We start from the raw sequence: 65,554 nt of genomic DNA, 5'->3' as shown, positions 1-65,554 counted from the left end.
ACCGATGAGGAAAATCCGACATTGACAATCCCTACAAATAAAATCTAAATTTCTGTAAAACCGATCAACATGCTGACAGCAAATTATTCCGATTGAACAAGTGTTCGGCACTGCAGCTTGACGTCATCACAACGTCTGTCAATATAATTTTAAAGCGGCAATGTGGGGACACCTAAGGTTAAGTGTTTAAACACTTAACCTGACATTGCCGCTTTAAATTTGTATTGACAGACGTTGTGATGACGTCACACTTGTCCAATCGGAATAACTTGCTGTCAGCATGATAAGTCTGGTTATTTTCCAATCGGATTCAGATTTTTTTTTGCAGGGCTTGTTGATGTCGGATTAGTGGTGGTGGGGGGGGGGGGACCTAGACTTTTTTCTAGTGGTGGTGAGGGGGAGGGGGAGGGGGGGGGGGTGTTAGCATAGCCCCATCCTTCCTCCGTTCTGATTGGTGGGCCCGTCCCTTCTTCACTTAGATTGGAACTCTCAACTGAGAAACAGACAGAGGATAATATGTTTAAACCACAATTAGAGTGGCCGGGCAGGATCATGCAGACATGTGTAGTACACTGTTATTGCCCCAGATCCACCACTGTCTCTTCCTCCTACAAAACATTACCGGAATAAGCCCCTTGCTCACCCTGGCTATTAGTCAAACCCTTACCAAGTCTCTAATTATCTCTCACTTTGACTGCTGTGACGTCCCGGCAGTCCCCTCACCCATCTATCCCTGCACCCATCCATCCTAAATGTCACAACAAGACTGATCTTCCTCTCCTGCGTCTCCACACATCCTCCAGACAATGCTGCATTCACCGGCTACTTATATCCTCCAATATAAATTATTTACCCTCACCTATAAAATGGATTCACGTAGAAGACTGTACTAGGGAATGGAAAATATAAAAGAGACATCTATCATTAATTGGAGAACTCTTATTTTGTTCAAGTGATACTTATAAAGGTTACTTAATACAATAATTCATTCTTTACAAGCCCTCTGCTGTTTGGACAGAGAGGGAGCAGCATCGAGCAGCTATGACACCGCAGAGATAAGTGACTGCTGTGTTATTGGGACAGACTGCAGCATTCCACGTGGTCTTATCATCCCACATACTGACTGCTGAGCTCAGAGCTCAGTGTCATCAATCTCCAGAATCACAGAGCTGGCTGTGTATCTGCACAGAACAAAGTAAAGGTATTTAACGGTGACATATCTCTTCCACACTTCATAAGTCAGACACCGGCTTTCTCTGATTGCATTATAACGTTATTGGTCTAATCAGACATCATGATAATGGATGGGTCACCTCTCACTGCTAATCTTGTCTGGGGAAATTGCTGAAACAAGCGAAGAAGCTGGAAGATACGAGTCAATGAAAGAACGATCTCTTCTACCTGCACTTGTATATTTTACATTTGTGGAGTTAGGTCATGTTATATGGCAGGTTCTGTAATTTAATATATATTTTTTGTCACTTTAAACTCACTGCATTTGCAGCAAAACAAATATATTTTATCACGTATATTTGTCAATTTCAATTTACATAATTAATGTGCCATCATACTAATTAGAAAGATCGCACTGAAATGAAATTGTCATTAGAATTCTCAGTGTGCTAGGCCAAGATGTAGCCAATCAGAGCATTAGAATGTTCACAGAGCTAGACAACCTGTAGCCAATCAGAGCATTAGAATGTTGACAGAGCTAGACAACCTGTAGTCAATCAGAGCATTAGAATGTTGACAGAGCTAGACAACCTGTAGCCAATCAGAGCATTAGAATGTCCACAGAGCTAGAAAGCCTGTAGCCAATCAGAGCATTAGAATGTTCACAGAGCTAGACAACCTGTAGCCAATCAGAGCATTAGAATGTTCACAGAGCTAGACAACCTGTAGCAAATCAGAGCATTAGAATGTTCAGAGATCTAGACAACCTGTAGCCAATCAGAGCATTAGAATGTTCACAGAGCTGGACAACCTGTAGCCAATTAGAGCATTAGAATGTTGACAGAGCTAGACAACCTGTAGCCAATCAGAGCATTAGAATGTCCACAGAGCTAGAAAGCCTGTAGCCAATCAGAGCATTAGAATGTTCACAGATCTAGACAACCTGTAGTCAATCAGAGCATTAGGATGTTCACAGATCTAGACAACCTGTAGCCAATCAGAGCATTAGAATGTTCACAGAGCTAGACAACCTGTAGCCAATTAGAGCATTAGAATGTTCACAGAGCTAGACAACCTGTAGCCAATCAGAGCATTAGAATGTTCACAGAGCTAGACAACCTGTAGTCAATCAAAGCATTAGAATGTTGACAGAGCTAGACAACCTGTAGCCAATCAGAGCATTAGAATGTCCACAGAGCTAGAAAGCCTGTAGCCAATCAGAGCATTTTCCTGCATACTGTACAGGCACAAACTCTACATGAGCCTTATTGCATCTAAATAATGTTTAAAATTAGTGTCACCCCCAGTGTTGCATTTTTCCAGTTCCAATTAAAAGCTAATTTCAAAATTAATACAAAATAATGAGGAACACGGAGACGATTACTTAGCTAAGGTCAATCAAACACTGATTGAAGTAATTAGGGCTAAAATAAATACTTTTACATTAAAATGAATTCAAACTCTTCTGTAGGTGTCATACATAGCTTTTAATTATTTTAATGCTTGTGTCAAGCAGAAGCTCTGTGTATTATTTATTGCAGATGATTATTAATATTCAAAAGAGAATGTTATAATCATATTCAGTGCACAGGACATGATGGCATTATAGTACTCCGAGGACGGCGGAAGCAGTGTTTGACGCTCTTCAGTATTCTGGACCAGACGCAGAGTGTCTCTGAGGTCTATTTTAAAATGTTAACAACTATGTGTTCTCTTTTTCTGTTATTAATAATTAAAATAAAAAATACATGCAAAGTGTTGTATTGTGTTTGTAACTGAAAAAAGAAAAATGCGTGTTGAAATGAATGCACATTAATACTCTGTTTGGGCTTTCAGTTCTGGGGGTTTCATTGCGCCGTGACGTGAACTAAAATGTCACATTTTTCACACACATACACACACACACATACACACACACACACATACACACACACACACACACACACACACACACACACACACACACGCACGCACACACGTATTTTGTGTGTACCTGTCAGCCAAAGAGGCAATTTACCAATTAATATACTATATTGTCACCGGGCTGGTTAAGGGCAACGGAAGCGATTAGAATAGGTTCCAAGATGTTAAAGACACCAATTAGCACTTTTCTGCACCATGGCTTTAAATAATATATTTTAATATGTTTTTCTTCATAAACATTCTTCAGATGAAGCTTTATAGATCTTACAGCCATGTAGTCTAAAGGGTAAATTTCTTAAGCTGCAAGTCTGAAAAAGTGGAGATGTTGCCTATAGCAACCAATCAGATCCTAGCTGTCATTTTGTAGACTGTACTAAATAAATGACAACTATAATCTGATAGGTTGCTATAGGCAACATCTGCACTTTTTCAGATCTGCAACTAAATTTGCCCCTAAGGATCCTTTACACTTGTATGACCCATAATACATTTTACATAGAAGGTGGAGGCTGCATGTTCTTTTTGCCTCAAGCCACCCTGATGTTATTGTCACCCTCTTCCCTCCCCTGTATAGGCATAGATGATTGTAGTGCATTACAAATGAAAGACGATGGTCAACATTTGAACAGTCTGTTTTAAGAATTTGTTTAAATATGACATAAGACCAGTAGATGACGCTGTGTACTTGAAAACAATTCTTAATGCACATTCTCCACACACAGAATATAAAACATTCTGATCGATTGATTTATTTCTGGGTAAAAGGAAAGGAAGAGAATATGTATCATTTACTTACAAAACGGTTGTCTTACTAATAATAGCAAATGAACATATTATACGTTATTTCAAATAATAGAATAACGAATTACTGAATTAAGGATGAACTCAATGTTTTGCTGCTCGACATTTAAGATGTCCAAAGTGGGACACTTAGGGGGGTATTCAATTGTCAGCGTTAACGCTAACAATTGAATACCCCCCTTAGAGGAGTTGCCCACTTTTTGCATATTACCCCCCCATATTAAAAAAAAGCAAAATACGCCATGTAAATGGACTTACGTTCTTTAATAAATCAGGCGTTGTATGAGTAGCATAATGTCACTCATCCAACATTTTTAATGCTCATCACAGCTTCCCCACATGGAGCACTGGCTGCTGACATCATCATCATCGTCATCATCTATTTATATAGCGCCACTAATTCCACAGCGCTGTACAGAGAACTCACATCAGTCCCTGCCACATTGGAGCTTACAGTCTAAATTCCCTAATATACACACACACACACACACACACACACACACACACACACACACACACACACACACACACAGACTGGGGTCAATTTGTTAGCAGCCAATTAACCCACCAGTATGTTTTTGGAGTGTGCGAGGAAACCAGAGGAAACCCACACAAACACAGGGAGAACATACAAACTCCACACAGATAAGACCATGGTCGGGAACCAAACTCATGACCCTAGTGCTGTGAGGCAGAAGTGCTAACCACTGAGCCAGCATGCTGACATGAAGCAGCCAGCCTCCTTCATATCACAAGGGGAGGGCGGTCATGGGTTATGGGACCCCACCAAGCAGGGCCATCCTTTCCATTGGGCACGATGGGCAGCTGCCCGGGGGCCCCACGGGCAAGGGGGCCCCATAGGCACGGCTCTTAATGAGAATAAATAATCCTGCAAAAGAAAAAAACCTGCAAAATAAATCTACAAGGGTCACTGAGCAAGTACATCTATCTATCTCTATCTATCTATATATCCATATCTGTATCTGTATCTGTATTCTGTATACATCTATATATCTATATCTAGGGGCCCCGGTGCACTGCTTTGCCCGGGGGCCCATAATGTTGTTAAGATGGCCCTGCCACCAAGGATTACATGGTGGGATCCAATATAAAGCAATCCACTGATGAGATCTAATAAGAGTGAAACAGGTGTCTGCACATTGGATATATGATTCTATATATCCGGTTATTTATATTATTTAACCAGCAGTTCTAGATTGACAGATATCACATAACCATGTCTCTCACCCAAGTTGCTTAAGACAAATACAGTTACATATAAAAGTTATGGGGGGGATTAAATTCCCCAAATTGGAAAATCCCTTTAATTGAAAATGTTATTCAGGGAACATGGGAATACCTTCCATATTATATAGTATAAAACAGACTAAGAAATATAGAATATGATATATGATTTATTGTCATAATCAGCTGGTGTTAAGCTCACTGTCAGTAAAATATAATAGTATAATGTTACATGCCGCACTCATCCATTATGTGACCACTGTCCAGGACTCATCCTGTTACCAATGTGCAGCTTGTGAATGATCTGCCTCACTGACCAGCGTCTGACCTGTGGGGTCTCCAGCAGGATCAGGAGACCCCAGTACAAGGCTGAGGGTGACCCTCCCTCTAGTGTCCGGCACTGAGCTATGAATGGCACCACAGCCGGACAGACACACAATCAGATTACCCCATACTGGCTCTGATTTATTAACATGGAACTTCATGTTCTGAGAGATATTAACTTAAGGCACAACTTTTTTATTTTGTTTTTAAATATCATTTTTAGTCGGCTTATTATAAATCCTGCCTGAGTTGAGCTGGGATTTCCTGTACAAAGTATTCACTGATAAAACTATATTACCCAGAATGCTGCATTCCATCAACAGGTGATGGAGTCGGGACTGTCAATCATGATGCCTCAAAGAGAAGATTCGGCCTGACAACATTGATCTATCTTTGGCGAACAGAGGGAAATAGAATTAAAAAGGCCAAGGAGAATAATTTAATAACAACAAATCGCAGATTTTATTTCACAATTATAAAAATGCATACATTATACACAATGCATGCATATATATATATATATATATATATATATATATATATATATATATGTGTGTGTGTGTGTGATATATATATATATGTGTGTGTGTGTGTGTGTATAAATATATATATATATATATATATATATATATATATATATATGTGTGTATATATATATATATATATATATATATATATATATATATATATATATATATAATCTGTAAAAAAGAGAGTATTGTATTAGTGATCTATCTCATGTAAAATATAATCTATATTTGGAGAGTAGTGATGCTGTTTGTGTCACATGACTATAAAAGTGTCCAGTGATACAATGTATAAAGAATAGAGAACACTTTATTTAGACAAGTAACAATATTAGGAGTTCCGCACCCTTCCCCTACAGCATGGTTCTGCATTATTATTACTAAACGTAAACCAGTATGGCCGAGGTATTTACTCTTTCTAGGCTCATGATACCAGGACTAGAGCTATAGAAAGACCTTAGACTCGTGATATATGTATGTATCACCCTTGTTTTCTCTCAGTCTCCGTCGGAAGAAGCTATTCCAGCCGCCTGTCCCTCACACTCTCCTATCACAGTCTTACAATCCAGGATATCCACTACCACTTCCTCATTGTTACATTACATTTCTCCTCTTCTCTTATCACCCCAACACTTTCCTGTTTTCTTGTCCATCTAACCCTTTCCAGGACTCTGCAAGACGGTGAGACTGGAGGTTCCGAACAGGCCCCAGATAGCCCCATAGACTCAGAGTCTCTGGGCAGACAGGTTGGGGGCAGGCTGGTGTCGCCTTGTCGGAAAGGAGGACAAACATGGAGAACAAGGACGGACATCAAAACAATGACATGAAATCCTAAACTATTTATGTAGGATAGATGTCAACTTTTATCTTCTTCCTCTTCGGAGGAGCCACTGTCCACACATCGGGGTCACAGGTCACAGGCTGCGACGTGGAGTTTTGAGTAGATTAATTATTTTCATTAAAGGGGTTACGTGGCCTGGTGATCGTGTAACCCTAATGTAACAGAGAGTAGTATACAGCGGCCAAGGGTATCACAGGGCGTTTATAACGTGCGATATCAGGGCTGCTAGGGGGTCTTTAAAAGGAACCCCAAAAAGAGTTATATTTTCTAGATGAAAATGTATTATTAAACAACATGGTGCAAAAAATTATTTTATAAGAATATCAGGAACCCTTGGGAGGCTTATTAACAGTATTTCTAGAAAGTATAGAAAGTGTTGTTAGATATACAGTGTGTAAAGTACAGGACAGCTGGTAGGACAGAAATCTCACCATAAATCCGTGTGTTTTTAAATCTGCTGTAGTTTAACATGGGATCAGTTTAGACACAGCTACTAAAATGTTGTAAATATTGGTCAACTTCAACTGTCCCTAATGTTCCGGTACAGTCCCTGGGAATGTCCCTATATTACAGAATTAAGCATTTGCACAGTACAACTCCTCTTTTTTATATTAAATTCATTATTTATCCATTTTCTTCACAAGGCTTTACAAGTTAATACTCACTGCAGGGGAGTATTTAGGGGCCTTGTTTTGAAGCCATGCAGAAAGGGCTTAGTAAATTTTAAGTTAATTAATTAGCTATCTACAAAATTTCTCATAGATATCATAGATATCTCCTGCATCAGGCTAAGTTTCGCATTAAACCTCAGTCCCCATAATTTTCAATGGGGACTGCGGTCCGGGACAATTTAACCAGCTCCAAAAAGCCTAACTTTCAGAGCTTGACCCCGTTGCCTAATACCATCTGAAGATGACGTTAGCCATTCTACCCTATGGGGTGAGCATTGAGGTCGAGAGATCTTCAGATCTTCCTCCGAAGCCTTCCTCCTTTCCCCTCCGGTAAATATTACAATATGTCTTTGTGCATGCGCGACACAGACGCTGAAACAGAATGTGATTTGTCAGGACCGCCTCCTATCGGACGCGCTGTCTCGTGACGATTTTTTAATAAATGAGGCTGTCTTGTTTTTGGCTGGTTTAATAAATTAAATCTTAGCAAGGAGCTAAGAATTTTGTTTGTGCTTTTTTTTAAGTATTACTTTCTTTTCCAAATTATATTTTTGGAATAATCTGCACCCCTGTCCCCCGACTGTTGGAAAGTTTACCACCGGGCATCAGCTATTATGTGTGACAGATACAGACAATAGCCAGGGAGACCCCAAAACCAAATTGTTATTTTGAAAAATGGGGACGTTTCCATGCACCAAAATTTTCAGGGTAAAATCATTAAATCCTGGGACTGTTGCTGGAAACTATGTATATATGAAAGACTGCGCATTGCTGAGCTGAATGATATACATTAAATATATGTAGGTGTATTTATCAATATGCGGCGATAAATAGACCCCCTCCCCCGGAGATTTAAAATGCTCACTCTTACTCCGCTGCTGCTGTTTGTCATATTATGGGGATGGGAGCTTCTCTAGCCGCAGGCACAGAGTGTCTGACAGCTTGGCAGTCTTGCTGTGCAGTAAAGTTACAGTAGGGATTGGTGCCGGGCCAGTGATGTCACAGTAACTCTGCAGCCCCAGCTTTACACCTGTCTCAGATCCTATCAGGACGCTGTCCTAAAGATGTGGTGGGAGCTTCAGCCGTCTGTTATGAAAAGGGAACTTAATACTTTACCTTCTAACACTGCTGTAATGGAATGTTGAGGTAACACTGAACAATGTATTGTAGCTTCATACAATACATTGTTCAGTGTTACCTCAACATTCCATTAGAACTTTTACATTTTCTGCAAGCATCAGAATTCTCTTGGGACCGCCACCGGGTGGCAGCACACACCACACAAAACAGACTGGCTTGTTCAATAGGACTTAGCTGAAAGGGGTGGTTTTTATATCCACACTTGCTCAGATGGGTACTATGATTATGGAATAGCATTTCAATAGGCCCCACGCCTCAAGTATATTAAAATCAACTGTACATGAGAGCAGTTTAACAGGGTGTCTGAAACGCCAGTCCACCCCCCTGACGAGGGCCCGGCTACGGCAAGCTGGGGCTCCTCTGATTAACTATATTTGTTTTTTAGGCTTCTCTATAAGTGACTTTAAAGGTGACACTACTTTACAAGAACTTTGGTTAAAGATTCACAAGGTAAATGAAAATTTAAAGTGTTCTATCACACTGATAGCAATAACCACTTTAATATATAACATGATTAAATAAAATAAATATATATAAAATAAACACACCTTTAAAAAATTAATTGTAACATTTTCCATATTTTTTTTGTGTGTGCAGTAACTCTGTCTATTCATTATAATAATATAATAGTGACGAGTCATTTTCAGAGACTGAGAAGTGATCAGGGCCGGACTGGCCATCTGGCACTTCTGGCAAATGCCAGAAGGGCCGATGGGCAGATGGGCCGGTCCGGTCCCTGGCAGTCGGTGCACGGTGTACTGACAGCGTACACCGTGCACTCACACAGCGTGCATTGACAGCCTGGTGGCTGGCTCCTCCCCAGCCACCAGATCACATGGGCAGCGCTGCGCGCTGCACTGTCGAGTCGGCCGGGTCTGAGGAACGTGGAACAGAAGAAGAAAGAAGACAGAAACAGGAGGAGAAAAGAAGATGAAAAGGTAAGTACAGTAAAACGGGGGGGGGGGGGGGGGAGATAGCGGGTGACGGATGCCACACAGAAAACAGGAAAAGGGGGGAGAGAATGGCACACAGAAAGCAGGAAAAGAGGGAAGAGAATGGCACACAAAGCAGGAAAAGAGGGAAGAGAATGGCAGACAGAAGCAGGAAAAGGGGGAAGATAATGGCACACAGAAAGCAGAAAAAGGGGGAAGAGAATGGCACACAGAAAACAGGAAAAGGGGGGAGAGAATGGCACACAGAAAGCAGGAAAAGGGGGAAGAGAATGGCACACAGAAAGCAGGAAAAGGGGGAAGAGAATGGCACACAGAAAGCAGGAAAAGGGGGAAGAGAATGGCACAGAAAGCAGGAAAAGAGGGAAGAGAATGGCACACAGAAAGCAGGAAAAGGGGGAAGATAATGGCACAGAAAGCAGGAAAAGAGGGAAGAGAATGGCACACAGAAAGCAGGAAAAGAGGGAAGAGAATGGCACACAGAAAGCAGGAAAAGAGGGAAGAGAATGGCACACAGAAAGCAGGAAAGGGGGGAAGAGAATGGCACACAGAAAGCATGAAAAGGGGGAAGAGAATGGCACACAGAAAGCTGGAAAAGGGGGAAGGGAATGGCACACAGAAAGCAGGGGGGGGGGGGGGGGGAGAAAAGTGAGGATGCCACACGGGGGAGGGGGGGGGGGGGCTGTATATTCCTACTGGATATTTATATAACCTCACATTTTATGCAAATGTAATTTAGTGTTGTTAATATGTTTACTTTGTGGCATAATATGATTTGGGGCACTACTGTATGGCATAATATGATTTGGGGGCACTATTGAGGTATAATATTAACCGGGGGCAGTATTGTGGTATAAAATAATTTGGGGGCACTATTGTACGAACTGGGGCACTATTGTGGCATAATATCATTTGGGGGCTATTAATTAAAAGTGGGGCCGTTTGGGGAAAAAATAACGTCTATTTATTTATTAAATGTGAATAGGAATTATTTAATGGCATTGATGGTTGGGGGAAATAGGTATATTTCTTAAACGTAAATGCGATTTAATTTATTGCTGGGGTTGTTTGGAGGGAGGTATATAGGTTTATTTATTAAACGTGAATACTACAATTTTAATGCTGAGGCTGGAGGGAGGCCTAATTATAAAACATGGGTTGCATTGATTAAACACCAGGGCTGGTTGGAGGTTTCTAAATTACATGTACCCATTTTTTTTTTCCAAATAGGGCCTCCAGCATTCGAGGATCCAGACAAGCAGCAACTAAAGACACCAGCAGCCACAGGTGGTGTAAGTGACAAGAACACAGGTGGGGAAGTCCCGAATTTTGATGACTGTCTCGTTTAGTGAGATTTGATCAGACTACAAGGACAGTTGGGAGGTAAGTCCCACTTCACACTGTACTGCTGCTTGTGAAGGCAAAGCTGCGGGCACCTAACAGTATTGCACACAGTATTGCCTGTGTAATTGTCTAACATTGTGTCTAATATGATAACCATGTTACATAATAGGGGCCCCCTGTCTTAAATAACCTGTGCCCCCCGAGCGTTAATCCAGCTCTGGTTAGCAGGAGGAATCTGATAGTTGCTCCCAGTCCCTGGACAGGACACAGCCTGCAGAGCAAGCCGAGGAGCTCTAGGTCTCACAAGATTTGGTAATCTCGTGAGACTAAGAGGTTCCCTGTTCACTCTACAGGAAGTTCCCACCCTGATGGATGTCAGCAGCATAGATAAGTACAGTGGGCTGGGGGTGTCATAATGTGTCTGGGGGGATGGCGTGATGTGGCTGGGAGGGCATGATAAATGTAATGTTTTATTATAATGTATGTATCAATGCCCCATGTTGGCCACGCCCTTTTTGGCGCCGCCGCTGCGCGACGGCTCACGATTTTTTTCCTTCTGGACCTGAGGTGGGCCTGTGTACTTTAAATGCCAGGGCTGATTTTTAGTCCCAGTCCAGCCCTGGAAGTGATGGATATATTTCACTGGTTTAGGAAATGTGCTGTCATAATAAATCTAAGCTAGGAATAATTGAACATTTCTTGTGTATTAACTTTAATATCTTGGCATGGGTGGTAATCATATTTCCTATTTAAATAATACCGACACAAAAAAATGCTGACACTAAAATGCCAACATTTAAAATACTGACAAGTAGGTAATACCCAACGTTGTAAACAGTGACAGGCAATAAATACAGACAGCCTAAATACCTACATGTAAAAAATCCCGACACATATAGAATACCGACAGTGTGATTGCCCACCGTGAAACTGCCGACAACCACACTAAAGACATTAAGACGGCAATGCGAGCTATACCACAAGTGCAAAGAGTTCGGTCCACTTATTTATTCCATATTTGAATAAAATTAACTGCTCTTGCAATTGTGATAAATGTATTATTTTTCATTTTATAATATCATTAGCTGAAGTACCCTTTGTTGCCCGGATTTAAATCTTCAAGTTATTAAGTTATCGATGAGTTGGATGTAACTGTCAACATTTTAAAAATATGGGCAAGATGATTCCCAGGAGGTCTGGAGTGCAGGTGAGTGTGTGGGGACGGGGCTCGAAGAATTGCTTCATTAGCCCCGCCCCCAAAACCAACCGTTTAGTTTACGCAGCCGGATCAGGGAGAATTGCCTCCTTTCCCAGGAGTCCGGGATGACTCCCAGAAATTCGGGAATCTCCCAGACATTCTAGAAGAGTAGGCAACTATGAATGTAATGTTTTATTATAATGTATGTATTATATACTGCATGATGTATGTTATGTACTTTGTTAACTTGTTGCTCATAATTCAGTATTTCATGTACCTATACATTTTCCTAACAAGTAGGTGAGAGCAAATCCTTTTTAATACATAATATTTCACCTTTAAAGAGGCGCAGCCACATCCCATGTTTACCACGCCCCCAGCACTGTGGCCACGCCTCCTTCGGCTGCACATATCCCTTTCCCTGCTCATCTATGGAGGGCGAGAGGGGCAAAGAACTAACTGTACAGTACCCCCAAATTCCTCTTGGCGGCCCTGCATACATCTGCCTGGCGGCAGAGAGGCAGCCAGAGGATCCTGTGCGTCCACTCCGATTATGTTTTAAACACAGCTTTTGCCTGTTTCTCAGCCGTCTGGTCCAATTGCGTACCTCCCAATATGCAAGCCCCAGTCGCAGGGGGCGTGGCCACACCACGACTGGGACCCACAAATCAGAGTGAAGAAGGGGTGGGGTCATGCTAAATCGCTATCCACTAAAAAAAAGTCTAGGTCCGCCAATGCTGTAAACAGCACTTTCTGCACCATAAGGGAGGTGGTGCCACGTTGCAAGGGGGGCCAATTTGTTTGTGGGGTTCCCTGTTGTGTGGGGGTCCTTATTGTGTGGTGGTCCTTGTTGTGTGGTGGTCTCTGTTGTGTGGGGTTCCCTGTTGTGTGGGGGTCTTTGTTGTGTGGTGGTCTCTGTTGTGTGGTGGTCTCTGTTGTGTGGGGTTCCCTGTTGTATGGGGGTCTTTGTTGTGTGGTGGTCTCTGTTGTGTGGTGGTCTCTGTTGTGTCGGGTTCCCGGTTGTGTGGGGGTCATTGTTGTGTGGTGGTCTCTGTTGTGTGGTGGTCTTTGTTGTGTGGGGTTCCCTGTTGTACCGTGGTCTTTGTTGTGTGGTGGTCTCTGTTATGTGGGGTTCCCGGTTGTGTGGGGGTCCTTGTTGTGTGGTGGTCTCTGTTGTGTGGGGTTCCCGGTTGTGTGGGGGTCCTTGCTGTGTGGTGGTCTCTGTTGTGTGGTGGTCTCTGTTGTGTGGGGTTCCCGGTTGTGTGGGGGTCCTTGTTGTGTGGTGGTCTCTGTTGTGTGGTGGTCTCTGTTGTGTGGGGTTCCCGGTTGTGTGGGGGTCTCTGTAGTGTGGTGGTCCCTGCTCTGGTTGACCTGTCTGTACTCTGTCTGAAATAAGTTACACCACCCTGCCAAAGTCTCCTTATATCCCTGTAGCACAGGAAGTGGTGAAATCTGCATAACACTTATTCATGTACCCCCTCACCACCAGGTTAAATAATTTACTTCAATTTGTCACAAGGACGAGAGGATTATATCACAGATTTGTTCTCTCTTGAATCAAAAATCCTGGCAGAGACCTTTACAGTCCTGTATTACTGGTGCTTTACTGAGACGGGCACCTCAACACTTTCTAATCTCTTCCAGGAAACAACTGTTTAAATAAATTCATCTTTGCTATTTCACTTAGCGTAAAAAACTGCCCTTTATGTGTCCTGAAGTCTTCCCAGAGTACTTCCTGTGATTTAGGGATCTATTTAGTAAAGTGTGATCAGCCATTAAAACCATTCTAGACAACTCTCCTGGAATGTCCGGGAGACCCTTAAATTCCGGGAGCCAAGCAAGCAAGTCTCCCGCATCCATCGGGAGTCAAAATTATGCGATTTGCGGTAAATCCCGCCATTTTGGCCCCGCCCTCTGCGTCAAAATGACAGGGCAAGGCTAAAATGTTGCGATTTTCCCCACCCCACCCCTTTCTGCCCTCCTACCACACACATTCTCTGGGATCTCCCAAATGCCAGCAACAGAAAGTTGTTAAGTATGATGAAAACAGAGAAAACAGCAGTTTTCATTGCAAAATGGACATCGCACAATTTATGATGGGTTTATGGCAGGACAAATCAAAGATTTCTCCTGTCATAACTCTCTTAATGCAGTTCTCATAGGTTAATATGGGGACTGCGAAGTTCTGCAATGCAAAAGCTCTGCTTCGTGTTACCTGTCATTTTCTTTGGGATCTAGCTGAAGCCTCTCCGGCTTCGCTGGATCCCTCACCGGTGGATGCACATCCTCCTTCCTCCATTCTCTGCCGGTAAATAATAAAAGGAGTTTGTGCTGGAGGGAGGATTTGCTGGGGCTCCCAGAGTAGCCGTTGCATGGTGAATTACAGCGATGCTTCTTTATGCATTACTGCGATTTGCAGCGATTCATAGTGATTTCCACCGCAATAGACCCCTAAATGGGATATGACAGGAGAAATCTATGATTTCTCCTTGATTGATCCCTTTTTAAAAAATGCGGTTCATAAATATTTTCCAGTTTTTCTTTGTGTTTATCACTGTGGTCGGACAATGGCGCCTGCAAGTGACTGAGAAGGAAATCTGCCATTTAATCTATACCAACCACTTCATTGAGTAACATCCACGTGCAATCATCATCATCCTAAAATAGTATGTTTTTGGAGTGAGGAAGGAAACCGAAGCACCCGGAGGAAACTCACACAAACACGGGGAGAACATACAAACTCCAATGCTGTGAGGAAGAGGTGCTAACCACTAAACCACCGTGCTGCAATGCTAGTTTCAGTTCCTTTCATTTAGACTCGAGAACATCATATGCCCATATGCCCATCATTTTACATCATAAGCAAGAAGATTACATTAACAATCAGTCAGAATGGTTCTGCAAACTCATTGTATTAAAGGTCAAACTGCTAGAAGTAAAACTTTATATGTAATATGAACATTGATACATTAGCTGTAACACTGAAGCATAGGCAGTTACTGTGGGTGTAATAAGTCTCAGGACCATAAGGATATTTAAGATAAGGGCTTCACCACATTGTAATCCTTTTCCCTATGTATGTCACAGATACTACCAGTAAACATGCAAAATAAACACTGCAAGTAACATTCTGGGGCCAATAATTCACTGTGAGGTAGATGGCACAATTACATAATATGACAAACATATTGGGCCTGATTAATTAAGACACGCAAAACAAACGTATTGTTTAAAAACACACAAAACTCGGGTATACGTCCGTCGGTATTCAACAAGGAGTGGGTGTAAAGATACGTCTGTTTATCAATAAAGGTCTAGTTCAACTCTGCTCTAACAGACAATACACTGCAGGATATGTCCAATACATAAAACTATTCAATTCATGTCACCAAGATGATTTGGATGTTGTTGCGTACTCTGGCGCATAGTTTCCTTCTGGGCACGCGCAGAGCGATTTTACGCAAAATACGTCAATGTATCGGCATTCACATGTCTTCATCATCAGGACCATTGTCTGCGAGGTTTTGTGCTATTTCACAGTCAAATTTCACCCAGATTTTCCTGTTGTTGGCAAGTGCGTAACGTGCAAACAATTAAATCTACTGGATGAAAATCTGCTTGGTTTTCATTGGATTGAGGTCATCATCCAATCAAAATGCAGATCTTGTTTTAGTTCCAAATTGGGAACAGATCTGATAATTTTGCAAAATAAAATGTTGCCACGTGAATGGACAGCCTTAGACTTGGAAACGTGAAATTTGCATAAACACTTGACGTTTCTCTAATCGCCATTTTGCCAATGGAGAGATTGGCATTTTTAGGGTTTTTTTGTCATTGCTTCTTTAAAGGGACCTATGACAAACAGGGCTGACATTTGTGGAGTGCAAAAGGGGTAATTATCTAGTAACCAGTCCACTTGTAGGGCCAGGACAAACCATGACGGCCCTCGCACCCCACTTGGAATCCCCCATCCCAGTTGCTTGTTACCATTACGTTACTCATTCAGCATTTTAGGTACCCCCATCCTCTAGTTCACCCAATGGTGTCGCTGATCCTGTGTGGGAACTACACACTTGTGATTTTTTTTAATTCTCATTAAGTCTCTGTTGCCAATATCCTTTCTATTGTCCACGGCTTGGGCTATTTTTCTGGTGCCCAGTGCCATCTTAACAGCATTATAGGCCCCGGGCAGAGCAGAGCACCGGGGCCCCTACCTACACAACCACTCACAGGAATAAAAATGTCAATTTTCAATAAAATGAAGCTTACATTTATTGGCACCTCCAACAAAATCAGTGTTTAAAGATTAATCCACACACACAAACGTTTGGACAATATAACATGAGCCTTTAAGTTTAAAAAGAAGAAATTCAGTATAAAAATGGTTCTCTGTTGGTAAATGATACAGACAAGGACGGCACAGTATGAAATTACTATGAATAGATAACAGCTGATACTGAGGTGATTAGTCCACCTAAATGGTTCTGAATAAATCTACCGAAATAATATACTGAAAAGTTGGCAGCCTATGGGGCCCCTATGCTGGTGGGGCCCCTGGGCAACTGCCCAGCATGTCCATGCTCTAAGATGGCCAATATTTTTGCTATGAACACCAGTAGTCAGCAGAGAAGTGGGGGAATAACATGTCTGTAGAGACTGTGCAGTGTATAATGGACATCACACAGGGGTTGGGCAATGGACATCAGAGGGGAGCTGTGTATTGTACATTACATATAAAACAAGTGGGTTGTGTATTGCATACATTATATCACAGGAAGATTGCACAAATAATGAGAATCAGAGAGTGATGCTCACTCTGTAATAATGGATATCTAAGGGCAATCGTGTACTGTGTAATATTGGATATCTAAGGACATTGCTGTCACTCTGTTTTCAATATGCAGGTGGCACAGAGGTTAGCATTGCTGACTCACAGCTTTGCGTTCTTGGGTTTTGATTCCGACCAGGGTCCTGTGTGGAGGTTATTCGTTCTTCCAAGGTGCTCTGGTTTCCTTCCACACTCCAAAAACATACATGTAGCTCATTTGGCTTCTGACAAAATTAACCATAGTGTGTGTCTGCATGATAGTGTGTGTCACCATAGTTACCTACTCTCCCGGAATTTCCGGGAGACTACCAAATTTGTGGAAGTCCTCCCGGGAGATCAGGACAAGCTTCCGATTCCCGGGCCGCTTCAATAGTTAAGTGACAGGGGGCGGGGCTTTGTGACTGGTGGTAGTCTTTAAAACAATGCTCTGAACAATGACAACACACCCCCTCAACATGAGGACCCCGAAGCTGTCATCACCAGCAGACTCTTCATACCGACTGCTTGCAAAATAGGCTCAAAACAATTCAGATCCATAAAGATCCCAGGCGGCTGCAATGACGTCACTTTGAAGGGCGACACAATTATTTATGCTGCTAAGGTGTTAATTTAAGGAGGTGCCGGCTGTACGATGTGCATTACAAAACCTTGTACATTGTACAGCCGGTGCCTCTTTATATCACCTTTGCGCGTCATTGTGGTCCCAACCTCTTCTGAAATAGCCCAGAAAATGTGATGGCAGCATAGGGGGTGGGGCCAAATGGTGCGATTCGCTGAGCCCCATCCCCATACGCCCACCTCTCCCCTGGATCTCCGGGAGCAGTATAATAAAGACTGTAAGCTCCAACGGGGCTAGGACTCATGTGAATGATTACATATCTTTTGTAAAGCTCTTTGTAATATGTCGGCGCTATATGAAAAACTATTCATAAAAACATTAAAAATATCTGCAGTTACGTGGGGAAGGAAAGACCATATTTTGTCTTAATCTTGAAAACAAAATTTCATTTTTTCAGGATTGATTCCAGCATTTACTAAGAAGACAAACTGACAGCCACTGTGCACAGAAAGGGCACGTTAGGAAAACACGGGAATGTCTGTCTGTCCATAACTAAACCTTAATATTAGGGACCTTTTATAGAGTTCTTGTTCTGGGCTCACTGTTAGGAACCCCTCCAGCCGGCACAACACAACCCGGAATCTACTCTGCCAATCAGGTGTTCACTGGAGCCCCTGATGGTGGGGACAGACTGGGCTGCAGACTGACAGAGGGTCGTGAAGTGTGTACCGGCTGGGGAGAACCCAGGCAAGCGGAGTGGAATCCAAGCAGAGGTCAGGGGCCGGCAGCAGACAACAGTACCAGTATACAAGCTGAGGTCAAAGGGTCACGAGATTCACAAGCAAGGTCCAAATCCAAGCCAAGGGTCATACACGGGTAAACAACAGCAGGTCCAATAGACAGGAACAGGCAGAGAGCAGGTACAGCAGACTGGATACAGAGACTATAACCGGCAATGAGGCAGCAGACCTCATTGCCTTAAATACAAATACAGACCAATCAGGAGTAGGATACACTGCTGCAGACTAATTGCCCATACAGAGCAGGGCCAATCAGGGCTTGTCCCTGAAATACACAGATGCAGGCTAATGCCTGTAAATCAGACCTCAGATTAATCAGCCCACATCCTGCCTGTCATGCGCATGCGCCCGCCTACCGCCGGGACGCAGCGCTATAGTAGAGGCGTTCGGCCGTTGCCATGGTGACGACTGGGCAGGAATAGGAAATGACGTCCCGGTCGTCAAGGTGACGGCCGGGACGCCAGGGGGAGCCAGAAGCGAGCCGCGGCTCGTGACACTCACTAGATGTGTCAGTCATTAAACAAATACACTCCTTGTTTCACCCACACTTCCAGCTCCCCAAAGCTGCAATAGCGGATTAAGTGTTTCAACACTTAACCTGAGGGGTCCCGCCATTGCCGCTTTAAATGAAGATTTATTCAGGTGGCGATGACGTCAAAGTCTTGGGCCGGACATCTGTGTAGTCGGAATAACTTGCGGGGAGCATGCTGCTGCGATCGGAGATGTAGAGAGTCGCTTTGGAGGTAAGTCTGGTTATATTCAAATCGGTTTTTTACACATTCGGATTTTCCTTGAAGGTGTCATCGGTGTCGGAATGGTGGTAATCGTGAAAACGATTACCACCAAGGTAATGGGCAGTAAGGGTTTGCCTAGGGTGTCTTGATGGATGCAGACAGATACGGCTGATGCAAGTCCTGGGCTTCTCTAAAATATGTATTTCTTTAGCCGTAACATTTGCCCCAGCTATAGGACAGGTGTAAGTGCCAACTGATAGTGATGACTAACACGGCATCGCCTTTGTTAAACTACATGTATAGGTGTCACTAAATAGCAAAGAACATTGTATGTACCAAACGCATTAACATCATCCTGATTTATGTATTTAATGTAAAAAAAATGTTTTTTTAACATTTTTATCAATGATTACATTATTAAGAGTTGGTAATTTATTTTCTAAAAATTTTTTTGCATACATTCTGATGGGACTTTATATTGTGTGTATCCTGCACTATGGTGCGTCTGTCAGCATGCGGTAAGTAACATTTAGCCAGAGAATTCTTACACCCAGATAAATCCGATTGGATTTGAATATGGTCGTAACTACGCTCAGATTACGTGCTACATTTTTAAACGCAGGTTGCATCCGAAGCTGAATCAGGCCCATAATTTGCAAACATTGTTATTGAGTTTCTACTGCCTTACATATATATTGCCAGCTTCTCTTCAGCGCCAAGGGTTAAACATTTTACAGAGAACGGCACAGTAAAATCTATAACAGAAGTCCTCAGTTGCTTTCCAAATTCTGTTTTAGAATACGGAATAGAAAAGGATGTGGGAACTATAATGACCATCCTGCTAGATGCACCTTATTCATATTGGTTGCAAGAAAATAATATGCGTAGCAAGAACACACTTCTGGTGAAACAACTGTTATGTAGGTCTAGTCGCTATCCAATGACGATTGTCCACTTCAAATAGTGTGGTTCCAAATTACAATGCGATTTAATAGCAAAAAGCAGCAGAGTAACAATTCAATAAAACAGGTACAGCCGTTAAATACGCAGGCGCCCTGGATCCAGCATACAGTCATTCAGTCCTGAAGTCTGTGGTAAAAGAGACTGTTGGCCCCAGAACTCCTGCTTATATACAGTTAGTGATACATTGAAAACAATACAGATGATTTGGTATGTTTCCATAGGTTCAGACTTCAGGACAGTCCAGTGAAATGCAGGTCATTGGCCAGTTCAAACGATGCCCTCCAAGGGTGGGGGTCAGCTCTCCAACAGATGCATAATAATCTTCCCGCCGAAAGCTGGTTCAAACTGGTCTATTTACATTACACACACAATATCATTCTGATCATTTATTCCCTATAATCCATATCTTGCATGCGCAAGGAGTGATCTCTTAGGCGATTGAACCGGACGTCTGTGGATAAATAAGGGATTAGAATGATACTAGACATGATATGTTTCCTGTATCCTGAACCTTTGATCTCACTAAAGTGTATATAACATTATAATATTTAACTCTAAACTCTGCTACATTCCATTATAAATAACTATGTGTAGGAGCTAATTTTAATATGAACTAATTACAAGTGTATGTGTTCATGTAAATGTGTGTTTAAGTGTTCGCACGTGTTGTGGTTAATTACGCTCCTCAACGCCGTAGCGTGCTATTCGCATAATTCCAGACAAAGACAATCAGATTGATAGATATTAATTTGAAATGACCATATCCAATTATTTGACTTCGACACAACAACACGCAAACAACTTCTTGCTCTTTTACTTTGCTTTAATGTCAGGATATTGAAGTACTTGACAACATAAAGATTCCTACTTCCTTGTGACCTTAACACTAAATAACAGGTGTCAGCTCTCTAGGCACCGGCCGACTTATTCAGCATCAGTCATACTGAACAATTAAAAAGAGGTAGATCTTTATACTTAACACGCCTCCCACAGCTCCAGCTTGATGGGGTGTGGGATACTCCCACCTTCCCTTTAAAAGAAGTTCTCATCAGCTGCTCTGCTTGATTGCTCTCACTGCAGACACACTCAGTCAGCTGCTGTATCTGTAGGAAAAGACACTTTCAAAGCATGAAAGTTAAATCAGACTTCATACTATTAGTTTGTCACACATATGCCCTTCACCTGTTTATCTTTAAGCTAGGTGCACCGCTGCACAAATGTGTAACTCTATTTGCAGCCTTTCTCTGCAGATTGCCAGCTAAACACCTATTTCCTCTTTTAGAAGCCTGCGGCAAACACCTCCCTTTGTCATATATGCAAATCCTTGTATTCTGAACTCAGAGAAGCCGTGGATTATATATATGAACAATGTCCGTTGTTTCCCTTCCTGTGTAACAGATCTCCTTTCAGATGGCCGCACAGGGAGATATTAGATTTTTATAAGACTTTATTCTTGTATTAATACAAGCACAGAGCAGACTTTCAGATACCAATTATTATGAAATACGACTTACTGTACACAATTGCAAAGCAGTAAAATACATTACATGCATGTCGGATGCTGCAATAAATTTTAGGAGCCAGAAAGGGATTAATGGAAGCCACTGGAGAACTTTATCCCTGCAGCTCTATAAACCTGGATAGTTTGTAAGGAAAGACTGATAAGAGAATGTGGGTCCTTAAAGGGCCACTAAACCAGAAATACTATTTTACTTATACAGCTATTATTAACATTGACCAATATACACGTGAAACGTTTAAGGATCTTATCAGGTAGGGACTAAACTAGACATTTCTGGGACCCATAGAAAGTTTTGTTAAGGCCCCTGGTTCATATTATCCAATAGGCACAGTGGTCTAGTGGTTAGCACTTCTGCCTCACAGCACTGGGGTCATGAGTTTGATTCCCGACCATGGCCTTATCTGTGTGGAGTTTGTATGTTCTCCCTGTGTTTGCGTGGGTTTCCTCTGTGTGCTCTGGTTTCCTCCCACAATCCAAAAACATACTAGTAGGTTAATTGGCTGCTATCAAAAACTGACCCTAGTGTCTCTATCTCTGTCTGTGTGTCTATAGTAGGGAATTTAGACTGTAAGCTCCAATGGGGCAGGGACTGATGTGAATGAGTTCTCTGTACAGCGTTACAGAATTAGTGGTGCTATATAAATTGATGATGCTAATGATAGGCTCACTAGGATACAATTGTGGCAGGGAGAGGTATAAATTTAAATTAATTTTAAAATACAAGGGAATAGCTGATCTCCAAAGTAAAAAGAAACCATGAAAGAAAAATGTAGCAAGGTTTTAAACTTGACGTATCTCCATGGTAGAGGCTGAAGACAGCGAGTCATCCTTGGGTGGGTGCTTGAGAATAAGCGAGTAGGAGGAATAAGGATGGCGACAGGAGTCAGTGTAACAGCCCCTCCCCCTTCATGTCTTCACCCTCAGTAGCGCTCGTTCATGTCTCTGCGCTGCTATACAGTGCTGATTTTAATGAAAATTAAATGAGTGAAGAAAGACATATCAAAATAAGCAGGAGTCTGTTTCTAGCTACCGCATATTAGCCTGTCATGGCCGGTAAGGGCGCTACGAACGTATAAGCGTAGGGCGGCCTGAACCCTTAAACATGTATCGTTCAATGGTGAAAAACTCACATATTCATATGGGGCTTTAACAGGGAAGGTCAGTCCCCATAACATGTGGTTCTCATAAGCAGCTGCACCCCATGGATCAATGCCAGTTGAACCCTTGTTATCAGGGCTGAAGATGTCTTAGCAAAAGTTTTGATTTCAGGGAAAGACATTTTCCTGCACACAGCTGACTTCCTGTTAATAATCCCAATGTAAGGGGTCACCCAGATTGACCCTGCAGCCAGCTTCTCTTTTGTAGAAAATGGGTGTGATAGGATGGACTGCCTATGCCACCCTGCTTGTTGTTGCTGGGAACCAGCTGGGCTTACTTTGTTAACGTTCCCTTTCTTTATCCCAAATGAGCCTGTGGAGATGCCCCCGGTGCCCGAGAAGCGGGCGAAGATGCCCGCGATCGCCGTGTCCCTGGAGGGACAGAAGATGTCCTCAGCTCCTGTGCCCAGCAAGAGGGTGAAGAAGGAAGAAAGAAGTGACTTACCTGTCCAGCGCTCCAGCGGCCGTAAGTATGTCTTCTTTCCTGCAGGTCCCGTCCGCGGAGGAAGGATGAGCCAATCAGGGCTCATCTTTCCCCGCTGGCCAATCAGCGGCCGGATGCGCGAGCCAATCACGGCTCGCGCCCGGCCATTTAAAAGATTGGCGCCGATGCGAGCCAATCAGCGCTCGCGCTGGCTGATGACGTCACGCCGGCGACTATATAAGTCGCCGGGTGGCGCCATTTTGGCAGAAGTCCGTCGGCGGAGTAGAGGGAGGACATCTCTTCAAGACGTCCAGCAACAGGATCAGCGGCAGCAGCGGCAGGGGGCCCTTGTGAGGGCTGTGAGCTACCCTGCCGCCCGAAGACTACAATCAAGCCGCCGGAGCAGTGATCGCCGGCTGGGAGCCCTTGTAAGGGCTGAGAGCGCCCCCGCCTCAGAAGCAGCAGCAGACCCAGCGCCGAAGAGGAGAAGAGGCGCCACTGGCTGGAGGGTCTGGAAGACCCGGAAAAGAAGACAGAAGACGGCGTGGCAAGTTGAGTTTCCTGCGCAGAGCAGGTAAGTACACTCAACGTTAAATTCGGGCACTAGGCCCGTGGACACGGTCGGGCACAAGGCCCGTGGGGACAGTAAATTAGGGGCGCAAGGTCCAGGGACCTGGGCACTAGGCCCCTATGAGTTAGTGGGCCAGTAGGCCTCAATATTGCTGATAAAGGGGACAAGCCCCTGTTAGTAGGTAGTGAGGGGAGGCTCAGAGCCCCCGGGTGCAAGGGCACAAGGCCCTTAGGTAGTCAGTGGCCTAGAGGCCATAGGAAGGCCACAGGGCCTGTGTAGGGGCTGGTAGCCCGTAGGCTATAAAAGGCACAAGGCCCTCAGCTAGTTAGGGAGGCCACAGGCCTCAGTAGGCAGGGGCTGGAGCCCTAGGTAGCAGGGCAAAAGGCCCTAGTTAGTGGGCTCGGAGCCTTGAGTTAGAGAGGGGGCTGAGGCCCATAGTCAGAGCACAAGGCTCTGTAGGCCGCTGTGCACAAGGCACATGGTGTGAAGGGCAGATGGCCCTGGTGGTGATGAGGTAGAGGCGTGAGAGCCTCGTGAGAGTAGGCGCGGTCCTGTGTGAGGTGAGCACACGAAGTTAAGAGGTACAGTAGAGCGGAGGCTCCTGTGGGTGCTGTAGCAACCGGCTGGTTGGCTAGCAGCGGTGTGCTCTGGTGAGTAGCGTGCAAAGTACTGTATACTGCATTTATTCTGTCTGGGCGGTGAGTATTGTTTGTATTACGGTATTTTGGGGTGTGCTACATAATTGTGTCCAGGGGCAAGACGTCAGGCCCCCATTAAAGGTAGGCTCTTGTTCCTGTGTTTTCCTGTGCTAACCCGTGCTGTGGGGACAAGTGTAGTTACCAGCGTACACATAGTCAGGGGAGAACACACGTAGTTTTCCCATCCCTTAGGTCCCTGGGGTCGCACTGGTTTCCAGAGGGGGTGACTGAGTCAGTCAGTGGCAGTGCAGCACAGCTCAATGCAGTTCCAGGGGGCGTCCCGTGGTTCAGGTTGAGAGTCCTAGTCCTCAGTTCCGTGCAGGTTCCCTGGCGGTTCCGGAGTGGGATACGTGTTCGATACCTTGGTGCAGGCAGTCGGGCGCTTCAGTTCGATCGGCTGTTCCGGGCGGCAGTCTGTACGCAGGTTAGTGCGCTGTTCCAGTGAGCCTCAGTCGGGCCTCGTGCAGCCGGTCCTTAGGATCCGTGGCTGACCCCAAGGCAGCTTCTTGGTACGACCTGGGTGAGGGGGTTAGAAACCGCCCTCTGGTATAGTCCGTGAACACCGGCTGGTGTTCCCCGTAGTGAGCAGTTCCGTTAGTGCACCACACCTAGGTAGTCATAGTTGCTTGACTTCGTTGCGTTGCCGACCATTAGAGTGTTGTTAGGGTCGGGTCGCTGTTGTAGTCAGTTTAGCGTTTGTGGGTGCACACCTTTAGTCTCATCGTTAGCGCAGAGGGAGGCTGTGTGTTCTTGTCATCTGCAGGTGTCGGGGAGGTGCAGGAGAGCAGGATCGGAAGTGGGAGTGTCCCGGTGAGTATCACGCTCGATTCCCCTTTCGGTTCGGCCCTCACCGGCAGGTGTGCGAGGTACTTGAGGTGGGACTAGTCCTGGTCTCAAGTGCCAGAGCAAGAGCAAAGTGAGGAGGCGGCAAGTGAGCTTGGACTGACCGTGTCCTCGTTCTTTGCCGTATTCTCGGACAGCCCTTACCTGGTAGGCACGGCCGTAATCTCTGTCTCTTTCTTAGAGGGACGTGGTTGGAGGTGACAGGGGTTGCGGCTGCGGATCTGCTGGGATCGGATCACAGCTGGGATATCGGAGGCAGACTGGAGGTGACCATCGTTTACAAGGTAAGTTCTTTAGGGTTGCGTCTGTCCTGTTTCCCCGCAGGGGCGCTACAAGCCCTCTAACCACAGTAGGAGGGGCTTACAATACTGCCACCACTGGATTCCTTCACGGCATCCAGAACCGCGTGCCATCTGGGTAACTGTCCTTTCTGGTGCACCTGGGCTGGTACCTCTGACCTCTTCCTATAGATCAGGGATGCTGTGGATGGATCCCCCCTGGCCTATCACACTGGCCAGAGCTGCTGGGTAACGGGCAGAGCGGTGGTACCGGAAAACTGGGTCCAAACCTCAGTACAGCTGGGAACGGATTAGAGTTTTGTCTAATCCATACTTACCAACTTTACAATGTTGGTATCCGGGAGCCTGCGAGGGAGGTGGGCGTCGGGGGGGCAAAATGCATCATTTGACAGCGGGGGCGGGGCCAAATGCCGCAATGCGTTTGTGACCTAATTCTGCCCACTTCACTAGGAAGTCCGGGATTTTGCCACACTCGCCCGGGAGTCCGGGAGACTCTCTCAAAATGCGGGAGTCTCCCGGACATTCCGGGAGAGTTGACAAGTATGGTCTAATCTGTAGGTCACAGGAAATTTCAGCATGGAAGAAGTTGTCAAGCAGGTCTTTGAAGCAAGTGATGGTTATTTGCTCAAGTGCCCTGAAGGACAGTTCACACTGGTTGAAGGTACCAGTGATCAAGAGGTCAGAAGAAACAGAATGATACATTGCAGTGCAAACCAGTGCTGTTTTATGCAGTTTTGGACACAGCCTCACAGAAGTCTGAGTTAACATAATAAATAATACTGCCCGCCCTACTGTAAATTATATGGATATTAGAAGTCATTGAGGTGTTCTGTGCTTTCATGCAGGCTACATAAATCTATGGTGACTTCTAATACCTGCAATATCATAATACACACATTTTCCTAATGAACACTGATAACATCAGAACTCCTTTACTATAAGCGATGACATTGAAACTATTTATTCTGATATTGTATTAATTTTAGGAGTTTATATATACATTAACAGCGCTTGTGTATTATTTTATATTAATTTATATTCGCAACAATGGCAATTGTGTCTTATGCAGAGGAGCCACCTACCTGGTGTGGCCATACCCCCTTCGTCAACTATGAAAGGGACCCCACCAAGTTGCTGTACCAGGGCCCGGAATACTTCTGGGTACGTCACATCTATAAATCTTGACTCTGATGCGCTAATACACTCCCAAACTCAATGGGGGAACGTACCCATTATATGAGCGGCTCATATGAGTCCAGATTTGCAAGACTGATCTGATAAAGTTATTAAATTCTGCTTTCCAATAATACTTCCCACAAATTTCCTTTGTTTATGCAGGTATTCACATAAAGAAAAGTAAATATCTATTAAAGAGGTAAGCATATGTGAGATATCACTTTAAAATGATCTGTGTGTGCATTGCCACAGACTATTTCACTGCCTGGGGGAACTGAAAGTGTTTGTTCCTTGTTCCCCGTCCACAGTCACATGACAAGTGTCAGCTGACAGGCCGTTTGCGCAATCATTCCAAATAGAAACTGTGCTATAGGTTTTCAGTGACAATTAATCACTTCCTTCTAAGGCTCAAAGAGCAACCTCAGACTTGTTCTGCTAAGTGCAATTAGTAACTAAATAAGCTGATTCTATATAACTACAAGCACAATACAAATCTTTAAATTGTCCTTTTTTTTTCAGACCTCCCACAATGCACATTTATTTATAACTCTGTCATACACTACATGGCCAAAAGTATGTGGACACTGGAATATCACATCCGTATGTGCTTGATGAATATCCCATTCTAGAGCCATGAGCATTAGTATGTAGTTGTAAGCACCCTTTTCTCCTATAGCAGCCTCTACTCTTCTGGGCTCTTCAGGACTTTCCACTAGACTTTGGAACATGGCTTCAGTCACAAGAATTTTAGGGGCCTATTTATCAAGCCCTAAACCATGCGGAAACGGCTTTCTACGCACGGTTTAGGCATTAATGTGTAAGTTTGCTATTTAAGACAATCCTAACGCAGGAGATATATCAGATATTTTCTGCATTAGCCAAATTACTGCATAATTCCGCAGTCCCCATAATACTCTATAGAAACTGCAGTGTGGCCAAATGTATGACGCTCCATCTCCTCTGAAGATGGCGTTAACCATTCCATCCCACGCATTGCAGCAGAGGGATCTTCGGATCCTTCTCTGCAGCCTATCTGCTCTCCCCTGTGTTAATTTGCATAAACGACATACCCTAAAGAAGTAATTGCAGGGACAGCCTCCTATCGGATACTAAATTGCCACATTAATTGATCTGTCATCGCTTGGTTTGACCTGGACTGCCTAATTAGTAGAGGTGATTGTAACTGCCAAGGTTTAACGTTGATGATGACAATGGTTTGATTATCGTTCTGACCGGTGAGCTCCATTTTCTGCAAATTCATTCTCAAAATATTCTATTCCTGTTTTGAACAGGAACTTTGTTAAATTTGCTGACTATTTTCTTATACAATATTCAATATTCAAAAAAACAACAGTTTTAGACTACAGTTTAATTTATCGAATATTCTACGAACGACCTTCCTGAGCTTTGTAGATGATTTGATGATTCCCAAGCCCGGCAAAACATTGTTATTTAATTGCTTCTAACTACAAGTATTTATTTCCCTTAGTCTCTCCGTCCTATTGTCTCATCGTATAATTAGTCTCTCAGAGGTTTGGTAGCAGTGAGTGGCCCAAGCCTTTGGATCTCTATAAGCAAAAAATCAAACCGACTAGGGAAGTTGTAGGGATGGAATGTCTGTGGATACAACAGACTGTCCATGGACAGTCACCTGCCCGTAAGACCCCTTACACCCAATCACACACATCAGCCAGACACTCCTCCAAGTAAGAACATTCTACTGAAGATCAGACAATACTTGCACCTCCTCTCCTTCACCACAGCACTGACTCTACGCTGTCCCTACCACGTTCAGTCTTGCAGCAGCAGTTTCCTCCCTCTGACCCTGTGGAGATAGATAACATTGGTCAGAATATGGGAGGCTAGCAGAAACTTTTACTCCAGCTCATTTAATCTCTCCACGACACATTCTCCTGCCATAACCCTCTTTGCACAGGAGAACTGACAGCAGTCCACCTTCAGTTCTCCCCTCTTTTACCCCATGCATGAAAAAAGCAAAACACTTCCCTCCCCAAAGTCACTGTCACCATCCTGATCCTGATATTTCAGCATTATTCACAAACCTCTAACGTCTACCCTCAGCTCCATAATAGACTGCGAGTGTCTCTTTCAGTGGATGACCTAAGGGTCTATATAACTAGGGTCCAGTGTTGGACTGAGGCGTAAAGGGCTCACCCGGGAAATTCAATGATAGGGGCCCATGAAATAGTTTGTCACAAAGCCGGAAGGGGTGTGGCCAGCCACCAGAGGAGTGGAAGGAAAGTAAAATAACTTACCCCAGTCACCTTACCTGACTGTTTCATTTCTTCTTCTGCAACAGTGTCAGAAAGCAAGAATCATCACTCAGGTGACTGGAGCAAAGCATGGGACACATGGCTAGTTGGAGGTAGGGCAGGGGCAATCGCAAAATTTCTACCGGGGGTTTCCATGCCAAGCTACCAGAGCCAACATGACCTAACATCACTGGCTATCATTTTAGCCAGTTCAAGGCTGCTTTCCAACCCCTTTCCATCCACTTCAAATACCCTGGGAATGCTGCATGCACTACTGCTAGGTGCACGCAGGTCACCTATCAGCAGCAGAGTAGTGTGAAGCAGGATATACCTCCAAACTGTCCTTGCGGTGGGGGCAAAGTCCTTACTGACAAAAACAATCATCCAAAATCATGACTGCCCCATCAGAATCAGGACAGTTTGCAAACTGTCCTGCTCTCAACTACCTGTTCTTGCAGCTTTCACTTCCTGCTGCTGGGGACTTAATCTCAGTTGCTGCTTGTCTGGATCCTGGAATGTTGGGGCCATGTTTGGAAAAAGGGATAGGTACATGAAATATGGAAAGCCAAGCAATGAGTGAGCACTCTAGGCCTCCCTCCCCCAAACCAACCCCAACGTTAAATGAAAAGCAGCCAAGTTTAATAAGTAGGCCTCAGCCCCAACATTACATTAATAGCATTCACGTTTAATAAATTTACCTATTTCCCCCCAACCTGCCCCCCCCCCTAAAGCAGCCCTGAATTTAAATAATTTAGTACATATTTAATAAATAGCCCTCTTTTTCTTAAAATCAGGCCAACATTTAACATTCAATTATTAGCCACCAAACTACCCCAGCATTAAATAGTCCCCTCTCCACAAATTAAATTAATAGGTACTACCATTACCCCCCTATTAAATTAACTAGCTCCCACCAATAAATGAATATCACATACTGTCTAAGGACTGGTCCTCACACTACATTAATAGGCAAAGCACCCCCTGCCATATTACATAAGGATCCCTCCCACCACACTTACCTTCTTCACTACCCACCCCCAAGTTGGCTCTCTCAACCTATACACAGTCTGGGCACAAATACAATGAATCTACTGAGATTTATACCAAGGATTCAGAACAAGGCAAATGATACTGAGCACTCCATACGTACAGCACATACACATAACAACTACATCTAATACATTGAAGAAGAGATAATGGTACCGAGCTTGGCTGATATTAAAACATATGAATATACCCCAGGGTCACAATCTTTCAGGGAGATTTTTTTTTCATAACAATAGTCTTTGTGAAAGGTTTTTTGTAAAAAGGGTATAGAAAGCAAAAAAAAGGGGGGAGGGACACGAAACCCCAAAGGGGTGTGGGGGGGGAGGGTACAGAATTTTCAGTGAGATTTACAAAAATTAGACTGTTGCATTTATTTACTATGTCAGTGTCTCAACAACTACAGAGTGAATGACTAAAAGTGGAACCCTGAAATGTGCTTTGATTTGCACTATTGTAAGCACAAAATTAGCTATTTTACAATGTTATGAATTAAAAACAACACTAATATTATATACAGTATATATAACACTTTTAGACATGCACTAATTCACATGTGTCTATCCTAATGCAAACATCGTACAGAAGTAGTGTCCTTGATAATAGATACACAATTGATGGCGCACCGCAGAATGTAGGCGCTGCCAACTGCTATCCCAAAATATTTGGGATGACAGCTTTTTTGGGGGCAGCTAAAATATTATTTTTTTCTGCTTCATATAGGTAACATATTGAAAGAGAGTTAATGCAGTTCCGTAAATCAGCTGTAATCTCTAACCTGCTGCTATTGAACTATAACTTTGAACAGTACTTTGCCCACAGACCCCATCAGCGCAGCTTCTGATTGGCTGTACGCAGCATTTATCATTCATTTGTGTCAGTTTCATTCATCAGTATTAGTAGAACACAATAGTATATTTTGCACTACAAAACAAACCTAGTATTTCCCATCTAGTAAAGCTCACACGTGAGGGCGCCCACCTGTCTCACTGCCCCTATACTGCCAACAGTGACCATACTTGCCAACTCTCCCAGAATGTCTGGGAGACTTCCGGATGGGCAGAATTAGATCCAAAATGTGCATTTGGCCCCGCCCCCACTGTAAGATGATGTTGTTGCGTTATTACGTCATGGGGGTGGGACCAAAATGTAGTGATTTGCATAGTCCCGCCCCCAAAACGTCCACCTTCCCAGGCAGCTCCCTTCTATGACAGTGACTTGCAATTCAAGCTCAGTGACAGCCCCCCTCCTTCCCAGTCCTCACTACACTGCCGGCCCCCCTTCCCCCCCAGGACTCTCTAATCACTGAGTCAGTTTACTTACCTGTCAGCTCCTTCTCTTCTCTCGTCCCCTGCTCCTGTCAGCTGACACTCATGTGACCTACTGACTCACACTGCCGCGCCCTCGCGGTTATTTTTCGGTGTGCAGGGAGCAGTGCATACCCTCCTAGGGTAGATGAGGGACTCCCAGGCAGTGGGGCCCACTGGGGATATCCCCGTACCCCTGTGGGCCAATCTGACGCTGCTAGGGTCTGTGTATGGTATTACTCATTGTTTGTGGATCTACATCATTTTGGTTAGTATTTATGTTATATTATTTATAGGTGCTTTTGGCATGTAACAGAACAATAGGTAGCCTTAGTGGCTTATTTATTAAGATGATGCTTTGTGCACAGTTCTGCTGTATCCCATATCAACCAATCAGGTGTCCCCACCTGGAAATATTAAGTGTTGCCACATCAGAAAAAAAATATTATTGCCCCACTGGTTATGAGATAGTAAGCCACTATAATATAATAAAATAAAAATAAATTCCACTTACATATAATTATTAATGAAATTTGGCCCACTAATTTATTCATAAAATAATTTGGCCCCAGTAAAATAATTTAATATAATTTTTGCCCCTCTAAACAACAAATCATGATTACCCTCATAATTAAAACTTGTATTGTGCCTCCTGTTTAGAATGGGCAGATAGCTCTAACCGCATGCTTTTTTTTCTGTCGAATCTGGGGCGAGTTTGTCTAAGGTTCTGGTGGGATAGGTGTTTTAAAATCGCCACATGCCGCCGAATTTTTTGAATGTCAAAATCTCAGGTTTATACATATGGCGACTTTACGCATAAAATTACCGGTGATCTTGGTGATCTGAAATCACTGAAAAAAAACGCTGCTTGATACATTTACCCCCAGCTGTCCATCACGAAGAATAAGTGTGTATACTTACCCAACGCGGTATCGTAGAGATAGCGCAGAGAATCTGTAGACATGTGGCTTGATGGTCGCATTACCCTATTTGTACATAACATAATAATGTAATGAGGTTTCATCAGAGCCGGATGTAGACCACATGGGGCCCTAGGCAAGATACTGGTTTGGGGCCCCCTCCCTGAAAAAATCCATAGCACTATAGTTTTTTAGCATAACATGTACCCCTATTCAGGGGCTGGCTGGAAGACTTTAGCCCGGGGGTGCAAGCATATAGCACTGGCCCATAAGTAGCGGCCCATTTTTAAAGGTTGGTCTCACCACTAGCCCTGGGAGGGCCCTCTGGGAACCACTGGGCCCTAGGCAATTGTCTAGGTTGACTAATGGTAAATCCAGCCCTGGGTTTCATATACACAAAAGAGAAAAATGTCTTAACAGTTGGAAACATAGAAATTGACAGCAGATTAGAACCACTGGGCCCATCTAATTTGGCCATTTTTTAACCTATGGTAACCACAAACCCTATGTGATACTTTATTCTTTGTAAGGATATCCTTATGTCTATCCCAAGCATGTTTATATTGCTCTACTGTATTATCCTCTACCACCTCTGATTGGAGGCTATTCCACATATCCACTACCCTTTCTGTCAAGTATTTTTTCCTCACATTTCCTCTGAACCTACTTCCCCCAGTGTCAGTACATGTCCTCGTGTTCTAATACTTCTCTTCCCCCCAGTGTCAGTACATGTTCTCATGTTCTAATACTTCTCTTCCCCCCAGTGTCAGTACATGTCCTCGTGTTCTAATACTTCTCTTCCCCCCAGTGTCAGTACATGTCCTCATGTTCTAATACTTCTCTTCCCCCCAGTGTCAGTACATGTCCTCGTGTTCTAATACTTCTCTTCCCCCCAGTGTCAGTACATGTCCTTGTGTTCTAATACTTCTCTTCCCCCCAGTGTCAGTACATGTCCTCATGTTCTAATACTTCTCTTCCCCCCAGTGTCAGTACATGTCCTTGTGCTCTAATACTTCTCTTCCCCCCAGTGTCAGTACATGTCCTCGTGTTCTAATACTTCTCTTCCCCTCAGTGTCAGTACATGTCCTCGTGTTCTAATACTTCTCTTCCCCCCAGTGTCAGTACATGTCCTTGTGTTCTAATACTTCTCTTCCCCCCAGTGTCAGTGCAGGTTCTCTAGTTCTAATGCTTCTCTTCCCCTCAGTGTCAGTACATGTCCTCGTGTTCTAATACTTCTCTTCCCCTCAGTGTCAGTACATGTCCTCGTGTTCTAATACTTCTCTTCCCCCCAGTGTCAGTACATGTCCTTGTGTTCTAATACTTCTCTTCCCCTCAGTGTCAGTACATGTCCTCGTGTTCTAATACTTCTCTTCCCCCCAGTGTCAGTACATGTCCTCGTGTTCTAATACTTCTCTTCCCCCCAGTGTCAGTACATGTCCTCGTGTTTTAATACTTTTCTTCCCCTCAGTGTCAGTACATGTCCTTGTGTTCTAATACTTCTCTTCCCCTCAGTGTCAGTACATGTCCTCGTGTTCTAGTACTTCTCTTCCCCCCAGTGTCAGTGCATGTCCTCGTGTTCTAATACTTCTCTTCCCCCCAGTGTCAGTACATGTCCTCGTGTTCTAATACTTCTCTTCCCCTCAGTGTCAGTACATGTCCTCGTGTTCTAATACTTCTCTTCCCCCCCAGTGTCAGTGCATGTCCTCGTGTTCTAATACTTCTCTTCCCCCCAGTGTCAGTACATGTCCTTGTGTTCTAATACTTCTCTTTCCTCCAGTGTCAGTGCATGTCCTCGTGTTCTAATACTTCTCTTCCCCTCAGTGTCAGTACATGTCCTCGTGTTCTAATACTTCTCTTCCCCCCAGTGTCAGTACATGTCCTCGTGTTCTAATACTTCTCTTTCTTTGTAGAATGTTACCCTCCTGTACCTTGTTATAACCCTTGATATATTTAAAAGTTTCTATCATGTCCCCCCTTTCCCTTCTCTGCTCCAAACTATACATATTAAGATCTTTTAGTCTTTCCGGGTAAGTTTTGTGCTGTAGGCCATGCACCATTTTAGTTGCCCTTCTTTATACAGTCTCTAATGTATTTATATCCTTCTGGAGATATGGCCTCCACTGAACACAGTATTCTAGATGAGGCCGTACCAATGACCTATACAGTGGTATTATTACTTCTTTCTTTCTGCTACTAATAAATGAGAATATTAAATGCCATATAAAATGCAATTAAATGCAAATAGAAACTAAATTAAATACAAACATTTGTTGGTTTCCGATTTAAAAAAGAACTGTGAATCTTTCCGGCCACTGTCTAAATATAAATATCATTAAGTAAAGTGAATAGACAGCCTCAACTTTATAGAATATAGCTGCCACACTAATGAATTAATCAGCTTTAGGGGTCAACACGCAATTAGCCAATCCCAAGTGTGTCTGCAGGAGATACAACTAATGACTTTTTCCTGTGTCTGCATCCAGTTATACTCCAGTCATAATTACGTGAACACGTCCTTACTGTACTTGGACCACTGCAATGTATTTTCTTTAAATATTTGAATACATGGTAATATAAGAAGTGTACATATAGACTGTAATTAGATGAACAGCCCAGAAGCTTCGTTAGGAAATATTTTCAACTAGCTGAGGGGGCGGTGAGATGAGTCGAGTACAATTAAGCTATTCCTCATTGCATAAGGTATTGGTAGGGAAGGATTATAGAGCAGATAACTTTTCAAGGGAAATAGAGGACAACTCTAGAGATATGGTCAATAAAACAGACAAAAAAGGAATAAAGGAAGCATTACAACAAGCTGTAATAAAAATCTTCAGGGTATGTATGTAAGTGCTCATAGCTTACTGTAGGACATAATATTACATAACTATTGGCAATGATCTAGATATTGTGGCTATAACAGAGTTATAGTTTAATGAAAATCACGACTGAAGCATATACAGTATTTATGAAGGATAGAGTAGACAGATGAGGTGATGGGTTGGCTTTTTACATACAAAACAACATCAACATTACTTTACTAGATGGCACTGGAGATAAAACTTACCTATAAGTTTTATATACTAACACTTTTTGCATTGCTTTTCATGCTGGGGTTATCTACAGACCTGCAGGACAGGCAGAGGATTGAGTTCTAAAAGTGGACATCACTAAAATGGTAATTCTAATCTGTCCGATGTGCAGTGCCGTAACTAGACATTTTAGTGCCCTGGGCGAGACAAGGCACCGGCGCCCCCCATCTAAGTGGGAGTGGCATTTTACAAGTGGGTGTGGCCAACCTAATGTGGGGGTGTGGCTAGCACCTTACTGAAATAACTCTGTTACACATATTTGCAAATGCATGAGATATATATATATATATATATATATATATATATATATATATATATATATATATATAGACCAATGGGACACCCCAGTCCCCATTGAGTATTATGGGGACTGCTGGATTGTGCGATAATTTGCTTAATGAGGAAGATATCCGATATCTCCTGTTAGACTTTTGTTAAATGGTCACATTACTTAAAAATGTCTAAGCCATTCAGAAAAATCCATTTCGCATAGTTTAGGGCTCTGTGATTGTACAATTCATTATCCTTTATTGGATATTAATTACATATTACTTCAAATGTTTGGTTAAATTCAACTTACATAATGTACAATTCTGTCCAGAAAAAAACCATACATAAAACACAATTGTATACATTTATAAATCTCTGTAATATTATGCACCACATGTAATGAAAGTTATTTCTTATCAGTGTTCAGCACTGAGGCAAACATGTGAAATGGTTAAAAGATGATAACCAGTTAAAATTCACAAAGCTTCTATTTATAAACAATGTCCTGAATGAACATTCCTCCTAATGTTTGTAAATCCTGAATATTGGCATAGGTGTCCAGGAATAGTGGAAACGTTCACTTACAGTTAGTGGCAGTATATCCCTTTCCGTGTCCGGTTTCTATCTGCAGAGCTTGTTACCTCTCCTATATAAATTGGAGGGTGATTAACTCCTGGATCTGGCGTGACTGCAGCATTCCATCCAGCTTCTGAAAGGGACTAATACACACGGACGTCATGAGAGAGAGAGATTAACTTTCCGCAGTGGAACGCATGTGCGTTCCACCGACAGGAAGTTCGGCATTTGGAACGCAAAGCGTTCCAAATGCCGAACTTCCTGTCGGTGGAACGCACATGCGTTCCACTGCGGAAAGTTAATCTCTCTCTCTCTCTCATGATGTCCGTGTGTGGACGGTAAAAAGGCAGAAGATAGGGCTAGGTAGCGGGCGGCTGCTGCGCCCACTTGGGCTTGCGCCCGGGGCGACGGCACCGTCCGCACCACCCTAGTTACGGCTCTGCCGATGTGGACTGGGTCTGTGGCAGATACAAGCCGAAGTACGGACATTGTGGCATGTATGTTATAGGGGGCTGGGGAAAAGTGACAACATTACCTGTAAATCCCTTCCCGGCAACCCGGGTACTTACCCGATTCTGAGGGATGACTATGGGAACACCGTACACTCCTCACAAAGAACCCCATGATCTAACGTCGGTATATGGACTCCTCTGCACCCTGTTCTAGGGAAGAAACCAGATTACTGATGGGTAGGGTATGGATACCATATAAGAAGAGGGGGTGTCCGAGTCGACAGCAGCGAGTAGACACACTTTACTCTACCTTGATGGTCAACACCTCATTTTTCATTTTGTTGTGGGCCTTGGCCGTAGGACTAGAGCTATTTGGGGCGGGAAAGAATCACGCACATATTCTCTACTCATCATTGTACGGGGGAGATCCCCACCATGAGCGGGGCACAACCGAAAAATGGTACTTACCTCTCGATGGTTGTCTGCAACCCTCCAGACCGGTGCCTAGGAAACAGGGGAGACAAAATGCAGCTCACCCACATAGCTATCTACCATCCAAGATGTTCCTCCCACTAGACCAACAACAAGAAGCGCCCTGATCCTAACAACAAACTATGTGATCAGACCGTATAACACTACTCGCACTAGGTGTAGTGCACTACTCTAGCTCAGAAACCCCACAGACACCAATGCCAAGGATGCAGACAGGGAATATGGATACCAATAGTCTACCTTTAATGGGGGTCTGACTTCTGGATCCTGGAAAGAAATTACAGAAGGAAAATACACGCAGTACGGTACAAAGCAATAGCTTATGTTGACCACCAGATAAATGACCACTCACTAACCACCCAGTGGAACAGATCGTGTGCGGTCTCACTGTAGGAATTCCCACCGACGGTTGTCTGCCTAATGCCCCTTCACAATTACAGGTCTAGCAACGGAATCAATTAGCTGTGCCACAGGCCTAGAGCCTGACCTATATTTGCCTCCACAGGCCTAGAACCTGACCTATATTGGCCTCCACAGGCCTAGAGCCTGACCTATATTTGCCTCCATAGGCCTAGAGCCTGAGCTATAATTGCCTATACAGGCTTAGAGCCTGATTAAGATTGCACCCACAAAATGATAGTACTATTAAATCTTAACTGCTCAGGAATTTCTGCCTGCTAATGCTGAACGGTTCTAGTGCCCAAAATATGCCACGGGCCTTATGCCCGACTCGCCTAACCAGAGTTATACTTACCTGCTCCGCGCAGGAAACCAACATTTCTTCCGGGGTCTCATCCAGACCGTGCGCTACGTGATAAGCCCTGATTAGCTCGTCACGGCGCCAAAAGTTTAAATGGCTGGCGCTGAACCCTGATCGGCTCACCATTCCAGCCACTGATTGGCCGGCAGTGCAGGGATCTGTGAAGAAAAAAGAGAAGTACAAACCATTGCTGAATCCCGTGAACTGTGAATTTTCTTTACTACTTTTCTTATTTTCTTCGCCCTCTTCAAAGGCTCAGGGAGACACCTTCTTACATGTGGATGGCAGTTAGAGATGGCTGCACATTGGAACGCTCGGTGCCCTACCTCCTTGGGACATTACAAGGTGGTGCAGAGGAGTCATCACACCGTGAACAGGGATCTTTCAAATATCTTCTGGAAGACTATCTCAGTCTATGCTGGATCCAGAGAGTTCAACTGTCATTCCTGTTGCCATCTGTGGTTCCTCTTTTGGTGCTCTCTGTGGCCTTCTGGTTGATAGCATCTGTCACCACAACTCCTGAGAACATGATGAACAAATGTCGGATGCCAATTAAAAATATCAGGCTCAAAGCAGATAACCACGAGAGTGCCCATACATCACAAATCAGAAAGTCTTAATGATGAAGGACAGTTGGGGTTGCCAGCAGCGGACTGTCTATTATGGCCACCAATACAGCATAAATTTGTAGAACTAGTGGAAGAGGTCTTCACCTATTGCAGCCGTCTCTCACGTAGAGACTGGTTATGCTCACAGGTACTCAGATGTCCCCAGGTCTTACACTCAGTGTAGTACAAATTTATGGTCACACAGCAGCACTCAGGAGAGGGAGGTAATACACGGAGTAGGGTCAGGCCAGAGGTCTGCTGACTGGAACAGAGATGATAATGTCTGACTGGCCTAACAGAGCACAGGTGAAGTCAGGTACAAGCAAGGTCAGGGCCACAGGCAATGATGCAAGTCTGGTAACAGGCAAAAGGTCTGAGCAACTAGTGATGGTTCAGAGTCCAGGTAACAGGCAGAAGGTCTGGGCAACTAGCGATGGTTCAGAGTCCAGGTACAGGCAGAAGGTCAGGGCAACTAGCGATGGTTCAGAGTCCAGGTACAGGCAGAAGGTCAGGGCAACTAGCGATCATTTTGAGTCCAGGTACAGGCAGAAGGTCAGGGCAACTAGCGATGGTTCAGAGTCCAGGTACAGGCAGAAGGTCAGGGCGACTAGCGATGGTTCAGAGTCCAGGTAACAGGCAGAAGGTCTGGGCAACTAGCGATGGTTCAGAGTCCAGGTACAGACAGAAGTTCTGGGCAACTAGCGATGGTTCAGAGTCCAGGTAACAGGCAGAAGGTCTGGGCAACTAGCGATGGTTCAGAGTCCAGGTAATAGGCAGAGGGTCATACACAGAAAGCAATCCAAAGGTATTCACCAACACACCACAGGAGCATGTAAGCAAACTGGGTATCAAAACGCTATAACCGGAAGTGAGGCTCAGTCCTCACTGCCTTAAATAGTACTGAGAGCCAATCAGGGCAAAACCCTGAAACTATACCCAGGACCTGCCTAATTAATTAAATAGTAATTAATTAGCCCGCAGGCTGTTTCGTTTACTTTGTGTGCATGTCCGACTCTGAGTGTTGCCGGGACGCGGCGCTGAATTAGAAAACTTCCCGACCGTATTCATGGCAATGGTCAGGACGAGGGGAACAGGAAATGACGTCTTGGCTGTTGCCATAGCTGCTGGGACACTGGAGGAGAAAGCGAGCCGCAGATTGCAGCTGTCCTTTTATTTCTTCAATGACTAGTTCATCTTTCATGTCTCCTCCTTCCACGGTCTCTCCTTATTCCATCCTCCCCACACTACCGGTAGCTGCACAGAAATGCCGGGCACTAATGGTGGCTTTAATATTTTTTTTAATTATGTCATTTTTATTGAATTTTAAGCAAACAATAAATATAGAAAACTTGACGAACATACAATGCATGGTAAAATCTTAAATCGTAAACATGAAATATTACAATAAGGGAGCAGGTTTACCCTAAGTCTAATATAGTATAAAGAAGAAGAAAAAATGGAATGGGAGAGTGACTGGAATCAGAATCATCAGTATGAAATCTATTACGTGAAGAATAACAATGAGACCATATGTTATGGTATTTATGTAATATTTTTCTCCTGGTATACATGAATCATGAACAATATATTGTGTCATCCACCAATAACTTCCATTTATGAAATGTAGGACTTTCTGCTGCAAGCCAGGTACGGGCTTTAATATCTTTTGCGAGAGTAATTAAAATGAAAATATATTCATAGAAAGATTTAATCAGAATATTTTTGAGAGAGGAACCAAAGACATATTATAGGATTCAATGAGTGATATCATTCACAGTATTACTAATACAGGTCCATACAACAGTCTAGAAGGTATATACAATCCCATAACAGGTGCCAAAATTTACAGCCTGTGGAACCACAGAAATCTGCCTGGTACTAATTTTGACTAAGGAAACTGGTGAATAATAGAATCTATGAAATATGTATATATGAATTTGTTGGAAATTAATACATGATGTCACATCTTTAATACTTTTAAGGATATGGGGCCTGATTCATTAAGGATCTTAACTTAAGAAAGTTCTTATTTCAGTCTCCTGGACAAAACCATGTTACAATGCAAGGGATGCAAATTAGTATTCTGTTTTGCACATAAGTTAAATAATGTCTGTTTTTTCATGTAGCACACAAATACTTGATAGCTTATTTGTACAGTGAAATTTAAAGTTGATATGTGTGTTCTACATGAATAAACAGGCCCATAGTTCCATTCCTGATGAGATAATGGACTTAAGTAATTTCCCATTTAGACTTAAGGGATCTGAGTCATTAAAGAGAGCAAAGCAAAATAAAAGTAAGTAAGTTTGATCCTGGCCAAACCATGTTACAATGCAAGGGGTGCACACTAGTTTATTATTTTGCACATAAGTTAAATACTGACTGTTTTTTCATGTATCACACAAACACTTCATAGCTTTATTTTTACACTGAAATTTAAATATAATCTAGGACATGTCCTACCCCAGCTATAAATCTACCTCCACATTTTACATTTACCTCCCCCTCCAATGCAACATGGTTTTGCCCAGGTGCAAAGTTACTCCTTTTTTTTTTTCCTTAATGACTCAGGCACGAGTTATATTAGACTATCAGGTGCAAAACTGAAATTGAGTACTGAGGATACTGTAGAGATAATTTGACTCATTCCCATAGACATTAATAATTTCTTAATAGGGGGATTACATATTATTGGGAGAACTGCCAAATTGAGAAGATATAGCATGTCTAACCGTAACTAATGACAAAATGTAGTGTGAGGAAGGTTAACACACACTGTCCCCACCACCAGCTACAATTGTTATTCCGCTACCTTATGTATCAATTCCCCCCACACCTCTTAGTTGTAAACTCACTTGGACAGAACCATTTTTACCTTTTGTTTTCGTGTCATTGTTTGTTATTTGTTCCTTGACCCCCCTCAATGTACAACGCTGTATAATATCTTGGCACTTTACCAATTAAGGATAATAATAATAATAAAGTTAATTATCAACTTGTTACTCACAAGCTCTGGCAGAGTTGAACTTGAGTTCCATTAATCCTCAACCGTCATGGTTCAGTGTAAAGACAGATGACCCATATCCCGATGATACAGCGGTTATCTAGTGAGGAGTGTTGTTCTTGTTGTAGCACTGGGTAGAACGATTGTGTGGATGTTTGTGGAGTTATTCTGCAATCGGATGTCTAGTTTCCATCAAATTTGGAGATGACATTGTAGGTGTCTCTGGTCCAGGTCAGCCCACTGTACTGATATTTCTTTATTTTGTAGGTTTATATAGGATTGGCAGTCCTTTATCACAGCAACTCACCTGCCATTGAACAAATCTTATCACCACTAAGACTACTTTTGTTATTCTCCTTTACAAAACGAAAACAAATAAAGGGCCGTATAGTGATAAATGCAAATAAATGTCAGACTTGTAGTATATCAATGTACGTACCTGCAATGGGTTAATCTTTCTGGCTTCAAGTGAGTTACCCAATAGATTTGAAGGGGAGTGGAGAAGCCTTTATAATAAGGCAGGAACAGGAAATTACTCTCTTTGCCTCAAGAAAATGTATCAATCCCGACCCTTTAGTCTATGTATGTTCTGCAGTGTCGTTAACTCTCCTCCCCCCCCCTCATTTAGACGTGACACAGTCGTCGGGAAAGCAATGCAGTCAGCGGTTAATACATGGCGCCTCAGTTTGTCTGGCCGCAGGATTCTTTCCCTTTCGATATATATGTCTCTGTTGGGGGTCATTTGTGCGAATACCCTGGGTGTCGTTTTTTGCCAACGTGCCCGTTGAGGACAGAAGGGGCGTAGTTTCACTTACGCCGTAATGTACCGCCTGAGATTCAGGGCTAGTTGGCCATCCCTTTATGGATTGGGTATTAGCTGAACTTGCATCTGCTTTCCTTGCTACCATCATTTATAATAAATCTGTGTCCTCAACGAGCCAAAATTTAAACATGCGTCCATGTATTTGTTTCAGGTAATAGATAAGGTGTAAGTTACGACGTAGAGAGGGTATGTGCAGAGGGAGATTACCAGTCATTTAGCGTTTAAAGTCAGGAGTAAGTTTAGAGTAGTGTTTTGTTTTGGTTGGTTTTCAGAGCTAGGCACGAGGCTTTCCCACTGATAGGAGGGTTTGTTTAGGTAAGTGTTTAATCAGAGTTTGTTCATTTGCTGTGAGCTGACTGCTCTGAATACCACACTAGCATTGAGATCATTTATCATTCATCACGGTGACTGTACCCCTCTGCTGTTCAGTTGAGCAGTTGGAGAAACAACGGGTCACGGGTCAGACCTAATCACCAGACAATCCTGTATCGAAACAGAAAAATGTTTTATTCTAATGATTTTGTTTTACTTAAGCACTGTGTAGGCAAGTTGTACCTTTACTTCTGGCTGTAGAACTAGTTGCACTCAAATGACTGTATTAGCTCTGGGTCCCTGAGTTCCACTATTTCATACATACAAACACTTACTTGGTTATAAGCATTATTATAAAAAAAAAAACACAACTTGCCCAAGCTGTAGAAATGAGCACACATTCTCATGCACACATACAGTGCGAAACGCGTGCTGTGCATACACATCCAGACAATTCTTTACATTACCAGTTTAAATATTGAAATGACAATTATACGCCATACTTGCCAACACTCCTGAAATTTCTGGTAGACTCCTGGAATAGTGGGTAATCTCCCAGGGTCTTGAGAGGGTCTGGCAATCTCTCCGCTGCCAGGCCATTGAGAGAAGAGGTTGGAGGAATGCAGAATGATGACATGATTTGCAACATCGCGCTCTGCCTACTGCAGCATTATGATGCCGGTTGTGTTGTTGCACTCCACCCACTGCGATGTTGTGACGTGATTTGCATCATCGTGCTAGGATAGGCTGGGGGATGGTTTCATGCAACTCATGTCATTAAGTCCCGCAGCACACTGCTATAACCAGCAAACGAGCTGCTATTTCTATTTGTACATAAAAATGCAGAAATCTCAGTTGCACACATTTGCAAATTTATGGTAAGCCACCCGCCTCGTCAAGGCGCTTCTGCTAATAGGGTGGTCCTAACTCTACACTGTTTCTGCACCATACATATATGTGTTTTTAAATTGAGAGCTAACTAACCAACAGGTACCCCAACCTCCTCCAAATGGCAATACAACAAGAGCACTACCCATCAGCTACTGATGCCAAACATGTCAGCTCCTTTGCTGGTTATAGCACTGTTCTGCGGGATTATTCTCTGTGTTTGTTCGTTTCAGGATAACCCCACCCTATCAAGCACCTGCTATCAACCAATAAATTGATTGAGTAACTTCCACTTCTGTTTTGTACAGATCCGGATTTAGACCTCATAGGGCCCTAGGCAAGATACTGGTTTAGTGCCCCCCTCCGTGAAACAATATTAACTTTTAATAGGTACTAGAAAAGATAGTGCAGACAATGTTATACCAATAAATAATAACTTTTAATTAAATCCTTACATAAAACAGAGTGCAAATAATGTTAACCAAATCATTTGCATGGGATTGTAAATATAATTTACTACTGTGTGTAACACACACTCCCAGAGAAGACATGCTCCCCCCATGATTTTGCACTATATAAAGACTTGTAATGTAATCAGGGGAACAGGTACTATCTCCTGGGTGAGCAGCAGCAGTAAACCACACAAGTCCAGACGTTTCACCATAGCAACCACAGACAGTTTATTCACCAGCTTGTAAACAAAACAAAATATATACAATATCCTAGCCGTCTGGCTACTAGATAATACATTTGCTGATGGAAAGAAAGGTTATTTCAGTCCCTGCAGGTTGATATTATTGGTCCAACTCTGCGCACTGTACCTCGATCCTCCGTATGATGTCACTTCAGTCCCTGCACGCCCAGTCCAAGCACACTGAGCCTGTGTAAGCTCTCACAGCTCCCTCCTACAAAAAATGTATTTTGCTAAATAAGTTGAAGTACAGAAGAGAAAAAAATATCCCCAACACATCACTTTTGCTCCTTCACACTGTTTCCCCTTTAGTACATTGTACTCCCTTCATCCTCACACTGTGCCCTCCATCATGCTTTTACCCTTTTATCATCACACTGTGCACCCTTCACCATCACACTGTGCCCTCCATATTCTGCTCCCCTTGTTTATTTCACCTCACACTGCCTGTTCCACATTTCTGTCATCATGCCCCTCTGTGCCCTTAATGCCTGTTCCATATTTCTGTCATCATGCCCCTTTTACATATCTGCCATCATGCCCCTGTTACATATCTGCCATCATGCCCCTTTTACATATCTGCCATCATGCCCCTGTTACATATTTGCCATCATACCCCTGTTACATATCTGCCATCATGCCCCTGTTACATATTTGCCATCATACCCCTGTTACATATCTGCCATCATGCCCCTTTTACATATCTGCCACCATACCCCTGTTACATATCTGCCATCATGCCCCTTTTACATATCTGCCACCATGCCCCTGTTACATATCTGCCACCATGCCCGTTACATATCTGCCACCATGCCCCTGTTACATATCTGCCATCATGCCCCTGTTACATATCTGCCATCATGCCCCTTTTACATATCTGCCATCATGCCCCTGTTACATATCTGCCACCATGCCCGTTACATATCTGCCACCATGCCCCTGTTACATATCTGCCATCATGCCGCTGTTACATATCTGCCATCATGCCCCTGTTACATATCTGCCATCATACCCCTGTTACATATCTGCCATCATGCCCCTTTTACATATCTGCCACCATACCCCTGTTACATATCTGCCATCATGCCCCTTTTACATATCTGCCACCATGCCCCTTTTACATATCTGCCACCATGCCCCTGTTACATATCTGCCACCATGCCCGTTACATATCTGCCACCATGCCCCTGTTACATATCTGCCATCATGCCCCTGTTACATATCTGCCACCATGCCCGTTACATATCTGCCACCATGCCCCTGTTACATATCTGCCATCATGCCCCTGTTACATATCTGCCATCATGCCCCTTTTACATATCTGCCAACCTGCCCCTGTTACATATCTGCCATCATGCCCCTGTTACATATCTGCCATCATGCCCCTGTTACATATCTGCCATCATGCCCCTCTGTGTCCTTAATGCCTGGCCGTTCCACATTTCTCGTGCCCCTTACTGGACAAGCATGGGCCCTCCGTTAGTTAACTTACCTTTTAATTGCCTGTTCTGTTCTTGTTTTCTTCTTTCTTCGATGGAGCGCTGCAGCTGCTCCTCCTCCTCTGGTCAGGCTGTGCTCCTCGCCGAATTCTCACTGAAAATGACGTCGGGCGTGACGTCATCACGCCTGCTGTCATTTTCAGTGGGAGACAAGGAGAGGAGACTAACGGGACCCGACGCGTGGTCAGCTGACTTTTTTTTTTTTTCTTGTTTTTTTTTTCTTTGATGTTGCATCGATTTGAAGCCTGTATTGTGCAGGCGGCCAGAGGGGGATGGCAGGCAGAGGGGAGCGCCCCTCTGCCTTGCCTACCCCGCTCACCGACGGCTCTGGTAGGACCCTCTGGGTACCGCTGGGCCCTAGGCAGTTGCCTAGGATGCCTAGCGGGAAATCCGGCCCTGGTTTTGTATGTCATTAAGTCCCGTCCATCACACAGCTCCCTTATGTATCGCTCGGACAGAAAAAGTTCTGAAAAAATTATGTTCTACACGGGTCAATTACTGGGTTAGTTTTATTAATATTAAACAAAAAGGTTTACATCGCATGTTCTTACGGATTGAATATAATTACTTTTTATTAGCAGGTTTGAAATATTATCCCAATCTCTAGAAGGAGAAAAGTGAGAGGTTATTATAAAACTGACCAATGCTTTCAGTTTGTGTCTGGACTTAACGTGTTAATGTAAGTGTCATTCTCATTATAAAGGGGGTGAAGTGGTTTGCTCTAGAGAAGTGCTTAGTGATGACGTATGTACAGCGTACATTACAGGAATTGTGGCTTACACTCATCAAAGGTCACAACCCATGTGAAGTGGTTTAGTCAGTGTATAATTAAGGTTTTGACACTACCATGGTACATACACAAGTGTCACAATGATGATTCTAAGATTGTGTGAGGCTGTGAACCCCTCACTTACCATCTCCAATCCCCTTTTTATTTTATTGTAGATGTTGCTTCTATATTAATTTATAGATACATTTTGAAACGGCAAAATATCAGTACAAATGCTTTGTAATGCACTCATATGGGTAGATGTATCAAACCTTCTTAATAGGAAAAGTGGAAGTGTTGCCCATAGCAACCAATCAGATTCTAGCTATTATTTTCTAGTGCATTCTAGAAAATGATAGCTAGAATCCGATTGGTTGCTATGGGCAGCACCTCCACTTTTACTTTTTAGAAGGATTTGTTCCCCAAAATATTTTCTAGGGCTGGTAACCCAGTCACTGTGTTCCCCACTTTAAAGCTACTAGGAAATTACAGCTCTCAGTTGGTGTTAGGCTATCAATTGGCCGCTGTTGAACTATAAGTCCCAGCATTCCCTCATAGTACAGTGTCAATAAATAATAAACATGTTGGGCCTGAGTCATTAAGGAGAGCAAAGCATCAAAAAGGAGGGGGGGGGGTAAATTTAAAATGTGGGGACAGATTGATAGTTGGGACAGGACATGTCCTAGATCAACTTTAAACTTCAGTGTAAAAATAAAGCTATCAAGTATTTGTGTGCTACATGAGAAAAACAGACAGTATTTATCTTATTTGCAAAATAATAAACTAATTTGCACCCCTTGCATTGTAACATGGTTTGTCCCGGAGAACATGTACTCCTTTTTTTTTTGCCTTACTCTCCTTAATGACTCAGGCCCATTGAGTATATACTGTATTGTATAACTGTAGTAGAAAGCATATACTATGGCCATACATTTCTCTGCTCCAACCAGGCCATTTACATGAATATGGGGGAAACTCTTATGAACCTGGAACTGAGATATGCAATGTGGTGAAGTGGATCACTTTCCTAATCTGTGAAGTGTTTAAAAGATCCAGACTCTTTTTAAAGCATTGACCCCTCTCATACTTTGCATTCCTCGTGCTGCACGGTAATTCCACGCTCTTCTTTCAGAGGTACAGCAGGTGTAGACACTAGCGGATCCGTTTACCTTTGAGGTTGTTCAGTAAAGTTTTTAGGAATCTGACTTGTTCCTGTTGCATAGGCTAGACCTGTGTTTTTGCAAAACATGTTTAACTTCTTTTAATAATTGTAAAATGTTGATGATAGAATGTTGATGAATAGTGTTCAATCACCTTTATCTTCTGGCAGTTTGCTCTATACTCTTCCAGAAAAATCATCCCTGATGTTACCCCTGAACATTCCACTCTGGCTGTAAGTATTCCTACCCTCACCGTCCTATATGTACTAAGGGGCAACCTGCAGAATATGCTACAGTGCATTTAAAACTTCCTTGTGTCGGCAGTGTCGGACTGGGGCATGAAGGGCCCACCAGGGACTGCAACGCTAGGGGCCCACCAGAGGGGGTGTGGCCAGCCATCAAAGGACAGCTAGCACCATAGTGTAGTATATAAAGAATGCAGTGTGTATATAAAGAGTGGAAGGGGTAGTTTCTCCTTGCGCTCAAGTATATTGATGAGTAGTATATAGTTAGAATCAGAGATTGGGGGTGTTTCGTGGATGGTATATTGACACGGGGTGGGGCATAAAGTGTGCGCTAGTAATTGTATTAGGAACTAGTGGTTGATGGTAAATGGTGTAATGTTACACAGTCGGCTGACATTGAGAAACAGAGGGTAGTGGTGTGAGAGACCGTGCCTGTGGGTAGGGGGCAAATGAGTGATTGTGCAGAAATATGTAGAAATTTGCAGAGATATGCAGAAATAAGCAGAAATGAGCAGATATAAGCAGAAATAATGTCTCTGAAGTCTTCAACTCCTCTTCTTTGAGAGCTTGAATTGTGCAGGCAAGACAGTCTCCAGAGTAGTGTTGTGTAGAGAAATCATACAGATGTGACAATCGTATGGATCTGGTAATGTTATGAGGGTAACAATCATATGCAATTACCTTCAAGCGGTTATGGTTGGTGCTCCGGATCTTGTGCGTGGTCTTGTTGTGGTCAGCGGTCAGCGGACGTGATGTTGATTCGTCTGGCAAATTAAATCTAATGAGACTGGCACCGAAGACTCCCTTTTTTCAACGGCGGTGCACCGCCAGCATCAGTTTGTAAAACTTCTCTGACACTTCCTCCCCCTTGGAAGGCAAGCCTGCGTGTCAAAAGCCGAACTTCCGGTTTTTGCTAAGAGGCACAGCCGTGTACTCGTGCTGTTGTGTAAAAGTAAAAAGTATAATGCTGCCGCATTTGGGCTCTCTGCAGCTGGCTTGGCACTCGGAACAACGGATTAGGTGGGGGCGTGGCTTACCAGCGTCGGGGCCTACCGGTGGATAGACCGGCTTCCCGGCAGGCCAGTCCGACGCTGTGTGTCGGTATTAAACTGCCCCCCATGCTAATTTTTTTATACTTTATTAGTTTTTCAATAAATTGGATACAAATAAACAACTTTGCTTATCTCATTTGCTCACACTCATTCATCCACTGGCACTTTCTTAATGCAGGGCTTGATAATGCTCTCAAATTGGCGTGGAGAATTAATTTGAGCAGATCCCGTCACGCAGAGTGTTTAAGCTCTCACTACAAGCGTTAAGCTGTGAAAAAGGTTTTGCTTTTTCTAGATGGGATTATAACACCATAGAAATTAGGCAAGAGCGTGTGAAACGTTTCTGCTTGACTCCACCGTTAAGGATAACTCTCAAAACTAAAAAAAATATAATAATATAATAATATTGGGTGGTGTTTAAAGATATAAAATGAAAGTCAAACATATACTTATCTCATTTGCACATCTGCCAGGGTCCCCGATGCCTAGAAGTGTACCATGCTGCTCTCTAACTTGATCTAACCGCTCGGCTATGTCAAAAAGGCCGCGCAGGTGTCAAGGCCCTCCCCTGTGAGCCCGAACGCAATTATACCACCTGTCAGGGCCAGCTCATGGTAATATAGCAGCCCTTTCGGTAAGAGTGAGGAACATGACCGGAAGGCAATAACCCACCTGCCCCATTTGCCAGCCAACCTGCCCCACTTGCCTGCCCCTTTACACTTTTGTACAGTGTCTGTCTTCTAATTTTAACTGGTATTCTGTCCCATGGTGATTTCTTGTGTACATCCAGTTCACAGTGTTCTGTCATTTGCCGGATGTGTTTAACTTGCCTAAGAGGGGACTCCAGCCTCAGTGAGAGCCTAACCTGCATGTCCTAAGTGTTCTAGGTGCACAGTTATGACTAAGCACAGCCTGTGTTCTTTTGGCTCTCTACCATTAAACAAATAGTACGTATTGTGTCATCTGCCTTACATCAGTCCATTTAAATTCCACATTGTTAATTGTTTTATTGCTCAGTTGAATTTAAACCATATTTATAAAGCCTACACACACCTATCAAAAGATAAAACATAGACCTTTAGTTTGATTTGCAAAAATGACTCTTTGTATTTAAAAGCTAAAACACTAGAAATGTGAACTATTCCTTTAACTGTGTGTCACGATCCACCTCAGGCTGCAGTTCAGTATCTCCTCACTAGATGCTGCATTGCTTTCATTTGATCCTGCCGGAAAGGGGTTACGTCTTCATCATTACCCCTGGATCCTAATCACCTATGTCTGCCCTTTAATAGACTGCCTTTCCCAGCAACATGAGCCAGTTCATCAATTGTTTTTGCTGCTGTTGGTCTTGCTGTGAAATGCCTGTTCGGATCCTGGTTTGTGCCCACATTTTGTACCTCCTTTTGTGACCCAGACCTTGGCTGTGTTTGACCTTGCTCCTACTTAATCCTTAGTATATTGTGGACCTTCTGACCCCTGACTTGCCTGACTCTGCTTTTGCCTGATTATCCTGTAGATTATCCAGTGCCTCCTGGCTAACCTGGCAATTTAGTCTCCTTGTGCCTGTATATCATCTGTTATACCCGGACACAAGTATTTCCTGGTCTTGTGGCTAAACCTGGTGATAGTTTCCTTGTTCCTGCACTTCATCTGTATACCTGGACAACATTCCTTCCTGCTCCAGCTTCTCAGCTAACCTGGTTATCCTGATACCTGTGTCTGCATTTCAAGCTGTCAGAATTACTCTGTGGAATTGATGATACCTGCCAGCAGTTGGCGCTACTGAGTACTGAGTCGCGGAGTCTAACACGCCCCTGGTTTTCACCAGGAACCCCTGCAAGGAGGTATGGACTTTGCTGCAAGGGACGCGCAGGTCGCAGCCCTCAGTATCAGTCAGCTGGCGAGGTAATAATTGAGGCAGCGGTGACAGCCCACCAGGATGCAGGATGGAAGAGTAGTCAACAAGCCGGGTCACAACCAGAGGAACGGATATAGCCAAATCAGAAGCAGGAGAATGGTCAGGAAGCCGGGTCAATACCAAATATCAGTCTAAGCCAGAATCAGGAACCGAAGGAGAAGTCAGGAACAAGCCGGGGTCAGAATCCAAATAACAGCAACACAGGAACAAATGCTGGAGCAAGGCTGAAGACCAAATACTCTGGCACTAGACATGTGTCAGAGGCTGCTTTATATACCCTAAGGTGCCTCCTGATAGGGTTAGGGAGATTTTGGGGGTAACACATGCTGGCTGCAGACAGGTGAGCAGAGATAGCGTCCCGCTGCTAGGCAACAGGACGTGGTTGCTGAGAAGATGGAGGCGTCCGTTTCCTGCCCCAAGTGTCAGTGCGGAGACGGCGCCTGACTGTACTCTCCCCTTTCTTCTTTTTCAGGGCTTGCAAGGTCGCCTCTCTCTCCTTCTTGAATTTGGCCAATAAGCGAGGGGCATGTATCTCTTGTACATCGATCCAAGATCTCTCCTCGGGGCCATAACCCCTCCAGTCAACAAGATATTTGTGGCGACCCCTGGAGATCCGGAAATCCATAATCTGACTGATCTCATATTCCTCCCCATGATCAGTCTTTACTGGGACCGGGGGTGGGTTTTTTTTTGACAAATCTGTTGAGAACGAGGGGTTTAAGTAGAGCAATATGAAACACATTGTGAATCTTGAGTGATGGAGGAAGAAGGAGTTTGAATGTCACTGGATTTATAACTTGAGTGATTTGAAAAGGTCCGATATATAACGGGGTGCGAGCTTCATGGTGGGAACTCGCAGTCTTAAATTCCTTGTGGATGACCACACTTTGTCCCCAACTCGAAGTCTGGGAACTGGTCTACGGTGACGATCTGCGCTAGCTTTGTAGCGTCGGGAGGATTCCAATAATTTGGACTTCGCCTGAAACCATATTTGAGAAAAGTCCTGAATGAGATTCTGCACGGCCAGAAGCGCTGAACCAGGTTGGGAAAGTTCAGGAAGGAGAGGATGAAACCCATAGGTAAGAAAAAATGGAGACGAACCAGTAGATACATGCACCTGGTTATTATGAGCAAATTCTGCCCAACACAAGAAACGACTCCATTCAGCCTGATTACCCGAAGAGTAGGTCCTGAGAAACTGTTCCAAGTCTTGGTTGACCCTCTCCGTGTGGCCGTTGGTTTGAGGGTGGTATCAATTGAGGCAGCGGTGACAGCCCACCAGGATGCAGGATGAAAGAGTAGTCAACAAGCCGGGTCACAACCAGAGGAACGGATAAAGCCAAATCAGAAGCAGGAGAATGGTCAGGAAGCCGGGTCAATACCAAATATCAGTCTAAGCCAGAATCAGGAACCGAAGGAGAAGTCAGGAACAAGCCGGGTCAGAATCCAAGTAACAGCAACACAGGAACAAACGCTGGAGCAAGGCTGAAGACCCAATACTCTGGCACTAGACATGTGTCAGAGGCTGATAGGGTTAGGGAGATTTTGGCGGTAACACATGCTGGCTGCAGACAGGTGAGCAGATATAGCGTCCTGCTGCTAGGCAACGGGACGTGGTTGCTGAGAAGATGGAGGCGCCCGTTTCCTGCACCAAGCGTCAGTGCGGAGACGGCGCCTGACACAAGCATTGTATATCCAACAACTGCAGTTTCCAAGCTATAACCGGTAATCCTGCTGTCCTGTACCTGCTGCGTCTATGGGCTGTTTACTGTTAACCTTTGATTGCACCTGTTTATTATTTGTGTGATCTGTGTTCAAAAATAAAGACATCCTACTTTCACTACCACAACTCTCTGTAGTATTCATACTGGGATCCTGACATTGGTCTCGGCTGCTCTCTTGAACCTCACTTTAACACTAATCACTAAACAAATTGTGTTTTAAACACAATCAAAGCAGCCGGGCAGCACACTGTCACTGCCGAGCGGACCTGCACATAGTGTGCAGCCGCCGGCAGCCTTAGATGTTAAAAAGGGGGCGGGGACTAAATCCCCCCCTTTCCCCCCCTAAATTGCCCGGGGTATAGCAATTTTCTAGATCCGCCCCTGCCCATGTCTGAAATGCGATAGGAGACCCAGGGGCAAAAGCAGGATTTGTAGAGGGGGGTTTTCACACCATGCCGCCAGTGGGCGTGACCAGCATGCATGGGGGCGTGGCTATAATTTTAGACAGTGCTTGGCTGCTCTCCAACTCTCCCTATCCCCATCATATACATGGGCAATGCTGCGTGCACTACTGTTAGGTGCACACAGCTCTCTCTTTTCATCCAGAGCCGTGTGAAGTGGAGGCAGGGTCCAGCCACCTCAATTATACAGTGCCCCAGGCTTGGAGGGGGGTTTCCAGGCACTAGGAAACCACCTTGGTTTGCCTATGAGACCGGTGTTCCCAGGAAGAGGAAAGACCGGGAGTCATCAGAGACTACAACCTATATTCCAGTAAGGTGACCGACAATGATGCAGCAGGCACAGCAGCCATGGGCACTGCCTTGTACTGCTCTATGCCGCTAGACCCTCTTGGCTGGGTAGGACCTGACAGTCATGGTGTCTATGAAGCGCTATCAGAGCTCATTGGTCCGGACCTGCTAGAGCTCTACGAGAAAATGGTGGTGGTGGGCAGAATGCCTCCGTCGCTGAAGGAGGGACTGATTGCAATCCTGTGCAAGTACAAGGGGGAGAGATGTGACCTTAACAATCAGTGTCCCATCTCTCTCCTGAACGTGAACTACAAGATCCTCGTCAAGTTACTAGCCAACCGGCTAAAGGCTGTCATCAGACAAATAGATCACCTGGAAGAGACTTTGGGCATATATTTTATTTTTAAAAATAAAAAGTACATTGGGATTGAACAAGTAATTAACATTCTCACACTGCACGTGCCATATTTGATTATCAGCTTTTGCACTGAGTCAGGAGCACAACATACAATTACCTGTTTTCCATTTTAATAAAATGCTCGTCAATGTTGGAACGTTGTTTTAGTACAAGTTGCATACAGTAACTTAAGTTAGAACCCCGGTACAAAGACAGACGCGCGCTGAGGTTTCTACACCACTATATCTGCATTCATTGTCTGACCATAAACATGCTGATGTGTAATGACAGCAATTAAATATAGCTTAATCGGATTTGCATGCAAAAAGGTCTTGCATACAAAGTAAAACAATGTGTGTGACTGTGTGGGACACTGCTGTGTAATCACTGATCATGTGATGAGTCAGGCGGGTGTAGGGCGGGTTGTAGGGCGTAGCAGTAGGTTATATAAGAGGATCTGGGCTCCCTGGCAGGACATTGTCTCTCCCTGAGTGTGACTGCAGCAGCCCAGGTAACAGACAGCAGCTTTCTCTATAAGATACATTGTTTTATAGCTTTCCTTCTGATACAAAGTAACACTACAACTCTGATCTGTCCTCAGCTTGTAGTTATTGTTTACAGCCAGATTGGCTGCTGTGGAACTATAAGTCCCAGCATGTCCTGGGCAGAAAGCTGCATTACTCTGCTTAGTGAGGGATCTGTGTACAATGTATCTGGATGTATCTAGCGGAGTGAGCACACGGTGTTACATTGTAGCAGGGGGAGATCTGAGCCAGTGAATCATTTATCCTCTGTGGGTTTTGTAGTCTTGTTGTTTTCCACCGTGCGTGGGATTATTCCACCCCAGCTGATCCCCGGCGTGTTCTGCTGCCGTCACTGCTCTTACTGGAAGCTGCACCTCTTCCTAGTATATATATATATATATATATATATATATATATATCTATATATATATATATCTCTAGTAATAGGCTGTGCATGTATATAGGGATAAACTGCATGTATATAGGAATAGGCTATGCATGCATATATAGGTGTATGTATATAGGGATAAGTTGCATGTATGTAGTTATAAGCTATGCATATATGTGTGTGTATATAGGGATGGACTATACATATATAGGGTTAAGCTGTATACCGGGCTCTGCAGCACAGTCACGTGTCTGTATCTTGTTGACAACATGGCGGCCCAGGAAGTAACATTTAGGGAGAGGCCTCCTGTGTGCAGGATAACAGCTGGGGCCAGGGGGCTGGTCACTGTGTGCAGTAGGATGGCTGCAGTGTCTCCCAGTTTACCCAATAGTCGATATTATCCCGAACATCTGCTACTTGTACTATAATATATGGGGGATATCCTCTGCTGGTGAATACAGGGACTGCTCTCACTGACCACTGATGTATGGCTGCCATGGTCACATTCTGTACATTCATGACCTCTAATGTGTGTATTATAAGTCTATGAAATACTCCCTATATTGGACAACAGTCTGTCCAAAGAGGACATCAGTGTCTGCTGGTATAGTACTATAAAATCAATATCAAATGCATGGACTGTTCCCTTTTTTTATATACCAAATAATGACTATAAATGGAATGTTATGCTTATTAGTAATCTAACCCTCATAATGTATGTACTGATCCCTGACCTTTATACTTATTGGGGTAATAGGGGGATAACCTAAACTGCCAGTGTTATTTGGCTTTATAAAATCAAATCCATTGGATATTTCTTTTATGCTGAATAAAAGCCAGGGCAGAGAAGTCACTCGTGCCAGAAACCACTAAAATTTATACTGGAAGATTAAAAGAATGTATGGAATATTCCCCTTGTGCAATATTGATGTTAATGAGTTCTCTGTACAGCGCTGCAGAATCAGTGGCGCTATATAAATAAATGGTGATGATATTGTAGCTAATGCACGGACTGTGTAGAAATATGGACTAGTAAGTGTTACTTTATAATTCTACTTGACACCCATTCTCTAGAAATGAGACCGCTCACCTCATAGGAGAGACTTTCTGTAGTGAAATTAGATGGGTTATACTATTGTTATATATCATTGTGTAGAAAGAATTATCTACTCAATGTTTGGTGTGAAACTGGGCTAATGCAACGGTCATTAGTCTCTACATAACTCCAGTCTAGTTACTGTGTATCTGTATTTCAGGTTTGAATGAACCCTCAGTCTTTTTTTTTTTTTCTTCTACTAAATTATTTGTTTGCTAGCAGCATAAATGATCACACTTCTGGAGCAGATTTCAACAAATGTAATATTTGCTTGGATAATTTGTATTGCTAAACATTGAGACTCGCTGATGTTGGGTAATAACATTCCCAGATTGTGCAATAAGCAAACACTTCTGCTGACAAAACAAAGGCACTTTTTTTTTTTTTTTTATAAACTCCAGTGAATAACACCTCTCTGACCTGCATGTCCTTGGTGTCTAGTGACCCGAATCTTCACTCCTGATCATTAATACCTTAGTTATGTAATCTTCTCTGCTTGTCCCGACATGATGATTCTGCCATTGTGTAAACTGGATTCTTAATGAATTTGCAGCATTTGGATAGTTTACCTATGCCTATGTTGACTCTGCCTTCCAATTTTCTTTGATATTAATGTTTAATGCATAAATAAAATATGAAAGCTTTGAGTACATAAAACATGATTGTAAAAGGCACTGCCCACTATTAACCCTATATCCGATAATACGATTTTCTCCCCATCCATAAGCTACAAAACATACATGCAACATAATGATGGCTGAATTGATTGTGTGTATAAATACTGCGGAACAAAGCAATGACATGGCAAAATATTTAAGTTTCATTACTTGAAACTTACTGTGACCTCTGTATTACCCTTTGTGCAGATCCAACAATCTGCAGAGACCAAATATCTTGTTAACTAGGAAACTGCAAGCCTGCTAATTAAGGTGTCTGTACTCTGTGAAACTTGGACAGCCAGTAGGTATTGGATGAAATCACTGCCCTGATTACAATCTACATCTTATGGTGACGCCATCGTCTGGCTGCGCTAACGTAGCTCTGTCTGATCCAGTTGTTTGGTTGAGAATGTCTGCAGTGGCCAGTTTGACAATACATATAGAGGCTGGTTGGTGTGCAGGCCTGGGCTGGATACAGAGTGGACTACCTTAAGCTCTGTTACCATAGGCAAACTGGGGGGGGGGGGGGGGGGTTTCCTAGTGCCTGAAACCCACCCCCCCCTCCGGGCCTGGGGCACTGTATAATTGAGGTGGCTGGACCCTGCTCCCGCTTCACACGGCTCTGCTTGAAAAGGGAGAGCTGTGTGCACCTAACAGTGGTGCACACAGCATTGCCCAAGTATATTATGGGAATAGGAAGAGTTGGAGAGCAGCCAAGCACTGTCTAATATTATAGCCACACACCCATGCATGCTGGTCACACCCACTGGCGGCGTGGTGTGGAAACCCCCCTCTACAAATCCTGCATTTGCCCCTGCCCCCAGAAGCTTTTTGTATCAAGCTGAACAACCTGTGGCTCTCCAGATGATGTCAAACTCCAAGCCCTAGCGTGATCTGCCAGCTATTGGCTGCCTAGCTTTTGGCAAAGCATGCTAGGGGTTGTAGTTGCATAACACCCATAGAGCCACAGGTTGGCCAGGCCTGGTATAAGGCAGCTTCTAAGTTGGGTCTAATGTTTCCTGGCTAATGCTATTGGTGGGTCATATCCTCCTACAGTATACTTGTTATATAGTTTGTACTAGTGGCAGGCTATAAAGTGTATCTGGCCTTATTGGGCATGAGATGTCAGTGGTGGTGTGACGATGTTTCGAAAGCACACAAAATACATCAGGAGGCAAAGAAAGCCGTAGCAGACACGACCTATGTTTATTCATAGCCTAAACAGAGGGATAGGCTAGAGCCATCTCCAGCATACACATTACTTGGTACATGGTGCAATTATACAAAGAACACTTTGAGGTTGCAGTCCATTTTAATATATCCAAGTTGTCCTTCAATATACTTTTCATTTCTTGACTTGTCAATAGTTTGCTTACTTATAAATGCAGGAAGATGATCCTTAGATGTGATTATGGGGAGTGTAGGTCATTGGTGAAACTGTGCAGTAATTACATGATTCCACCCATACAAGAATTCAGGTGTCTGCACTCCTGACCTCATTCTCACAATGTGATACACGCTGTGTACATGGTGTATAAGGTGAGCAGTTACTCTACAGCTCTGGTTTCTATTTAGACATCAAACACTTTGTTTTTGAACTCTTGGCTGAACTTCAGGAACTCTGCTGTAGTGTCCAGTAACACGAGTCTGAGTATATATATTACCTCCGTACTGCATAAGATTTGATTCCTGACCAGCACACTTTCTGTGCGGAATTTGTCTGTTCTCAGCATGATGAGAAACCCATTATAATTGTATTTAAAACTCTTCATTTTCTTCTATACTATTGACAAAATAAAGTACACACACCAAATAAGATGCCTGTTACAATGTGGTAGATGTAAGAAGATGTGATGTTGACTTAAAATGCAAACTATAAACATATACAACAATTGAGACATAAAATAAATATGTTGGCTGCAACAAAAGATAAATCTTCAGTCGTCCTTGGAGACTTGTAGGATTATTACTGATCTGCCACCTGTTATTTCTTGAAGTTAGGTCAAGAACTACACAGGGCTGATAGATTTCTCTGAAAGAATATACTACTCACACTATTTCTTTCCACAGAGGGAGTACTGCAGCGATGTGGCAATCAGTGGCTCTTCTGTGCTTTCTGGCCACACTCGGTGGCTCCCGTAATGTTCCTCATTTCGCACCTTTGTCCAGTGACTTGGTCAACTTCATCAATAAGATTAACACCACGTGGAAGGTGAGTAGCAATGGCAGATGGTTCTTGTTGTATTTCATCTAGTCTTCAGTTCTCCTGGTGTTGTGTTTATGGCCATTATATGTAACTCATAGTGGCAATGCGAATCCCATTTGTGGTTATATACATGGTTACGTTTCGGGGGGGGGCCTAGTCCTCCGAGAAGCAGCAGGTTAGACCTTCACAAGAGCTCTTATATCTGGTTTGGGCAGCTGTCAATGGGAAATTCCCAGGGCTGTACTTTAACACCTATTGTAGTGAGTGTCTACAACACACCTTCAAAATTCACCTGTTACCCCCACTTGGTGGAAAACTCTCAATTAACATCTAAAGAAATTTGACAACAGGCAAAATGAATTATCTGGAAACTTTGAGCAGCTAACGTCGTCTTCAGGTTGAATTATAAAACAGTACTGTTTTTAGAATTCTAATATTATATAATTAACTATAGAGATTTCAATTTATTTTTTTTACATACAACTTTGACTTACAAATCTATGACACTTATGTTAAAAAATACTTTTAAAGACAAACCTATAACCATTATTTAGGTAATTTGGCTTTAAATGTGCATTTAACTACTTGCTGACCGGCCACCTACCTGAGCGGGTACAGTGGTGGCGTATGTATTATGACCGGCTGTTTTTAAATATCAGGCAGAAAACGGTGTTGGTGGTCTTAGAGCGAAATGCGTTAATGCACAAATATAATTGGGATGTGTGGGCTGTAATTTTCTGTGAAAGTTTAGTCATGTATATCAATGTAGCTCATTCTTTAAAGACACCCCTGTTACGCTGCTTATTTCCACCGGGATCTTGAGCAGCCTCTGGTGCGTAAGTCTGTCGGCCACTTGTATGTGCAGAGTATGGAAAATTGAGCTTGGAGAAACCTCTCCTGCCGGCATAGTAAACATTCCTGAGAACAGCAAAGTAACCAGTAATTTAGAGTAATATTATGGCACCTGTGTAATGAGGCGTATGTATTATAACTCCAAGAAACGCGTAGTTACACTGTCACAATCTACCACACTTTGTTCAGGTGGTAATATCATAGAACGGTATCTTTCCTTAATCATTCCATTTATTGAACAGGATAAAACCTAGTTACACAGTAGGGGCAGATTTTTTTGTTGGTAAAGGAGTACACACTAAATGACACCCAGGGATTCCCAACCACAGTATCAGGCGTGTTCTGACTCCAGGCTGGATGGGTCACAGATCCTCTAAAATTTGAATATATGAAACTAGGATTATATGTGAACTGATAATTGTACATGAGCTGTGACTTACACTGGTTCTCACCTATATACTCCTATTATGGTATTAGTTTTTCTTTTATTACAATGTTTTATTGCTAGTGTGGTGTGAGTCATCTATCAGCAAGGAAACTGTCCAAATTGAATCGGCACAGAGTTTCCCAATGTATAATTTCAGAAAGTTCCCTAATACAAAGTATACTTGTGAGGGGGCAGATCCATCAAGCCCATTTTGACTATGTATGTTTTTAATTTGCATTGTGATTTGCAAATCACAATGTAAATATTCTTTTTCATGCATGCAACAAATTTTTTTTCCATCTCATAATCAAGAGAAACCCATTTCTGCATTATGAAGTGTAAAGCACTTGTTAAAGGGTGAATAGCAGAATATCCCAACATCACTGGTTTCACAGTCATGATTTCCTGAAAACCAGTGAGATCTTATTCCTCTCAAGGGACAAAGAATTTCAGTGGGGGCTGAAAGCCTGTGGACATGTACTACCAATTGAAATCAACTGGAAAATGTTCTGTGACGTAAGTAAACGTTGGTATTTTAAAGGGTCAAAATCAAAGATTACATTCTGTTGTGGGATAAAGTTCTGGCAGTCAGGAGCTGGCTTGGAGTTGTGGAACTACAAGCATCAGCATTCCCTGTCGGCCCAGGCATGCTGGAACGGTTCCACAGAGATATTTGATTGCTTTGCTGCCAGTCTGATTGTTTACACTGGGGCTGGTCAGTACCTCATTAGCCAATCACAAGCAGCCAGCATCTTAACATTGCTTGTGATTGGCTGGGTTATGACAGCTTTTTGCTCCCATTGAAATGCTTTGCCTATTTAAATGAACAGAATTTTTTTCAATCGGCAGAGTACAGTTGTCTGTCTGAATTGAAAATAAATCAACTTTGAATAACTGGGGAGTTTGGATTCTGAATTAGCCCTGTATTGCAAGTCTGGGAGATTTTACTGTCCCAATATCCACCTTTTGTTAGATGCCCCTTGTGGTGCCTTGAATGGTGTCACTCCTAGGCAGTCACGTTACATTAGAATGAGATTATCACTGTAAGGTAGACCTACTTTTAGCGCGCTCTTGGTGTTAATGATGATTTGGTGACAATGAGCTCTGAATAATATTACTGGATGCAGCCCCTTGACGTATCTCCATTGTGAAACCTGTAAAATTTTCAATTTCCTTTCCTCAGGCTGGACACAACTTTGTAAACACGGACATTAGTTATGTGAAGAGACTATGTGGGACGATACTTGGTGGAAGCCATAAATTGCCAGTCAGGTGAGCCTGTGTTCCTGTTTGGCTTATGATAAGCTCACATGCCCCGCTGAGCAGTGGGGTATAGTCGCTCCTCTTTCTCACTTAAAGTTACACATGTCTATAACGTGGGATTCTGGATAAAGTGGATCCCCACCCTATGACATGTTTTAAACGCCAGAAACAAACTTTTTAAACAAAGCTGGTTTTGTATATTTTAACCAGCTTAAGTGTCCTTGTGTTTGCGTTTCTAGAGAAGATTCTCTTCCTACAACTTCTAAACCACTGAATTTTGTTCCTATCAAAGGTACTCGTTTACCGAACGGATGGTCCTTCCTGATAACTTTGATTCCCGGACGGCCTGGCCAAACTGTCCCACCATCAAGGAAGTTCGAGACCAGGGTTCATGTGGCTCTTGTTGGGTAAGTAATAGTCAGCCGAAGGATTAAGGAGCCACCCTGTTGGCCTTTTTAGTTAACAAAACCTTTCTGTCCTAGGCATTTGGAGCGGTGGAGGCCATTTCAGACCGTGTCTGCGTGCACTCCAACGCCAAGGTGAATGTGGAAGTATCTGCAGAAGATCTCCTCTCGTGTTGCGGGATAGAGTGTGGAATGGGGTAAGTCGTGTACCTTTTTCGTGGCTCCTGTTTTTTTTTTGGCAGAAAGATATTAACCTGAAGTTTACTCAGTTAAAAAAAAATAAAAATATTTGGGCACCAAACACGGAAACAAGGCTGTACAGACGCACACTGGTAGCCATGAGCATTTTCGAAACATGAGTATGACTGAGAGCTCTACAGGGGCCGAATGGGGGCCCCACTAGCTGTAGACTGGGGATTTTAGGAAAGTTCTTTCAAGGTAGAGAACCTGGCACCAGACTGCAAAATTACCTAAGACCATTCATAGTGAGGACTTAACGGTAGTTTATGACGTGACCCATATCACCAATGTTTTCTTGTGAACAGTAGTTTCCAGAAAACCATTGATCACCACTTATTTATATAGCGGCACTAATTCCGCATTGCTGTACAGAGAACTCGCTCACATCAGTCCCTGTCCCATTGGGGCTTAGTCTAAATTGCCTAACATACGCCTACAGACAGGGAGAGAGACTAGGGTTAATTTTAATAGCAGCCAATTAACCTACCAGTGTTTTTGGAGTGTGGGAGGAAACTGGAGCACCTCGAGGAAACCCACACAAACACGGGGAGAACATACAAACTCCACACAGATAAGGCCATGGTTGGGAATTGAACTCATGACTCCAGTGCTGTGAGGCAGAAGTGCTAACCACTTAGTCAAATCTTATTTTTCCATCCAGTAGACAGCTGCTACCACCCATCTTTAATGTTCATGTTTTTAGCGTGTTAAGAATCTTGAAAGTGACTGGGCTGTATCCATTATGCATATTTTGACCCAGAATGTCTGTTGTCTATTCAGCTGCAATGGAGGCTACCCATCTGGTGCATGGAGCTATTGGACAGAGAAGGGTCTTGTGTCCGGGGGCTTGTACGACTCACACATTGGTGAGTGTTATGCAGTCTATAACTCGTTGATAACTTGTTGATGTGTATCGGTCGCCTTCTGGTGAATGGACTGTAATCCCCCACTTGTGTGTCTAGGCTGCAGGCCGTACTCTATACCTCCTTGTGAGCACCATGTCAATGGCTCCCGCCCAGCTTGTAAGGGCGAGGAAGGGGACACTCCAAAGTGCGTGAAGAAGTGCGAGGATGGCTACGGGCCCGACTACAGTAAAGACAAACACTTTGGTGAGTGAACAGTCTTAAGTCCCCCGTATAGCGTACTACAGAAAATTTACAGTCTTGCAGGTAAACGTTGCACCACACCGAGTCCTTTATTCTCATGACCTTTTTATTTACTTTGCATGTACGTTTGTTTTTCATTGTGGTGATTATGCTAACAATACATATCTTGTAGGTTCTGACTCGTACAGTGTCCCAAGCAGCCCCACTGAAATCATGACGGAAATCTACAAGAACGGGCCAGTAGAGGGAGCGTTCACAGTGTATGAGGATTTCCCCATGTACAAAACTGGTGAGTGTCTGATATTATTATATGAGAAGACTTCTCCTGAAACGTGCATCAATTTGCTGAAAACAAATACGGGGGCGGGAAATGTACCAAATTTATACGTAGAATCTTCACTGCTGCATTTAGGAGGTGATTTATGAAGAGTAAATATAAATATTTGCTTTATCAAGCAGAAATGTTGCAAAAGAGCTGTTTTTTAAAGAACGGTTCTGACCTCTTTATGAGAATACCAGTAAATGTTTCAAAATCAAAGTATCGGCAGCTTCGAGTGACCGTATAGACATAAACTGTCACATAAGGCTGTTTATAGTGTGGTAACTATATAGTCTTCTGTCCTACCCTAGGTGTGTACCGTCACGTCACTGGAGAGGAGCTTGGCGGTCATGCTATCAAAATCCTGGGCTGGGGTGTGGAGGACGGGACTCCGTACTGGCTCTGTGCCAACTCCTGGAACACCGACTGGGGTGATAACGGTATGATTGTGTTTTGGTTTTTTTGGGGCAACAGATGCACATTAAGGAGTGGACCGAACGCTTCTGACCCAGGGCAGAAGCGTTCATCTAGCAGTTAATCTAAGGAAGCCATTGGTTGCCTTGCCAGGGTTGTAAAAGACTACCTGTTAAGGATGGTGGCACACCGGAATGTGTTCATTAAGCACAGATTAGCTCTTGTGTAATGGGAATCTACTTTGCTCCTTATAATGGATGTCTTTTAAGCTTTTTATATGCATTAAGTGGGTTCTGTTGCACCTTCCACCTGACTTACAATCATTCTTCCTTTCTGTTTTCATGCAGGCTTCTTTAAGATTCTGCGGGGAGAAGACCATTGTGGAATAGAGTCCGAGATTGTTGCAGGAGTTCCCAAAAATTAAAGTCAAATGCCACTTAAACAGTAGCTGAAAAGCTCACTCCTTCACTTAATACACGTTTTTAGCTGAGATAATAGATTTTTTAATTTTAGTAAAACAATGCAATATTCAATTAGCTTTTTTTTTAAATAAAAAGATGATTCTACCCATGTCTGAATGCAGGCTGCTGGGTTTGACTCAAACAACTTGAAAGGCTACATTACAGGCTGGACAGACTGCGTGTGTTAAACAATCTCCCGTCAGCTCTCCAGCTCTGTCCATTTTTCTGCCAATGGTTTTGGCTGATTGGTGTCGCCGTGGTCAAAAAAAAATTACATGATCTGTCTAGCCAATACGGAGAATATTGTGTTCGATTTTTAGATTTGCAACAAAATATGATTTATCTTTAGAAAATATACAGTGTGGATTTTAATCTGTTGCACACTAGTTTTTAGTTCTGAAAACTTCCATCGGACCATCGAATGCTCTTTCACTACGGTATCTTTTTCCCCGGAGACTTTTACAGCATTGCAGTGTAGTAATTAATTTTGGCCAATTTGCCCTAAATTCTACAAGCTGCTCAAATCAAAATTGTATCTATTGTCTGTTACTGTTGGGCCAGTGTATGACCGCTACCTATCGTGTAATGTGATTTTGCCTTTACAAAGATTACTATGTAAGCGGAATGTATGATAGATCACGTCTATGGATGGTTTGGTTTTTTTTGTCTGTAAAGTGTAACATTATTTGCCAATAAAATGCCTTGTCTTCCTTTTTTACACTGTATTATTAAATGAATCTCCTTGATAAATAATCCACAATTACGCTGTATTTATATTCTGCCTGGTAAACTAGAGAGCTGTCCATTAGCACTAAAATAACATGGTGAAAAGTTACAACTCCCCTGGTGGGCTATTTACGTGCAAGTACCATGTTTACTCCTGGTGCCAGTTTTCCACTGTTGTAACAGTGGTTACTTATCCCTACATTGCAGGGACAGTCCCTGTTTTATTTTGTATTTTTAATAGATTTTTAATTGACCTATTACCGGGGTAGGGCTGTCTACTATTAATACCTTTTCTGTTTCGTACACCGTATCCAATCCGGTTAGATTTGCCATGTTTGTGGTACAATGTAGAAAGTTAAACTAAAGAAGAAAAAAAAAAAAGATTTAAAAAAATCTCTGTGGGCTACAGTAAATATTTTCCTGAATGAGCAGATTTAAATGTCCAAAGTGAATATTTGGCTTTGAAATATCACATCTAATTTTATTTTATCCATTAGGTTGCGTCATAAAGTGACAAATATTTACTGATCCTAAAGCTTTATTGTAATTACTCGGTCACCAACCTACAGTGATGGGATGACATTAATGGCATTTGGCAGTACGGCAGGCCACTGTATACCAGCCCACTTTGAGAATGTCCAAGCTGACAGTATCTAGTAATTGGATTGATTACTGGTGTTCTCTAGTTAGGGTGTTGTATTTGAGTGCGTTAGACAATGGTTAGCAAAACTTATTG

At 43.3% G+C, this 65,554-nt stretch overlaps 1 protein-coding gene across 1 annotated transcript; it reads left to right on the top strand.

Annotated features, from left to right (window-relative positions):
• The first annotated feature begins 54,150 nt into the window (after positions 1-54,150).
• On the top strand, positions 54,151-64,810 carry CTSB (cathepsin B). Its single transcript, XM_075201220.1, has 10 exons — positions 54,151-54,244; positions 58,471-58,612; positions 61,069-61,157; positions 61,441-61,555; positions 61,631-61,749; positions 62,573-62,658; positions 62,755-62,901; positions 63,071-63,187; positions 63,529-63,657; positions 63,979-64,810. The coding sequence occupies exons 2-10, from the start codon at positions 58,487-58,489 to the stop codon at positions 64,053-64,055; spliced, it is 1,005 nt and encodes a 334-aa protein (XP_075057321.1). The 5' UTR covers positions 54,151-54,244; positions 58,471-58,486; the 3' UTR covers positions 64,056-64,810.
• The last annotated feature ends 744 nt before the right edge of the window (positions 64,811-65,554 follow it).

The sequence above is a fragment of the Mixophyes fleayi genome, chromosome 3 (genome assembly GCF_038048845.1).
Source record: "Mixophyes fleayi isolate aMixFle1 chromosome 3, aMixFle1.hap1, whole genome shotgun sequence".
Taxonomy (NCBI): domain Eukaryota; kingdom Metazoa; phylum Chordata; class Amphibia; order Anura; family Limnodynastidae; genus Mixophyes; species Mixophyes fleayi.
Note: the sequence above shows the minus strand (reverse complement) of the source record. Positions and strands in the feature narration are given on the sequence as shown.

Bases quoted from the DNA above. Each gene is read 5' to 3' on its own strand.
- CTSB (XM_075201220.1), top strand. From the start codon at position 58,487: ATGTGGCAATCAGTGGCTCTTCTGTGCTTTCTGGCCACACTCGGTGGC. The intron at 61,750-62,572 runs GTAAGTCGTGTA...TTGTCTATTCAG, and splicing joins GGGATAGAGTGTGGAATGGG to CTGCAATGGAGGCTACCCAT. The intron at 63,188-63,528 runs GTGAGTGTCTGA...GTCCTACCCTAG, and splicing joins TTTCCCCATGTACAAAACTG to GTGTGTACCGTCACGTCACT.